General features: G+C 41.7%; 2 long non-coding RNA genes across 2 annotated transcripts; one reads left to right on the top strand and one right to left on the bottom strand.

Annotated features, from left to right (window-relative positions):
• Positions 1–5051: 5051 nt before the first annotated feature.
• On the bottom strand, positions 5052–6768 carry LOC142494390 (uncharacterized). Its single transcript, XR_012801410.1, has 3 exons — positions 6682–6768; positions 6313–6409; positions 5052–5357 (listed from the first exon to the last, which is right to left on the bottom strand). It is a non-coding gene; the product is annotated as an uncharacterized LOC142494390 (long non-coding RNA).
• LOC142494391 (uncharacterized) lies at positions 6689–31480 on the top strand. Its single transcript, XR_012801411.1, has 3 exons — positions 6689–6849; positions 11396–11457; positions 31075–31480. It is a non-coding gene; the product is annotated as an uncharacterized LOC142494391 (long non-coding RNA).
• Positions 31481–64110: the final 32630 nt, after the last annotated feature.

The following is a 64110-nucleotide window of genomic DNA, read 5'->3' as shown; positions in this document are numbered from 1 at the left end:
AGAGAGAGAGAGGTCAGAGAGGTCAGAGAGGTCAGAGAGGTCAGAGAGAGAGAGAGAGAGAGGTCAGAGAGAGAGAGAGAGAGTGAGGTCAGAGAGAGTGAGAGTGTCTGAGGAGAGACACCAACTGCGCACTGCAACTGTTGGGTATGTATATACACCTTTGTTTTTACTTTGGGCGTCGCGGAAAAATCCTGATCGCCTTGGGGAGCCTTGAACCGAAAAAGTTTGGGAACCACTGGTCTACAACATTCACTCGCTTTCAAATTATTCTTCACGCTCATTACATTTAGTATGTCTATAGTTCTATCGTTACATTAATAATCTTGATAATTCAAGGCAAATGTAGCCATCTCTATTTTGTAATATAAACTAAAATTTAAATTTTGTTTTCTAATTTCCTATGGTGAATTTATAATACATCATAGTTTTGTATACATCTTTTATCTGTATTTAATAAAATCAGAAACCATTTTAAAGCAAAGTTATGCATCATTTTTTTAAATTTGAATAAAATTCATGAACATTATATTGATCCTAAAAGGGTTAAGATCGGATACCAATTTTGTGATTTAATCTTGCTCACCTGGAGACAAATAATCAGTATATAACTGAAGTCCAAAGTCACAATGATTGAAATGTAGCTTCACAGCATATCGAATTGGGACCCAAGAGTATTATTCATTCAAGTGCGACAGTACCCTAATCTGCATTAGCGCACTTCAAGTGAATAAATCCCTCAGGCCCAGATTCAATGGAGTTTGTGTGAGATAGGCACCATCACAGGTTAATGGCTAACCTTCAAAATGCTTAATTCACTAAAACAATGGAAATGTCGAGAATACACAATGCTCAACATAGGAACAACCTATTCACTATGTTTACAGTTAGCAAGCTAATTTTTCACTGCAATGTCCCAACCAAAATGTCAGGGGCAATCTATTTATACAAATGTTTACCTGTTACAGTACCTCAGCTATTTTTTTCTTATGTAGTCTTCTAGAGATATTGATTTACAACATTTTTTATTTTATTTGTTGGGTTTATGACTAAACAACTCTTAGCAAAGAGAAAAGGAAAAAACACACCAGCTAAAAGGTGCCCATTTGAAATCTCTCAGAATATTGTGTTGTCAATATCCTCCACAAACTCTTCTTATAACCACTCCCAAATTGGTAGAAGTAGAGCAAAGCACTTTGAGGCTAAGGCCCCGTTCCCTCAGTCAGCGCGCCCGCACTGCAGACAGACGGTACGCTGACAGACACAGACCGCGATATGCGGTCTGTAGGGAGCAGGGAGCGTGGTTTGAGCGGAGGGACCCGCTACTCCCCCCCCTCCACGGGCTCGGTCTCCCGGGCTGCAGGAGGGAGCTGCTGGAAGGTAAGTAGCTCCCGACACACACACACACACACACACACACACACCCTGTGGAAAAGCTGTCTGACAGCTCCCGCTCCTGATAGGCTCATCAGCGCACCACATGATGCGTCACCGCTCGGGATCACAATTTTCTTGCATCCCCTGGCGGCTGACGCGTCACAGCACGTTGTGAGCCAGCAGCAAGGGGGACTGGGACCGGCAAGGAAAGGATACCCCTTGCTGGTGAGGAACGCAAGGAGATGCAGAGTCAAAATTAAGCATCTGTTTTTGGAGCAATGCTGAAGTTTACAACCCATTAACCAATGTCCTTTATTACAATGAGAGAAAAAAAAGGGGGGGGGGGAGATTAGATTCATTAAATGAGCTTGCAATAGTTGGAACATGTGGTGCTAACCAATACCTGCCAATATTTCTGACCCATGAAGATCATAAACATACAATTTGTCCACATCTCGCTTTGATATTACAAGTCTAACATCAACATACTGTAGATGGAAAATGTGCCCTCTATGCCAACTCTAATTCGACACAAGTTACAGGGCAGTAAGCCCAGTACCATATATTATGAGATACATAAAAAAGGATGCATTCAATCCATCTTAAAATCTTGGATTTAAAAATTGGACATTCAAGATAGAAGTTCAAAAATGAATGCATCTCTACAACTATTTTTCTCTTAGTTTTTTATTTTCGAATTTTTTTATTATGCTGGTCCAAGTTTTTTTTGTGCTGGTTCACACAATTAGAATAAGACAGTGAGTGTTTATTAACCACATTAAGGACCTTATTCCAAAATTTTCATATTTAGATGAAAATCCTCAGGACTTCAAAAAGGGGATTTTTTGGCTTAAAAAAAAAAAAAGGAAGAATGCCAGAATGGCTGCTTCAGCAGACAAAGATTCACCCCTAAATAAGAGGATGCCTTCACTTTGTGAATAACTTACACGACACCAACAGTTACATGCTCTGCTAATTGTACAAGTTATGTAAATAGAAAAATAGCAAAGAGAAAGGTTAGAAATGATTAGTGAGCTGGGGAAAGAGTTGAGTAAGGAAAATGTGGAAGGAAGATGATTAGCAAGAGGCGTGAATGACAAAGGACCGGACTATAATGAGGGCGCTGCATAAAAGTCAGCAAGAGACTGCTGCAGGGTGAGACATATAGGTAGAGTGTTTTAGGAGAATACAGATGCAAACATGTGGGTGGAAGATGGGCAGCGTGGAAAAAGTATAACCACGATTTCTCCACTAAAATGTTTTTGGCCTTCTGGATGTTCGGATAAATGTGACTATATTGTTTCTCCATTTCAAATCAACAGGACAATACTGTCCAAAAAACACTGGTAAAGGTTTTGGGGAAAGATTATAGGCTCACCAGTACAAGTATAAAATAAAAAATATCCACAGACCAGAGAGGGTGGCTGGAGACAGGAATGGAAAATACACTTAAAGTGGATAACAAGAAACATGAGAGAAAATATACTGATCCGCAGTCTTATGATTATAAAATGATTTTTTTAAAAAGTGCTTTCGAAAGTAATATTGTAACACTGTGTGTAGAGCTCCTAATGTATTCACAACCTCAGTGCTCTACGTAGGTGGCACACTATACAGGATTAAGGTCTGCTGCTACTGTACGAATTCGCCTCCCACCCACTTGCAGTTGATCAGCAGAATGGTATAAAGGAGATATTTAAATTTACATGTCAGAAAGTTCTCCTCAAGACAGACAGATACAAAGCTAAAAGAGGTAAAGGTGAGTGACAGCCTTGGATCAGTATATTGTGGTTTATATTAAGAGTGTGACATTTTCTGGCCATAACACAGAATTAAAGAACTTCTCGTTTAAAGTTCCACATGCCTGTTTTTGTTTGCCCCCCTCCCTTTTTTATTTATTAGATAGGATGCAAGGGGTTAACGTTGGACTGGGACTGTTGTTGATTTCAGCTTTAGGGGCTCCATGTTCCTGAGATACTTAAAAGGAGAAGGTGCCGCCAGTAGCAGGGGAAAAAAAAAATACAGAGTTTTAATCTCTCCCGTGATGTGGACCAAAAGGAAGCCATGATGTCATCCGTCGCGGCATCTTATTGTCACGCGTAACAGAGTGGATTTAAATAGCAGGAAGTAATCGGTGGCACCTTCTCCGTTATGTCTCAGGAGGCGGTGCCTGGAGCTGAAATTATCACTGTTCAGTTCCGGGAACCCGCTGCTTCCCACCTATATTTAAAAAAGTTGGCCCAAGAGGAACTGCTGCCTTAACAATTCGCCAGTTCAATGCATTTTATAAAGCAGTTGGAGACAATAAATAACAATATGCAATGTTTCATGCAGTATTTTGTTTCGAGTGCAGGTTTTGTAACACTTTTACCTTATAGAATTTTGTATTTTTTTTTGTGAAACTAGCTATCAGGATTGGAAAGGTAAAGACCAGACTTGTTGTGCATGCCCTTATAAACAGGTGATCATGAAAACACACACTAAATTACAGACGCACCTCATCGGTAAACAGAATGCATGTCTGGAGGGAAGTGCTATGTTGCGTGACTTGAAAACACACAGCAGCAATACCTTGTACGGGCTGTAGTCATGAATTTGAACCAGAGTGCTGCCCGATGTCCATACAGAAAAAAAAGTAATACTGTGGTGCTGCATAAAGTACCAGTTACATTGTGGGCGGGAGGAGATTTTAAGAGGGTCTTCCAAAATTAAAAGGTTTACAGAGGAGTACCTTCTTTTGAAACTAAAGGGGGGTGGGGTAGCATATCAGTCTTTAGATACTGAGTAAAGGAGGTCCCTCTATGAAATCTCAGGTGTGTTTGTTCTGCATCTTACAAATCTTTATTATTTATGGAAGTAAAGGTGATTGGTTGGAGGTAAAATTGGGGAGGTTTCTTAACTCCAGAGTTGTTTTGAGAGATTTATCCTCACTTGAAGTTTAAAAGGTCCACTTTTTAAATATTGTGTGGGGTTTGCCCCCAGTAATCTAATCCCTCTGGGGTACAGGCATACCCCGCTTTAAGTACACTCACTTTAAGTACACTCGCGAGTAAGTACATATCGCCCAATAGGCAAACGGCAGCTCACGCATGCGCCTGTCATCACGTCCTGAACAGCAATACCGGCTCCCTACCTGTACCGAAGCTGTGCGCAAGCAGGGAGGCTATAGAGCCTGTTACAAATGCATTATTTACATCAGTTATGCACGTATATAACGATTGCAGTACAGTACATGCATCGATAAGTGGGAAAAGGTAGTGCTTCACTTTAAGTACATTTTCGCTTGACATACATGCTCCGGTCCCATTGCGTACGTTAATGCGGGGTATGCCTGTATAGTGTTTCCCCCCCATAGATATTTAATATGGGTGCCTTTTTAGAATTAATTTATATTGTAATAATAAAGAATTGCTACTGCAATAATAATACAAATATATGCATTAATTAAATGTTATTACATTTGTATGCATGAAAATTTTTTGAAAGTCATATTTTTAATGTTTCCACAATTTCTAAACGGTTGAAACACTTTAAAAAAAACAAACAAAAAAAAAAAAAACAGATATTCTCATAGCCTTAAGGCTGCGGAACATAATGATATACAAATTGTGTGTGACATTAAATGAAGGATTTCACATGCACTGGTCTTTATTAAAAAAATTAAAAAAAACAACATTTTAATGCATTTGACTGAATTATAATCTAACTGTGATTTGTCTAGGTTTATATTAAGATTATGCGCATTATTATGGTTAACATTGCCAGCACAAAGACCTCCACAATTACCTGTCCCCCTTTACAAACACTGTCAGCAATCAATAGGTTAAAGAGCATCTGTGACTTGGAGGGTCTAACTTTTACATACTGTTGTCAGCAAGCAACAAGAGAAGTGATTCAATTACCATAATTTTACTTTGATTTGTGTGCTTAATCAGGACCATCAGATTTGAGTTGTCAAACACCGACACTATGCCATCCAGGAACTTTAAAACAGACAGAACAAAGCAGAAACAGCTCTCTAACAGTACTACACGAAACTCATTAAAAAATAATTACCGAAATATAAAATCTTTAAAAATGAACATAAAATAATTATTTTGGCTAAATCATTTTGCAATTAGTTAAGTTTTTCCACTTTCTTCTTGTTTCCCCAAATGTATTTACCAGGAACTGTACCACCATTCAACAAATATATGTGTACTGAGTAAATACCCTGTATGAAAAGACCATGCAGAGCAGAATATTGCCATTATTTGTGACTTAGAAACGTCTCTCAAAATGTATAGACATTCTGTTTTCTACAGACACTGTGGGACTAAATAGATTTTGCAGACATGCTCTGCATGGAATGACTTCAGCTTCATATTGTACATAATCCTAATTTGCCTAATAAAGGTTTATGTATCGATTACATATGATGCAGAATGTGAGGTCCTCAGTCATTTATAGTGAGACTGTTTTACATTAATTGAGCCAACATCAGAACAAATTGCAAACATATGCATGTCTTCCACAATGCAATATTTGTGGGTGCCAATTTTTCATTCAAGTGATTGAAGAGGTCAAAGGGGTTTTGAAAGCAGTCACTTCTGACAAAGATAAAACTGGAGTTAACATACTACAAATAAAACAGTGTTGGTTTTTAGGATAATGCTAGAAGACAAGCATTGAAGCCCTGACATGCAGAATTTACTGTTGCATTATTTCTGCTGCGGATTGTTTGTTTATAGTTTGTGCTCTTTTGACTGAAGAAATTAATTTCTCCTAATATGCAAAATTATCAGATTTTGCATTTCAATGATATTATTTACTATCCTTCCCGAGCAGTCTAATTTTACCTGAACTGGGACACTGTTGCCATTTAACTTTACAATATTTAACTCTCTATTTAGGACGGAAGGAGGGATAACATTGTATACATATGTATATTAAATTTACCTGTGTGTCTGTGGCAATCCAGTCAGTGACAGCTTCCTCCCATGTGATTGATCTTAAGCAGGTTTAGGTGACACTCCGGATTGGTTTGTTAAATCAGCTGTGTAGAAAAATAGTTAAGAATAAAAAAAAGGTAATTAAAGCAGATGCAGGCGAAGGACAGGCTAGGGACCTCCAATACAGGAAGTGCTCTCAGTGTGTTACATGCGGCACCATGTGATTAATAAAACAGGATCCAAAACACTGCTTGTTACTGACCAGATCGTTTAGGAAACTCCTGTCTAATCTGCAATCAGATTAACAACAAACTGGAAATTCTTTATTTTTAAAAAAAATATGAAATGCCCTCCCTGAGGATATGAAACACTTTACCTTACTAGAGACAGCCATTTCAGGAAGAGTTTGCAGAAGGAAGTGGTGCGAACTACAAATCCCATGATCCCCCTTTTCTAATACACCCCACGTGATGCTGAGCTCATCCCTACTTTAACCTGACACAGTGAAGCTGCTAGTGCACGTTTGTGTATGAGGAAATTACCGGTATGTGATGTGTGATGTCTTTACCTACTTACTGTATGATAAACCGTCATTAATATGTTTATTTGGCTAGATAAATTTGATATATAATAATGCAACAATCACAAGCCTTTTTATTTCGGGTTTATTTTCAGACCACGGAATCGATCAAAATAATTAAAATACTTACAACTAAAAAAGCTATTATATTCATTTAATACTAAAACACAATTGTGTATTTTATGCCCATTGATATTTTTCCTTTGTTCCTAACTGTTATATTTTTCTATTTAATAAAGTACATTTAAAAAAAAAAAAAAAAAACATTGTGTAAGAGTTTTTGTTGGGTGCATATCCCAACCCAATTCAGTGACACAACCGGTTTGCAATGCATTATGGTTATAGTCACATGTTACTGCTTTTATTATGCCTTCAATGGCTGGATTATCTGTTTTATTTTGTAAACAAACCGGCTGCTTACAAAATAAAACCAAAAACCCAATACATTACCAGCGTACGATATTTGGTCCTTCAAGAGGCCATGAAATAAGAAATGGGAAAATCCACGTGTTACAGGTATAACACACCTCAGCATGGATTCAGCAGTCTTGAGCCCCTTAGGCCAGGGCGCAAGATTGTTAGGGGGGGGAACGGGACCTCTATGCACGCTCCCCCTCCACCCCCCCCCCCAGAAAATCTCTCGCACCGCTGGCCTAAAGGACTCAAGGCTGCTGAATCCATGCAGAGGTGTGTTATGCCTGTATATCATTTAAATTAAATGTCGGGGAGCAGCAACGACCTCTGTAAAGTTCCCTTACCTTGTCTCTGGCAGCTTCTACTGATGCGTCGCCATAGCAACATGTCAAATGGCGCGGGTCACATGATATTGTATTGCCATGACAATGTAGCATCAGAAACGCCGGAGACAAGATAAGAGGGGGGGGGGAGGGGGAGGGGGAGAGCAGGCAGGGGAGGAGCAGACTGAGAAACTTTGCGCACCTCTGCCTTAGGCGATGCGGCTAATGACCACCAGGGCTAGGTGGTTATTAGCCCCTGTGGTCTCACCTGACTTGAGGTCTGGCCACGTGCTTCCCTCCCCCCCACCCTTCCTTACCACCCCCCCACCCTTCCTTCTCTCTGGCATGTTAGTTAGGGTTGACAGGGGCGTCTCCAAAAATAATGGACACAATGGTGAAAGGTGTGATGCGTTCGAGACACGCTCGAGAGAGACATACACCTCCCTCTCCACTCTATGCTGTTTCCTCCTTTCCTTGGCCCCACCCTCAGGCTCCTGACATCTCCTCCTGATTGGCTGCAATACCCAGCAGCAGCCAGTAAGGATGGAGGAATCTACCCAGCCCCCTAGCCACAGCCCCGATCAGGGAAATCCCACGGGCCCCCAAGCTGGTCAAGTCACTATGTCCAGTGAGGTAATACGGACACATATATGTCCACTATTACCTCTAATTTTTCAATACTAGACACCTGGCAACCCTAGCGTCAGTTGGTGCTGTGCGAGGAGGTGGCGGGGATTGGGGAGCATTTTGAATAACGCACGAGCGGTAGAATAAGATGGATCAATCCAACTATCCATATCTCAGGAGATCCCTGATAGGGATCTCCGTGAGACAGTTGACAGCACACACAGCTGTTCTCTGACAGTAATACATTGATTGGAGAGTGGAGTTCACTCCCTGGCAGGGGAGGTTGTCTGTTGTGGTGATGGAGTCCGTGCAGGAACTATAGAATCGCCTTCAGGAGGAGGACCAGTCACGTGAAGATGGGTTGCTGCAGTAGCAGCTTGCAGGGGGTGATGTCGCTGATGGCAGCAAGTCTGAGAGGTGCCGAAAGATGTGCGGGAAGAGAGTGATACAGCCACCAGCACAGCTGGCTATGGTGCAGCAGAGGCAGTCAAGTCATCGGAAGGGTTCCGTGGAGGCGCAGGATCTGCTTGTGCGGCGTACACAGCAGCTGGCTGGTCCTTCAGCTAGGAGGAAGCGGAATGCTGAGCTGGGTGGTGCCGGGAAGTGACTAGCTGGCAGAAAGAGGAGGGGATCAGCTCCTATTTCCCCCCAGCTTTAGTAGGGGGAAACCCTGCTTGGGTGAGATAGTGGGGTGTACAGGAGGGCTTCAGTCCCTGGGTACTCTTGGAGTATCTTCCATGTGGGGGACATGCCAGGTGTGGTCAGTGCTATTTGCAGCTGATGGTTCAGGGTTGCTACCCTCACAAGTAAGTGAAGGGCATCCTCCTGCTCATCGGCCAGTTGTAAAAGTGGATTATGGCGGGCCTTTAATAAGGAGCAATGTAAATTTTTCGATTGCATGTTCCAGCATGAGTTCCCAGCCTGTGGAGGGGCTCATTCGGTTGTCAAGTGTTATTGCAGAAGTGAACGGGGGATGTGTGGATTATCAGAGATTCCTTTATTCATTGGGCGGTGAAGCGTGCGGCAGTCTTGTCCATATGGGAGGAATTCGGGTTTGAGTGAGAATCAGGAAAACATTTTCTGATGAGGCGGGCGTGGTTTGAGGTGGATTAAGTTGTTACTAGAGCTGCTGGTTTTAACAAGGGGTAGGAGCTCTCAAAAAAATGTTAGTTTAACATAGGGTGTGACGACGTGTGGTTGGCAACACATTTAGATTTAGTTAGTTCGATAAAAAAATATTTATCTCAGATTCCAATGCGGTGGGGTACTGCACGAATATTGTGGTCAGAATTTGTTCACAAAAAGGCATGGAAGGGGGCTCATTTCCCTATGACACTTTTATAGCTGGCTTTTCTGGGAGAGGGGTAATTATTTAATTTAAAATTAATCTGAGAGTATAAAATATCCCATAAATCAGTTTAAGCACAAAATTAATGATACCCGTGTTCTTGCGTTTAGATTTATCTGACGCACAAATAGACACCCCTTTCTGATAGTACTACTGGTAACCTTGAGAGGGACACTAATTATCTGATATTTGCAACACAGATATCTGTTCACATTTTATACGATTACGAACGAGTACTTCGCTGTTGCAGATTTATACTTTATGTTATTATGGGTTGTTCCAGGCATGAATTATATTACATAATGTTCGTCTGTAATGTCCCTTCTGTCCCACCTGGATCTTCTGTGTCAGGGAATGTTTCAGGAATTCACAACTCTCTTTTGAAACTTGCCCCAGCAGATAGAATCATATCTGGTGGGGTATCTCGAATCCGCTACGCGTCAGTTTTAAACATGGCTTTCCTTAATGGTTTTATGGCCACACAAGTAAGGGACCCATGACGTTCCATGTTAAACCTACTAGACACAGAAAAAGTGTTCTTTTAAAACAAAGGTTCTTGCATGGCTTTATTGTTTCAACAACCTGCAACAGATTTTAAATCCACATTTATTGTTCCCAATATTTATTTGTTTATTGTTTCCAATGTTTGTAATTATGATTCTTAAGGGATCCAGTTAGGCCAGTTTTGTAGCATAAACTGTTATTTACAACATTGCTACCAGTTTTGACTTGAGTATGTACAGTATGACATCCTGTACTTAGATATTGTTTGTATTCATAACTTTAACAAAAGTTTACACGAGGGGCTGTGTAAATATTACAACCCGTGAAGTTAAATAAGATGAATTAGTGAATGTGCTAAAATCTAGGCCTGTGAGCAAATTTGATATATTTAATTAATGTATTACACATATTGAAAAATAAGATGTAGGGCTCCATATTTTAGGGATTCAAGCCTGTCACGTCTGACTCATGACCAATGGAGTGTCAACACGCTCCTTCCCTTATAAAGACAACAGGATGGGGGTAAATGCCACAGCTTTATTGGCATAATACAACTCAAAAGGTCCCCTCTACTTTACCTGAATGCTCCTGTCATATTAGCCTATGGTCCTCTAACTATGGCTCGCTCACAACCATACACCAGCTGTCCTTCTGACCTGATGCACACTGTCATAACAGGGTCACCCATGCCTGCTACAATGGTCAGACATACCCTTAGCTCACTTCCAATAGCCCATCCATGGGTCCTCAAACCCTAAGCCCCTTCAGGTCTTCTGACATGGGCCCTGACTTGGTGGATGAAGGGGCCCAACTGACATCTCCTGTGGAAACAACTCCCCACCCTGTGTCGATAACTCTGGCAGCACCACCACCCGCTTGACAAGTGCAGACCACCCACCCCCTCGCCCCCCTTACCTTATGACCTCAACAATATGGGAAAACTGTTTGTGGGCTTGAGCCCCTTCATCTCTGGTAATGTTCCCCTGACCTCTACTGCAGCTTCCCATTATGTGGTGAAAGCCCAAACCATCTCACTACTTTTCTGTGAATTGAGCTCTCCTCAAAATGTGGGGGCTTCTCTTCACGTCATTGATGAATGGTGTACTCACTCTTAGCAATCAGTTGAATTAAAATGATAGGGTATTGGTCCTGGGCCCTCAGTTAACTTGGTAAATTCTGCTCCAGTAGCTTGGGGGGAGGGAGGGGGGGGGGCATTGAGTGAGAGTAATTAAATTACATACAGTAATTAAATGGTGTTTAATTCAAGAAGTTTTCTTACTTTTGGTTCATTTAGTTGAACAACAAATAGAGGAATGACCTCAATGAAAGGTGCTACAAACACTGGACAAATTTAAGGTAAGAGACACTATTAGAACTCATTAAAACTGCGTGGCAGAGAAATGCGAGGAAACCGTAGCTGCTAGGGAAAGTGTAGCATATGCTGAAACACAATGATGGGGTACAACTTATAACCTTAACAAGGCTGATGGTCACAAATAGAAACAAACAGCAATATTAGGTAAGTTAGTCCTGGTGTATATAACTACCCCAAGAAATGCAGCAATCATCCACGGTTATGGCAGTCACATAATGTAGGTATTCAAAAGCCCCATTAGCAGGGATCCGACATCCTGGCATGCTTCCTGGTTCGGGTAAAGTCGAAGTGAAAAAGCTGGATGGAAAAGGAGTACTGCAACGAAGAGAACTGGAGGGCGATTGAGAAAATAATACCAAAACTTTATTGAGGCATAAAGCCTAAGTAAAAAAGGAGAGAGAAACCGCTAACGCGTTTCTTGCCCATCAGTGCTTTATCAAAGATTGCTTCTGGGGTCAAAAGGGTGTCTCTTTATAGGTGCTCCCTCACCAGATGAAATACAACCTGTTTTCCCAGGTAAAAAAACCCCACAGGAACCAGTACTCTGCATGTAAATGAAAACAATGAAGAGCTGACAATCTAACAGTGTCAGAGATGCACCCAAAAGAAGACACTTACAAATAATCATTTATTAAAAAAACATAACACTCATTAGGTCGAAGCTTGAACATTCAATACAAGTAATTATCTGTCTATGTATTTAATATATATATATATATAATACAGCTGTTGATCCACACATCCCCATTGATGTGTGAAAATATGGGTCCTGTGGGTGTTGCAAAATAGGTAAGTATGTATTGAAAACAAAAATGTTTAATAATATGGAGGACAACAAGTTTTATAATATTGTTTCTTTTATGAACTGTAATACTGAGTTTGTCATATACATGCTGATTTGTGGGTGTAATAAGAGATATGTTGGCCTCACTACAAGAATGTTCAAGCTTCGAGTTATGGAACATATGAGAGTGATTCTTAAACAAGATCTATTACATCCAGTCTCAAAACACTTCAGTGAGTGCCAACATGGATCTCTGCAAAACTTTAAATGTATTGCTATCGAACATATTAAACCTCACATCATGGGAGGTGACAGGATCAACGTTCTGTATGTAGCCAGGGTCCCTCTGGTCCCCCTGTCTGCCGGTTTCTTTCCCCCTTGCGTGTGTGCTGCTGTGGGGGCTCCTGGTGGCAGCTGCGGCAGGACGCCGCCATGTTTAATGTGTTTGCGCATGTGCGGAGGCTTGCGCGTAAGCAGAGCAGTCGTGGCGGCCATGTTGAGGTTGGCGCAGGAGTCCGTGCCTGTGCAGTGCCATGCACAGAGGTTGGCAAGCATAGAGGTGGCCATTACATGTGTGCAGGAGCTTTTGGAAGTTGCGCATGCTCCGTTAAGAGTAGCGGCGGCCATTACAGCTTCAGACATGCGCAGTAGAGATCGCGCACGCGGCGCTAATAGAGAAGAGGTCCTGAGTGGACTACGATTCCCAGCAGCCTCTGGGGACTGCCCTTTCACCCCTGTCACATGCAGTCAGACAGCCACTAAGGCTGTGACAGTGAGTGGGGAATGTGGATGGACTGGGCGCTTCCCAATTAATATTAGATTGGTGTAATAAGTGACACACCTTAGATACACACAATAAACCTTACACCACAAAGTGATAATAGAAATAAAAGTGTACAAGTGCAGCTCAACTTCCTCTGGTGGGACAGTTCCAAGTCCCAGGATGTAGGATTTTCTTTTCTTGGGATTGAGGAGGAGCGCAGGATAAGTTCGTGATATGTGAAAAAATAAAAATATATATAGTGCAGATCACTGCTAAAAAGATAATCAATATATGAAATGAACTCACAAAAATCGTATTATATTACTGCATGTCAGAGATCCATCTCTCTCTGACTGGAGCCCTTTGTGTAGCTGGGGTCAGGATGCCTCTCAGTGGAGTGGATAATATGCAAGTGAAAGAAACCACAAATAGTGCATACTGTATAAACTATAAATATGTATTAGTCACAAATATTAAGGAAACTCACATTTTCCATAAATTCAATGGGTGGTGGAGAGAACCGCTGATAGAAGGGTGGTGAAGTGTAAGGCTGCTGCCCGGTGCTTCACTTTCACTTAAACCTCACAGTGTAGTTCCGCATCAGTCTCTGCCGTCGCGTCACTTCCGGTTTCGCGTCACAGGTGAGGGCAGGAAGCCAAAATGGGTCTGGTGTCAGCAGTAGGTTGCCAGTCCTTCAGTGAGCAAATTCTCTCCAAACTCTAACTCTACGCGTTTCGCACAATGCTTCGTCAGGAGTATGATTGTATGGGTGTGCTCTTGTGTGATATATAGGCCCATCAATTAGTTAGAAAGAAATTTGTGTTTAATTTTAACCCCCTCAGCGCTCACACATAGCGCGAGGTCCAAAGCCCATAGGGTGAATACATACATATATACATGGTTAAATAATCTTTATTAAACTTGCTACATATAAAAATAATTCTTTAAAAATTGTTTTTTCACAAACATGATATATGGTTATTTGTGTTGTATATATTAAAAATAGTATATACCCACTAAAATGCGCATAAGTAAATACAAATCAAAGGATAAGTTTAATTTTACCTCAAAAACAACAGGGGAGACTTTTATTGTAGAAAGTTATATAAACTGCAAATCGGATTACGTAATATATTTATTGAAATGCCCATGCGGGTTACAGTATATTGGTCGCACATCTAGACCAATACGTACCCGCATATTGGAACATGTGGGCAACATCAAGAAAGGTCTCATCAGCCACAACCTATCTAAACATTTTTTAAATTTTCATAACTCTGACCCGAAATACCTATTCTATATGGGTATAGAACAAGTTAATAAACACTGGCGGGGGGGCAATAGGTCAAATAGTCTGGCCAGAAGAGAAACATACTGGATCTACAAAATGCAGACTATGTCCCCCCTAGGTCTAAATGTAGATATTGATATTGGTGCTTTTTTAGTTTAGCTATAATTTTACAGTCCATTTTAACTGTCCTTTTAATTTATGAGTCTATTATATCTTATTTTATTTTTAGTGTGTTTATTCTCCCTTTGTATTGACAAATATATTTTATTTATTGTAATCTATATTAAGGCTTTTTTATAATATTAGGTTATAAACTTTATGATGTATGATTGAATATTAATTATGTCTTTCCTCTCTCCTCTTCCTCCATTTACCTCTCTACCTCCATACACATCAAGTGTATTCTTAGCAATAATACTTATGAGCATTTTAGTGGGTATATACTATTTTTAATATATACAACACAAATACCCATATATCATGTTTGTGAAAAAACAATTTTTAAAGAATAATTTTTATATGTAGCAAGTTTAATAAAGATTATTTAACCATGTATATATGTATGTATTCACCCTATGGGCTTTGGACCTCGCGCTATGTGTGAGCGCTGAGGGGGTTAAAATTAAACACAAATTTCTTTCTAACTAATTGATGGGCCTATATATCACACAAGAGCACACCCATACAATCATACTCCTGACGAAGCAGTGTGCGAAACGCGTAGAGTTAGAGTTTGGAGAGAATTTGCTTACTGAAGGACTGGCAACCTACTGCTGACACCAGACCCATTTTGGCTTCCTGCCCTCACCTGTGACGCGAAACCGGAAGTGACGTGACGGCAGAGACTGATGCGGAACTACACTGTGAGGTGTAAGTGAAAGTGAAGCACCGGGCAGCAGCCTTACACTTCACCCTTCTATCGGTTCTCTCCACCACCCATTGAATTTATGGAAAATGTGAGTTTCCTTAATATTTGTGACTAATACATATTTATAGTTTATACAGTATGCACTATTTGTGGTTTCTTTCACTTGCATATCATCCACTCCACTGAGAGGCATCCTGACCCCAGCTACACAAAGGGCTCCAGTCAGAGAGAGATGGATCTCTGACATGCAGTAATACAATACGATTTTTGTGAGTTCATTTCATATATTGATTATCTTTTTAGCAGTGATCTACCATCTGCACTATATATATTTTTATTTTTTCACATATCACGAACTTATCCTGCGCTCCTCCTCAGCCACTAAGGCTGACAGATTCTCATGCTGCAAAGAAGATACAATGTTGTGTGCAGACAGGGATTGTCAGTTAGGAGCTGGGACACAGAGAGGGGAGGGTGTGTTTGTGCAGGGAGGAAAGTAGCCTCATGCACTAGGCCAGAAGTCTCCCCTTAGGCCCCAGCTAGGTCATACTCACCCCCAGCTTGTGGTTACTGCAGGGACTCCCCTGAGATAGGGACAGGGTCCTGTAGAACCTAAACAAGTGAGGGTCCAGCCAGGAAACGTAACTATCCTGGCAATTGCTGTGAAGATGAATTGCGTGAAGGTATAACATTCTCTGCGTTAGCAGAGAATACCCCAGGCCCAGGTAGGCCCCACTCCACACTAGGTTTAGTGGGTAAGTTCATAGGGACCCTGCCCTTAGTTGAGTGTGAGTTTAGTCAGAGACACAGCTGCATTGCTGTGTACTCTGACAAGAAGAGACAGTGTTGCTTTGCAGTGCAGCACAGCAGTTAGTTTGACAATTTCAGGAAAGGCCCCTTTCAGTGCAAGGGGGGGGTTTGCTTTCTATAGTACCCAGTTCTATGTGATATCACCAGTGCCAGTTGCACTCAGTGATCGCGGCCTGCGTCTGGACTCAGACAGGCTCTACAGCAAGAGACTTTCCAAAGGTGGATCACTCCATTTAGGAGCCACCCACAGCCAGGCAGAGTTTCAGGACGTCGCATAGGATATCGCAGAGCAGCGGATCCTTTGTGAAGAATCTGCAGCCCCAGGTGCTTGGGCAGGTATCGTATTATACGTGCACCAACAAAACCGGTACATCAGGCGCTGATCCAGCCTATAGGTTCTGGGTCTCTTAGTGGACATTTGGGACTTTGGTACATAGTGTGGGGTTATCACCCATAGGGAGTAGTGTTACAGAGTGACACGTTATTGTTGTTGATGATATGTGATGTATGGTTATTCTGCATATTGTAAACTGTTATACTTGTACTCCTGTGTATGTGGTTACTATATGTGGGTACTGTGTGGGGTACATTCTACACTCCTAGAATCCTACACAGGTGGAGGCGCTGTAAGTAAGATCGTTCCAGAAGATTCACCCCAGGCTCTCACTAGCGGAGGCTCAGACCTCCTGTGAGCCTGACAGGTATACTGCACCACACCTGGTAACATATAGGTTCCCCCTCAGATACACTCTATATGCGATTGGGTGGGGGAATACCCGTTACATGTATAAGAGAGAAGCCTACTGGATTTTCTCTCTTGATACACTCATGCCTAAGGGGTTAAATTCACAATGGGATCTCAAATATTTTCTTTGACTTTGCACAATACAAGTCATTATTTGTCTATCTATATATTAAAAAAAATATATATATATAATATAGATATTGATCAACACATCCCCATTGATGTTTGAAAATATGTTATGATATGAGTTATTTGTGCCTTATCTTGTCTATTTATACACCACAAATTTAGATTTTGTTGCCATTATGTAGCTTTCTTGTTCAATATTATAACGAGAGGAAGGAGCGGTGCACTGAGGTAAGTAGGTAAACCAAACGCAGCTCTAACAAAAACGAATATTTATTGAAAAAAGGGACAAACATCACAAAGCTAGAAATCTCTGACGCGTTTCATCCCACAGGGGACTTTGTCAAAGAGTGAGTGGTAAACCGTCTGCATACTCCTCTATATACCACCAGCTATACTGTGATAGGCTAATCACAAAAGTCGTTAACGATGGCAACTCCGCAGGCACTTACTCCGGTATTGTATGTCTTTATTTATATAGCGCCATTAATGTACATAGCGCTTCACAGTAGTAATACATGTGGTAATCAAATAAATAACAGATAATATAAATAACAGATCATGGGAATAAGTGCTTTAGACATAAAAGTAACATTAAGGAGGAGGAGTCCCTGCCCCGAGGAGCTTACAGTCTAATTGGTAGGTAAGGAGAAAGTACAGAGACAGTAGGAGGGAGTTCTGGTAAGTGCGTCTGCAGGGGGCCAAGCTTATGTATCATGTGTTCAGAATATCAACAGTGCTATTCTTTAAGCAAGTGTGTCTTAAGGTGGGTCTTAAATGTGGATAGAGAGGGTGCAAGTCGGGTACTGAGGGGAAGGGCATTCCAGAGGTGTGGGGCAGTCAGTGAAAAAGGTTTAAGGCGGGAGAGGGCTTTAGATACGAAGGGGGTAGAAAGAAGAAATCCTTGAGAAGAACGCAAGAGTCTGGATGGTGCATAACGAGAAATTAGGGCTGAGATGTAAGGAGGGGCAGAAGAGTGTAAAGCTTTAAAAGTGAGGAGAAAAATGGAGTGTGAGATGCGGGATTTGATCGGAAGCCAGGAGAGGGATTTCATGAGGGGAGATGCTGAGACAGATCTAGGAAAGAGTAGAGTGATTCTGGCAGCAGCGTTTAGGATAGATTGTAAGGGAGACAGGTGAGAGGCAGGAAGGCCGGACAGCAGGAGGTTACAGTAATCAAGACGAGAGAGAATGATGGCCTGAGTCAGAGTTTTAGCAGTCGAGCAACAGAGGAAAGGGCGTATCTTTGTTATATTGCAGAGGAAAAAGTCAGGTAAGTGAATAGAGCGCAGGTTTCTGCAGAACCGGGGGGTAGATGGAGGTAGAGAAGGGGAGAAGTGAGATAGAGAGAACGAGATGAGGTGATGGTCAGAGAGAGGAAATGGGGAAATGGAGAAATCAGAGAGAGAGAAGTTCTTAGTGAAAACCAGGTCTAAGTAGTGGCCATCCTTGTGGGTGCTGGCTGCAGTCCACTGTTGAAGGCCAAAAGAAGAGGTTAGTGAAAGAAAGCGGGAAGCCCAAGGGAGAGAGGGGTCATCAATGTGGCAATTCAAGTCCCCAAGGAGAAGAACAGGGGAGTCTGAGGAGAGAAAGATAGAGAGCCAGGATTCAAAGTGAGAAAGAAAGGCAGAAGGGGGATGAGTAGAGGTAGGTGGGCGATAGATGACCGCCACATGGACAGGGAGAGGAGAGAAGATCTGGACAGTGTGAACCTCAAAGGAGGGAAAAGCAAGAGAGGGGGGAACAGGAAGGGTTCGCTAACGGCAGAGAGAGGAGAGCAGGAGCCCCACGCCTCCACTCCTGCCATCAGGGCGCGGAGTGTGGGAGAAGGAAAGGCCACCGTAAGAGAGGGCAGCTTCCAGAGCAGAGTCAGACTGAGTGAGCCAGGTCTCAGTTATAGCAAAGAGAAGCAGGGAGTGAGAGAGAAAGAAATCATGCACAGAGAGGAACTTGTTAGAGAGGGAGCGAGCACTCCAAAGGGGACAGGAGACAGGGAGAGAGGAGGGAGGATGGCAGGGGATGGGTATGAGGTTGGAGGGGTTAACACCAGAAGGAGTAGAAGTTGCATGTAGGAGGCGAGGACGAGAGCAAGTAGAAATAAGGCAGGGACCAGGATTGGGAGAGATATCCCCAGAAGCAAGGAGGAGAAGCATGGAAAGAAAGAGAATGTGTGAGGATGATTTGTAGGGGTGTGTTTTAGTGCAGGGGATATAGCTGTGTGGTGTTAGAGGACGCAGGTAAGAAAGGAGTTCATGTGAACTGAGAAGTGGGGAAGAAAGGAGAGATGGAGATATATGAATAGAGTTAGAGACATAAGGAGACTGGTGGAAGGAAGTGCATAATTTGAAAATAAGACAGACAATTTGAAATATGTTTTTACCTAAATAGAACTAAATACACAGCAGGGGAGGATATCAGGATAGACAGACAATTTGAAATATGTTTTTACCTAAATAGAACTAAATACGCAGCAGGGGAGGATATCAAGACAGACAGACAATTTGAAATATGTTTTTACCTGAGGAAAGAGAAGAGATGAGATGAGATCAGTGATTCAATAGTCCCAACTTCCTTCCTTTTTAAACTTCATAACTACTTCAAACACATCTACTTAAAAGCATATCTGCTTATGAGCATGGCTGCATCGCACAGGGGACTTTGTCAAAGAGTGAGTGGTAAACCGTCTGCATACTCCTCTATATACCACCAGCTATACTGTGATAGGATAATCACAAAAGTAGTTACCGATGGCAACTCCGCAGGCACTTACTCCGTTGGATTATCTCCTCTTCAGCGTGGATACACTGGATACAAGCAGCATGATAGCAGGTATTTCATTGGCAGAGTGGGCTGAGGGTGACGTAGCATTAGCCAGGCTGTTCTCTTTGGAGACAGTTGGGCGATTCTTATTGTCACCCCTTATCACCCCTCCCCCCAACCTGCGTTATTTTGTCCGCTGAGAACTGTTCATTTGCTCATGTTAGTGCCTCATACGTGTGTTTTAATACTAAGGACATTCCTACGCTTTTTGACCCTTGAGCACTGGTAGCAGATCACTTTTGCTTTGCTCTCCTTGTACAAAATTATGTTACATTGTGTTATCTAACTATTGATAGCTGTAAGCTTTACCACCCATCCTTATTTGGAAACAAACAATATAAGGGGGGAGGAAAGGCAATCTATTGTGCCTTTTTGATCTATGACAGCAGACTTATTCTATAGATTATGCATGACATGTATCTAATATTTATATAAAAGGTATTACATAATTTTTTATATAATATAAATAATTTACTCTGCATCATACTTTGTATACAATATATAATTTATGTTTGTATTAATCTTATATCAAATACAAATTTATCTTAAGATACAATTTATTCATCTATGAATTCATCTTTGAGGACTTTACTTTATCTTCAAAGATCCTTCATTATACGCATATTGGACTCAACATGCAATACTGTTTAGAAATTTCCACTGTCATAGGTTCTATCTGTTATATTTCTTTGAGATTTGCTTGGCCATATTTCCAAGAATATTTTTATGTGGGTTAATTTATCATTCATTTAGATCTTTGTACCAATGTTTATTATATTAAGAAACTACCTTTTTTCCTTTGGTATGACAAATTGCACTAGCTTATTTTATTTAGTCATTCTTTCAACAACCTTAGTGATATACCACTTATTGATATGGATCTATGTTTTCAACTGCTATATAGATGTAGCCAGGAGAACTCCTGGTTCTCTTCTCCCTTACCTCCAGTTTTGCAGGGGCGCTGTGGGGGTGAGCGAGTTGTCGGAGGCTCCTGTTGGCAGCTGTGGCATGATACCGCCATGTTTAATGTGTCCGCGCATGCGTGGAGGGTCGCGCATGCACAGAGGCGATCCGGTGGCCATGTTGTGGTTGGCGCGAGGTTCGCGCATGTGCTGGAGGTGGTTGGAGTTGCGGCGGCCATTACATTTAGTGCAGGGGCTCTTGGAGGTTGCTCATGCACAGGAAGGGCTAGTGGTGGCCATTACACACTCGTGCAGGCGCAGTGCAGATCACGCACACAGCCCCAATGTTAAAGAGGGCCATGGAGGACTACAGCCCCCAGAGTGCTTAGAGGCAGATAGGTCACCTGACGCCATGGAGCCAAAAGGGTTACAGGATTCCCTGGAGGAGAGTTACATTTGGCGCGCTCAGGACAGGAAGGGGTAGTAGGAGCTGGGAGATAGACAGGGGAGGGTGTGTAGGTGCAGGGAGCAAGTGGCCCCTTTACTAGGCCAAAGACCTCCCTAGGCCCCAGATAAGCCCCCAGTTTTTTCATGCTCCGCCTCACGATTGGATGGACGCACAGGGGCTGTGCAGGATTTGGACATTGGAGACAAGTGCCAGTTGTTTGCTTGAAGACGGTGTATCATTGCTAGCAGTCGGACACTGCCCCGTGATCACAGGAACAGGAAAAGAACTTCATCTGGAGCAGGGTTTCTCCTCTTGAAAATATATCCCTGCAAATTGTTCACATTGAGCCATTGGGCTTATCCCGCATACGAACTGTGTTATCTTTGACTTCAGCAACAACCAATAGGCCGTTCCCTTAAAGCTATTCTACCTGCATTTCAAGACTGCTGAGATCACACTGATTACTTACCTCTATATGATATATATTAATGGACTTGTTTCAGTCGATACTTGTAAGTTACCTTGGAGCTATGAATGGCTAAGTTTTGTTCATCCGCCCTCCTGGGTGGCCCATTGTGGCTAGTATTGGATCTTTGGGAAATGGGTTATCATGATATGTTGATGTCTTTTTCCAGCCATTAGTCCGCAAATTACCATCTTTCCGGAGAGATTCTTCTGATCTATTATGTGCTATAAAAAAAACACAGAGATAAAGAACCCCCATGTTTGGAGCACTCGGCGGCTAATGATACTGATGTAAATGGTCAGATTTGGGACTAAATAGGGACAATTGGTTTTAAGTATGAGTAATGAAAAATATGTTAAAAGCATATTAGTCCGCAAATTACCATCTTTCTGGAGAGATTCTTCTGATCTATTATGTGCTATTAAAAAAACACAGAGATAAAGAACCCCTATGTTTGGAGCACTCGGCGGCTAATGATACTGATGTAAATGGTCAGATTTGGGACTAAATAGGGACAATTGGTTTTAAGTATGAGTAATGAAAAATATGTTAAAAGCAATATTTATTAGGAGATAACCTCAAATTAAAATAAATGGTGCTCAAATGTAAATAAATCCTATGTTAATGGCGAATTAAAATAAAGGTGAAGGTAGGGTGAAGAGAACCAATAGGAATATATGTTCCTATTAAATGTTGGTCTATCTATATACACTATGACAGGGCGGATAAATGTATACACAGTAGTATAATTGTATTCAGATGGTAGATACAATGTGTGACATAAGCATATTGCAAAATGGCTCAGTATATACCAATAATACAGCTCCAAACCATATCCTTGAATAACAAACTGTATATAACCAGTGCTGCGAGTCCGACAAATTGGCAGGTATATAATAACTGCCAAAGTGTGTTATGACAACGACTTGTCCCCGGAGTCCTCACTATAGTGACTAAAGAACTTAATGATCCAAATAGAGTGTAAAGATCACATAGTATAGTGCAGTTTGTAAATAACTCCAATTGTGAGTCGTCTGCTCAATTCAGACAAATTCAGTACAAACACTCACTAAGTACATCTGTATGTATCCAGAGCTGCGAGTCTAACAGATGGACAGCTAAATGATATCTGCCCAGGTGTTTGCAGACAACGGCTTGTGCCTGGAGCCCTCACTGGTATAAGGCCCGGGCCATAGAGGGGGGGAGCCGGGCTGAACCGCACGGACGCTGAGGCCTGCCTGCAGAAGCTGTGCGATTCCACGCACATACATGTGAGCCAGCGTCCGCGATCGGAGGTGGGGGGAGACTGAGGGAGGCGGGGCAGTGACGTCGCTGGGCCAATCGTTGACGCAGCCCCACTCTCATTGGAGGTTTTCAGCCGACAGCGCGCTGAAAAACAGCTTGGCGCTCGGCTGAAAACTCCAAAGCCTCTGCACCCTGCGGACGCTCGCGCGAGCCCCCTCTCAAGGCATCTTCATTGAGGATGAAGGGGCTCAGCGCTGAGCGTCCACACGCCTCAGCACGGCCTGTCCTTGTATGGACTCGGCCTAACTAACGGGTTGCTAGAGTCAAAGACACTTCAATTATACACTATAAAAACCATATACAGTACATACTTTGCTGGTTAAAGGGAATTGCGTGATTGAACACAAAGCAGACTGAGCATGTCTGCGACAGTACCTCCAGCGCTTTGTACCACCCTGTGTCATTCGTGTATAGCCTGTTAGGTAAAATACCACCCTCCTTTCACAACATACAGGCCGTGGGAGTCTGTGTACCGGATACTCCTCAGCAGTTGGAGATAGTAAGCGTATACCGAAAGTGACGAACCCGGAAGTCTCGGGAGCGTCACCTATGACGTCATTACGTCTATGGATGCCGACGTACGTTTCGCTGGTAACGCTTTTTCGAGGCTCATGTGTGCTATACAAGCAGTCAAATGGCAAAAAGATTATAGATGGGTTACAATGGATGTAACATCCTTATATTCCATCATTGATCATGACCAAGGATTAAAAGCAATTCAACATGTTCTTCAGTCCTCCTCACATTCCACTTCATTTTGCACTTTCTTATTAGATTCTATCACTTTTCTATGAACCCACAATTATTTTTCTTTTGATTCACAATTTTACTTACAAAAAAAGGGGCACAGCAATGGGGACGTCATTTGCTCCCTCATATGCCAACTTAATTATGGGTTTATGGGAATCCACATTTATTTATGATGAGTCTAATTTATTTAGTAATCATATTTTTTCTATAAGCGTTGTATTGATGATTTGATTATTACATAGTTACATAGTTACATAGTAGATGAGGTTGAAAAAAGACGTACGTCCATCAAGTTCAACCTATGCTAAATTTAGACAACAGATACTTTATTCTATATCTATACTTACTTATTTATCCAGAGGAAGGCAAACAAAAAACCCCATTAAGGGGAAAAATTAATTCCTTCCTGACTCCAAGAATTGGCAATCGGATTAATCCCTGGATCAACATCCTTCCCATGTATACTTATTTGGTATATCCCTGTATACCGTTACCATCTAAAAAGATGTCCAACCTTTTTTTGAACCAATCTATTGTATCTGCCATCACAGTCTCCATGGGTAATGAATTCCACATTTTAACTGTCCTTACTGTAAAGAACCCTTTCCTTTGTTGCTGATGAAATTTCCTTTCCTCCAACCTTAAGGGATGGCCCCGAGTCCTTAGTACTGCCCGTGGGATGAATAGTTCTTTTGAAAGCTCCTTGTATTGTCCCTGAATATATTTGTATATAGTTGTCATATCCCCTCTTAGATGCCTCTTTTCTAATGTAAATAAATCTTATTTAGCTAGCCTCTCCTCATAAGTTAGAATGTCCATCCCCTTTATTAATATGGTGGCTCTTATCTGCACTCTCTCTAGTTCCATAATGTCTTTTCTTAGGATTGGTGCCCAAAATTGTACTCCATATTCAAGGTGTGGTTTTACTAATGCTTTGTAAAGGGGCATAATTATGTTTACTTCCCTTCCATCCATTGCCAGTTTGATGCAAGATAAGATCTTGTTTGCCTTTGCAGCTACTGCATGACATTGGGCACTATTGCTAAGCCTGCTGTCTTCAAGCACTCCTAAATCCTTCTCCATCAAGGATTCCCCCAATATATCTCCATTTAATTTGTAAGTCGCCTTTTTATTCTTGCATCCCAAATGCATAACCTTACATTTATCTGTATTAAACCTCATTTGCCATTTACCTGCCCACGTTTCCAGTCTCTCCAAGTCCTTCTGAAGAGAAATTACATCCTGCTCTGATTCTATTACCTTACACAATTTAGTATCATCAGCAAAGATGGAGACTTTGCTCTCGATCCCAACCTCAAGGTCATTAATAAACAAGTTAAAAAGCAGGGGTCCCAGTACCGATCCTTGAGGTACGCCACTCACGACTTTAGCCCAACCTGAAAAAGTTCCATTTATGACAACCCTCTGTTGTCTATCCTTTAACCAGTTTTCAATCCAGGTGCATATATTATTACTGAGTCCAATTTTCTTTATTTTGTACACCAACCTCTTGTGTGAAACCGTATTAAAAGCCTTTGCAAAATCTAAGTATGATTTGGAAAGGGGATTTATTATCACTTGAGTCATTTATTAACACACTCAATATTAATATATTTAATCTCACTTTTACACATGAACAAAACATTAATCACATCAATTATTTAGATATCACTTTATATATTGATTTAAAAGGAGATATACACACTGATATCTATAGAAAAATTAATGCCAGGAATACCTTTCTAAAGGCAGAGAGTAATCATCCGAGGTCACTCATCAAAGGGATACCAAAAGGACAATTCCTCTGCCTCAGACGGCTTTGTTCAAATGATGAATCCTTTGAACAACAATCTTCAAATTTAGCGGAAAGATTTTTGGCAAGGGGCTACAGCACGAGAGATATAGAGGATGCTTATACAGGCATACCCCGCTTTAAGTACACTCACTTTAAGTACACTCGCGAGTAAGTACATATCGCCCAATAGGCAAACGGCAGCTCACGCATGCGCCTGTCATCACGTCCTGAACAGCAATACCGGCTCCCTACCTGTACCGAAGCTGTGCGCAAGCGGGAGACTATAGAGCCTGTTACAAACCTGCAGGGCGTGCCAGTTTAAATCTACGAACACCGCAAACTTCTGCTCCAATGTCACTAATGAACGCTTTAACATAAAAACAAGTCTTACCTGTAGATCAGATCACGTCGTATATATATTAGAGTGCCCATGTAAATTGCAATACGTGGGCAAGACTGCAAGACCCATTAGAACTAGGATCCTAGAACACCTTAGCAGCATTAAACGACAAATAAAAACACATAGTGTTTCTGATCATTTCGCCACAGTACATCAAGGAGATGCCACAGGTTTGACTTACACAGTTATAGAACAAGTGAAACAACACTGGAGAGGGGGAGATAGAGAGAATTAACTTTTGAGGAGAGAATCCTTTTGGATCCATCGTTTAGGAAGTCTCACCCCAAGGGGATTAAATATGGAGTTAGATATTCTTCCATTTTTGAAATAATTGTATCTGTTTCTAATGTGGATTTTGTCTCCCCCATTTTAGGAGTTTTTTCATCCAATTTCCTCAGTATCTATCCAATAGCCATTATTATCTGTGCACTTTAGGTTTCTTTGTATGGTAGTAAGTGTCTTTGTATGGTAGTAAGTGTTATATTACCTCCATGATCATTTATATTTCACCATCATCCAATTGTAGGTTTTTAGGATTTTATAATTAATTTGTTAAAATGCATTTGCAAGTTTGTCATAATTTTATAATTAATTTGTATAAATTGTCTGCCATTGTAGATCATGCATATTGCAGATCGTGTATATATACCCAGTGATAATATCAGTGAGTTAAATATGTTTGAATTTATAGTATGTACCACCACTTATATTTTATATTTAAATTTATATTCTCATAACAAGATTCATTCCCTATCCCGTTTACCAAGTATCCCCTTACAAAAGATGTGTTTATCAAGATTTTAACCCCATGTTTGTATATGAGCAATTGTATCTGTACTAGCCACACCAGTAGCACTTTAAGGAATGGTATACACCTGTTGATTAATCAGATCACAAAGATATAAAAGCATGCAATGTGTCACAAGGCTCCACACTCCTGAGGAAGAAAGCAGTTGCTTTTGAAACGCGTGGGAGTTTTCATTCAGACCGGAGCATACAGCAGAGAAGTTGCAGGAAGATCCAGCACTCACCGCGCGACGAACCCAGAAGTGACGTCAGACGCCAGTCGGAGCAGTGTAACAGCTGACCGGGGGCTGAGGCGGAGGAGTGGGGGAACATTGCAGGACGGTGAGCCAGCTGGCTAAAATCTTCCTACACTAATGCAGTGTGATATGCCCGTATTTTATTGTTAGAATGTGAGTATAATATTTTATTGTTATAAAGCTATTTTATCTCGAGTGATCTGTGCTATGCCAGTTTTTCTCTCAACATTGGGGTACGTGATCCTGGGGACCCGATCCACTCTGATGACAACTGCATCATCCACTTACCTGTGACTGTTTGAGTCAACCCTGCCTATTTGACTCTTACATCTTGTAAGTAGTTAATTCATTAGAGCCAAGTCATTTGAAGGCTTTTTTCCACGTTGCCTTTTTTTGCTGCACTTAAATTTATTTTTGTTTCCTCCCCATGCTCCCCGTGGATTTTGTGTGTTTTACAAATGCGTTATTTACATTAGTTATGCACGTATATAACGATTGCAGTACAGTACATGCATCAATAAGTGGGAAAAGGTAGTGCTTCACTTTAAGTACATTTTCGCTTTACATACATGCTCCGGTCCCATTGCGTACGTTAATGCGAGGTATGCCTGTATTAATGCTAAATCTTCTACTCGTGCATTATTGCATTCCACTTTGGCCATTAGATCAAAAACTCAAAGAAAACTTGGACATCCGCTAATTGAGATTCATCCACACCGCTCTTTATTACCCAGCACAGTAGGCAAGCCTCTCAGATAAGATCTATTTTCTATAAGCACAGGGGAGTTCTCACTTTGGATAGAGATATCCAACATTCAGTCGAACAAGGACCAAGATTTGTGTTCAAAAAAGCCAAATCTTTGGCCAATTATCTATCCCCCAGTTTATTCATTTCAGTCTGACAGTTTGCAAGTCATTAAGAAGCCAATGTGGCAAATATAGTATTTGTTGTTATGCTAAACAAATTAAAACAATTAACATTACACATAGTAAGAGAACGCATAAGATTCCATGTTTCATCAATTGCAATTCTAATTTTGTGGTGTATTATTTGACTTGTGGCTGCGGCCAGGGATATGTCGGCCAGACCATTAGACCTCTTAAGGTCAGAATTATGGAACACATCCACTCTATAAGGAGACAGGATGTCATGCTCCTAGTCTCTAGACATTTTATTAACTCTTCGCTCAAAAAACTAGAAAGGATTCCTAGGAAATCTTTGATGAAATATCATCATAAAAACTCAATTTAGTGATACCCATTACAATGTTAGAAAAATTCTGCAAAAACATTGGGGGATATTAAAAGCTGATCCCATTTTGGGTCCCCAACTAAAGTCCAAACCAGGGATAGTGTTCAAACGAGCACCAAACCTTAAACACATGCTGGCTCCAAGTCAAGTCTCCAGAGAGGCCATCGTATCTGGAGATATTAAAACTCGCCTAGGAGTTAAAGGCACGTACAAATGCGGAAAGTGTAAAGCGTGTAACCATATCTGTCAAGGGAAAACAGTTACATCAGGAGTTACTAACAAAGTCTACAATATTACAAGTTTCATTAATTGTCAGACAACGCATGTGGTCTATGCCTTACAGTGTAGCTGTAATTTACAGTACATTGGTAAGACAAAAAGACCGTTTAAAATGCGCATGTTAGAGCACTTGAGAAATGTTAAAAACATACCAAAAATAATAGCAAAAGGTATGCCATTAACTCCGCTTTTGAAACACTTTAAAGAAGTGCATAACAGTGAACCTGGTTGTATTAAATTTAAGGGACTTGAAAGTGTATCACTAGGTAGTAGACAGGAAAATAGAGATAATCATTTATTGAAACGGGAGCAATTTTGGATTTATGAAATGCATACCAGACATCCCTATGGTTTCAATGAATTAATTGAATTGACTCCTTTTTTAAGATAAGGTATTCCGTTTTTAATAAAATGTATTTATTAACATTTATTTGCATTAACATTCATGTATGTTTTTATATTTATTTGTTTTTATTTAATCATTTGTTCTTTTTTCTTTTATTTATATACAGGTTTCAGCATGATTTGTTTACATAGTATATTATTCATGTTGTTAGAGGTCATATTCCTGTATTTTTTCATAGGGGTGAGTGCAATGATTAATTTATACTTGCACACATCCCCCACATGAGTTGCTATACACCCTGTTGCCTAGTAACCTTATTTCAAGGTGTTTCAATCAGCGTAGCAATTAGGCAAAGTAAGGGTGTTTCTCTGAGGGGGCTGGTTTATTCAATCAGTTGCCGCCCATATATACGCGCGGATGACGCTGTACGTGACCTCCTGACGAAGTACTTGGTACGAAACGCGTAGAGGTCACGACAGGTCATCCTGCGCGTGTATGCTGGTAAGCTGAGACGGAGCCTGCAGGAGACAGCAGCGGTTTTATCCATCACCGCGGTGCCGAGATCCGGATCGTGTGCAGACACCGCGAGTCTGCTGACTGTCTCAGTGTGAGTGTCCGTTTCCCCTTGCCAGTGCCCAACCCTATGGCGGTTTCTATACAAATCTGTTGATAGGTTGTTTTCATGTTTGTTTTTTTCTTTCATGTTTTATATATAAATGTTACTGTATTTGTATACTGTGCAGCTTAGGGTTTAGTCACCATTAGGTGTTCTCCTTGGTAGTACTTAGCCGTCCAGCTGCACAGCTGTTCTGAGGTGGGGTTGGATCCCCTCAGTTTTTGTGTATTTTTAATAAATTACCTTCCACTAATCCCTGGTGCGCATTTGTGCATTTTTTATTATCTTGTTTTTCAGGGTGCCTTCCCCCCTTTCTTAGGGGGGTTCACCTAGATTTGAGAGTTTCTGGGGAGACACTTTATGTACATGCTGCAAAGGGATCATCCACACCATCACACAGCACGAGCACTGAATATCCTGTTTTTTCTACCTTCGCTCTATAAGGAGACAGGATGTTATGCTCCTAGTCTCTAGACATTTTATTAACTGTCCTTTAGGTGAATTGATTAATTTTCAATTTTCAGCCATTGATTATATACCAGCCCCGATATGTGGAGGCGATAGAGTCAAACAGCTAAACAAGCGTGAGATATTTTGGATTCACTCTCTCAATACATTGTCCCCTTTTAGGATCAATGTGGATTGGGATCTAAAGCATTTCTTGTGAATATTGGCTTGTGACTGGGAAGTATGACTACTGTTTCTTTATATTGTATCCATCCGACACCCCTTGCATTCTTTTAATATATGCCACATTTGTATCTAAGATCTTGCTGTGATACATTATCATGTCACAAATGTTCCATTCATTGCAAGATATCTTTATATTGAGAGGTTTTCTTCAAGAAAAAGGCAAATTATTATGGCTTTAATTTGATTTTTTTTTTGGATTAAAATGTCTTTGCCATTGAGTTTCTATTGAATCGCGCATGACTTCTTAGTTTATATTTAACTATTGATTTTTATTTGCATTTGTGATTTATTTAATTGATTATTTTACAATGTTATGTTATGATTTTTGAATTAATGCGTTTTTCTTTAGATATCCATTTTCATAATTGTATTAATTTTCAGGGTCATTTTTAACACAATGATTGTTATTTTTTAAAATATTTGATTATTTGTAAGTGCCTTCTTTTGGGTGCATCTCTGACACTGTTAGATTGTCAGCTCTTCTGTGTTTTCATTTACATGCTGAGTACTCGTTCTGTGTTTTTATTTTACCTGGTAACGCAGATTGTATTTTATCCAGTGAGGGAGCACCTATAAAGAGATACCCTTTTGACACCAGAAGCAACCTTTGATAAAGTGCCGATAGGCAGAAACGCGTTAGAGGTTTATCTCTCTTTTTTACTTAGGCTTTATGCTTCAATAAAGTTTTTTTTTTTTTTTTCAATCGCCCTCCAGTTCTCTCTCGTTGCAGTGGTCCTTTTCCATCCAGCTTTTTTTGGTCCATTTAGTTACTGTATGTGAGTTTGTGGAATGAGATACATGCACAAGGCACACATATTTCAATAATAAAGAATTCATGTGCCATAAAACACACAAAGTTTCGGTCTGCTGGCCTTTCTCAAATGAAGTGGCATTAACTACTGAACAAACAAACATAAATACATTAAATAAAATGACAGCACCCATGTGCAGCTGCTCCGCTGTTAATTATCTGATTAGGTCCTTCATTACTAACTAATCTGGCTCCCACCTCATTGGTGGGCGTATCCCATCTGTGTGGGGGGTTAATGTGATATCTGGCATCATCACCAGCCTCCAATCACCATCTCTATTATCAGGGGTGTGTCTGCGACGTCATCTGAAGCGTCTGTGGTTGACATGGTTCCTTACGGTATCTACTCGGCTCAAGGGGGTGGGCGCGGAGCATCCTCACGTGCATCTGCCTTCATCTGGCGTTGTCCCAACCGGGTCGCATCTCTTGTCCGAAAACGTCTGACATCTCCTCGCTCTTCTGTCCCAGCCGAGTCCCACGGCGTGACTCATCCTTATTTTGTTTATCCCTTATTGCTTGGTAACGCGGTATTCTCCGGAGAGCTGTCACCACTGATTGCAGTGATGTGTGTATCCCATCCATATCAGGACCGAATGATTATATCAGCATAAAGACCAGCATTGCTCCACTCTCAAGTGAAAAATATGTAAACCTTTGAGTGATTAAAATGACAAACTGATCTAATAAACTTTAAAAAGGAAATCTCATCCTTCTTTATTTTGTGTATAATGGAGAGAACTATATTAGTATTAAGTTTTATCCATTTCTAATAGTCACCACTGACCTTAGCAAGAAATTAAAATACATATGAGAACCAGCTTGGCAGCAGCAACAGCAGGAGTGTCCAGGTCTCTGAATAAATGAAAAGCATAAAATCCAAATACTGTAGATCTCAGAACTTATTTTATATTTTTGGTGTGCAGCAAACATCCATAACCTTTGCAGTTCATGGAATGAGACATTTGCTTCACTAAATGTAACAATAGCACTAATATTCACTATTGTTATATTATTATACTGTATTATATGTTTCATTTTTTGCTCTCCAGCAACCCCATTTTTGCTGAGTGTGAGAGACTGTTTTCCCCAGAGAAGGGGGGAGATAGAAAGTGCTCCCCAGCTAAAGAAGAATCACTGAGCGCCGATAAGCCACTTATCGAGGCCTTTTCGCCAAAAAGGCCTACTGCAATTCAGTAAGCCCCGATATCGCCGATAAAAGCCCTTTTCGGCTTTTTTTTTCCAGGGAAAAGAAAAATTGCCAAACGAGCAGCGATAAGCCACTTTTTGGCAGGTTTTCAAACTCACACAATTCTAGTATTCTATTCTAATCGCGGCTCTAGACTGGAGATTTCCTCTCAAGATCCTCCTGTCAGGAAAAGTTGTCAGGAAGGTGGTGAGAAGCTGCTGAGAAGCGGAGAGAGAGGGACTTAGAAAAAAAATGTATTTTTACTGCATCAGATTGATGCTGGGTGTCTCCTGATCTGATACTCATTAATATCAGCACGGTAGACCCCCGGCATGAATTCCATGCAATAAAAATGCATTTACAGGCAACTTCATTACCTTAGCGGCTAACCGCTAAGGCAATGAAGGGGTTGAGAAAGAAGAGCAGCTTTATTGGGGGCAGAGGGGTGAGTGAAGGGTGTAGTTGGACCTTCACTCACCCCCTCTGCCCCCAATAAACATTACAATATATACTAACCACCAATAGACAACCCACTCACTCCCTGTACCCCCACATTTTTTTTTATACACAAGATTGGTACCACAGGACGGCAGGGGTCCCTACGGGTCTCCGCTGGCCTGCAGTACCAATCCTGTTGCAAAAAAAAGTGGAATACATTGCAATAAATACACCTCATCCCTTTCCCCCCTCCCCCCAACACATACAGTACAGTAATGGGCAAAATTACTATTATACAGATATTGCTAATTGCTAATTTGCAATTATAAAATCAAACATTAGCCAGCTAGAATAAATAAAGTAAAACAAGTTCAACTTACCCCTGCCATCATGAAGATCATCCTCATCCTCATCACCATACTGCAGGTCCATGTCCTCTGTTGCCAGAAAGAATACAATAAATAATACAATCAAATGGCCCCTAACGCCTTAATCACTGTAGCGGTTAATAACAGTTATAGTAATTAAGGGGTTAACCCCCGTCCCCCGTTACATATCCTTGAGTCCTAACCACCCACCCTGGACCCACTATACTCATCCTGTAGCCATTGATTGGCACAGTGGTATATCATACCCATAAAATATGGGCATGATAGGTCACTATATCACCCAATGGTCAACCTAATAAAAATAAATAAGGCCAAAAATACACAATAATCACATAAATACAGAAGCACCTAAACACCCCAATAATAAAAGAACTAAATAGCCTAATAGAACATATCATAAATAATTATATATCGCCAAAATAACACAATTATTACAATTATGTTATTCCAAAACAATACAATTAAATAAACAACTATCCAATCAATCTATTAAAGAAATAAAACCACTATCCAACAAAACAAATAATTAATTTACAACACTAGCCAACAAATCAATGAATGATTTTAAACTAGTAGCCAACAAAACTAATAAATAATTTAAAATGCAAACCAATCCTAAAATGTACTAACACCAAGCCATCCAAATTCTAAACAATTTAATCCAAACAGTAAACAAAAATAGGGGTGAAGGTCTGAAGATCATAGATCCACCGGCTCTCTCGCTGTAGGAGGAGCCTATCCCAGTCTCTCTTTCTGGGTCCCATATTGACATGGTCAATACCACAGAAAAGGAGGCCGCTTGTATGGATTTAGGTGACGGATTTTGGAGGATGTTGGCTCGGTGCGTTACCATCTAGAGACCCCCCTAACACGCCTTGTCAATGAAGTACATGAGGGAGATATCAGCGGCCTCCTTTTCTGTGGTATTGACCATGTCAATATGGGACCCAAAAAGGAGACTGGGATAGGCTCCTCCTACAGCGAGAGAGCTAGTGGATCTACGATCTTCACACCCTCAGCCCCAATGACTTTAGTTTTTTTGTATACTTATGTAGCAGGGTACTCCACTTACCTCCATAGGGAGCCGGTCCTGTGGCCCGGGAGGATTGGCAAGAGATGTGGCAGCCATCTTGCGGTTGGCACCACATGTTAGGCTATGCTTATAGTGCCGGCGATGGCGACGTCAGGCTACGGTCGCTGGAAAAACCAAATTGAGATGACTTCCAGCGATCGCGACCAAGTCATCGCTCAGTCACGCTGTCGCGCTTACTATAAGCTCACGCGGCGGTGGCAATGCATTTGTTTTTACGCAACGTCGCAACGCTGTTGCCGTTGTTGGCACTATAAGCGCAGTCTTAGGTATGGGCGATGTGTTGCGCAGCGGCGGCCATCTTGGGACTTGCGCGGCCGGAAGAGGCAGAGACTGAAAGGATTTCCTCTGCGGTAAAGGGGTGACCTTGTAAAATGATCCGGAGCCAGGGAGGAGGAAGGTAGGAAGGTGGAGCCTGTAAAGCTCCCGGACTAGGCCCGAAGCCTGCCCCTATGCCCAAGGTAGTTTCTCCCTCACATTAGAAGGTGTGCAGGGCTGGCCCTAAGTAGAGATAGCTCCTGGTAGTTAGGGAACACAGCGGAGCAGACCGGAGCGCAGATGGAGGCTTCCCACTGCGGCCTGTGGACCAGCCATCACCCGGGCCCTAAGGTGTGACGGTCTTGTTGTTGGAGACCCCGCAACGTGGGACCTTGTTGCTGTTCTTGCCTTTGCTGGAAAGTGTGACCTGGCTGGACCTTAAGCCAGGAATGTATTGTACACCTACGCAAGGGGGGAGGGTAGCGCTGGCCCTCACACACACTGGGAGGGATTGCTCGCAGAACACTAGGTTACAGGTGCACGAGCACCTTAGGTATTATTTGGGCTAGCTACCACCGGAATATTACTGTTACTATTTGTTATTACCGTGCATTGTGTTGTGAGTGTCATGCTATGCTTTCTGTGTGACCACAGTAAAGGAGTTATATTATATTTTAATTGTGAATGTGTTATTGAAGGTATACCCTGGTTATACGAGTTCCTATGAGGAGTCATCCTATTACCCAGGATCCTCATAGGTGGAGGCTCTGCAGTCATCCTATTACCCGGGATCCTCATAGGTGGTGGCTCTGCGCCATATAGAGATATACAGAACACACAGTCACCCCAGGCTCCCTTTGAGTGGAGACTCAGGCCTTCTGTACGCACCAGTACTGTAGTAGCCGCTGATTCCCTTACACAACAAATAAAGCACAACAAATAAGTGATATAAAATAATTATTTCAAAATGCTGCCTGAACACCAGCGGTCTCCCAAACCACCAAAAAACACCAATCCAAACCAACATGTTTTCCTGTCGCAGATTAAAATGTGCAATACAGAGTGACATTACCCCCAGTGATTAACTAAACACTGATACCACAAAGTACTGCTCTCCCATAGTCCAAAGAATCTTCTGGTGTAGGGACTCCTTCCAGACCTCATACAGTATGCAGAAGGAAACACAGATGCAAAGACAATAGTGCTTTAACACTTTACTTGTGTAACCCTGGTCTCCAGCAGCCCCTTGAGACCCCCCTCCCCTGGAGCAGCTCGAGCGCGGGTGCCGAATGACCCGACGGCTGCTTCCAAGGGTGGGGGCTGGAGCAGGGAGCAGCGCGGCTTCTCCTGCCGGCGGCCGGTTGCCGGGGACGCGATCGGGCCGTTGCTAAGGCCGCGATCGCATCTCTAAGGTCCCGGCGGCCGCAGAGCAGGGCGCCGCCATTGCAGAGAGACTCGCGCATGCGCAGTGATCGCGCGAGGGCAGGAAGAGCCCCAGAGACAGGGCAGAGTCGCGCGAGAGTAGAGAAGGAGCAGGAAATAGTGAGGCGGCCATTAGTAGTTCGCGCAGGCGCAGGGAAGGCGCGCACGCGGCCCCAATGTATTTGCAGCCTCCACGGGACTACAACTCCCATGAGGCTTAGGGGCAAGCACATCAGGTGCCTCCGTGTGGCCAATAAGGGCCAAGGATCTCCAGAGGGAGCAATAAGATACATTTCGCGCGCTGAGAACGGCAGTTGGAGCTGGGGAGCTGTGAGGGAAGGAAGGGTGCAGAGAGCATGTGCAGCTCCTGCATCGAGTAAGGTCCCCCACATCCCAAGTAAGGCCTCAACTCCCCACCAGGTTAGTGGGTAAGTGCTGAGGGACGGCCCAAGACAGGGAAGCTGCCCTTAGTGCGTGTGTGTGTGCTGTCTTGTCAGGATCACGGCTGGCAGGGCTGTGAGGCCTGACAAGAAGGCATAGTGCTAGTGTGCAGCAAGTTGCTGTACGCGTTACAAAGTTTGCAGTGCGTAGCTGCTAGTGTTAGTGTTAGTGTTAGGGTTCAGTGAGTGTTAGGACTGGGATGAGTTAGGGGAGTGGGGCAGGTTATTACCCCGCAGGCCCTAGGAGTTTCCCCCAAGCCACCACAGGTTGCGGTTCATCAGGGACAGGCCCTAGGTTAGGGTTCCTGTCACGTTAGGGTTAGTTAGGGATAGACAGGGATAGCGGCGGTTACTGTTCCCATGATTCGGTTGCTGTTACCGTGAGACGGTTGTGTTCCCGTGAAGCGGTGGGACCCTCGTTGGGGTTCCTGGAGAAGTACCTGGATAGGATCAGACGGATGCATCGCACGTCTGACCCTTTTAGAAGAGTGTTGCAGGCCCGAGCATCGGAGTGCTCGGAAGGTATTCAATATATATGTGCACCAACAGGCCTAACACATTAATTAGTGACTGCGCAGTCACCCACGTTCTCTACTAGAGTGCGGGACACTGGGTGGGATCACCTAGTGTTGGGGAAGCGTCCTGCGCAACGCAGTAAGTGTCTCCTCTAGAGAGGGACACAGGTTATGATGTTGATATTGCTGTGATCTGTTTCTTGCCTGTTGAGTAAAGTCCCTAGTTAATATATATATCTGTGTGAGTATCGATTATTGTGATTGTCCTGCGAGGAACCACTCCCCCTATGGTGGGAGCCATCGCAGGTGGAGGCGCTGCATCGTTGGAAGTAAGTACCCCTAGTATAAATGCCCCAGGTTCCCCATGGCGGAAGCTCAGCCCTCCTGTGAGCCAACAGGTATAGCACCACACTGATAAGTAGTCAGATACACCTACCCACCCCAATCTCACTTAAGGGGGGGGGAAAGAGGGCTACACTTGAATCACATACAAAACAGAGGGGGGAGGGAAACACTCACACTCTCCCCGCTGGTTAAAAGCATAAAGTGACTCTGGGTGCACTTCAACCACTCACCCAGATCAGCTGCTTGGCTTCTACACGCTCTACCCGGTCCACGGCTCTCACTCGCATCCGGGAGCTCCTCTGTCAGCCTCGCGCGTCACAGCTGCCTCAGCTAATAGGGTTCCTCTCTGGATCTTCAGAGTTGGTACAGTGGCCTCAGACGCACAAAAGGCCGTCTGTACGCCTAACAGGTAGCATCAGTATCGTAGTAGCTGCTGATTCCCTTATGGTGGGGGAACACCTGTTGCATATACATTCTTTCTATAGATACCCTATGCCATATCACGTAATAGGTATTTATTTGATTAGTCCATTTATGTTTTTTGCTATGTTCTAAGCAACGGTGCATGATAAGGTGTTTAGCTGTCATCCCCTCTGGTAGCACCAGGGCAAGTTACACTCTGAAATCAAATTCAGCATTTTGTGCAATCCTTAGGGATTGCCAGTCATAGTGTGCCCTACTCACAACCCTACTGGTTTCCTGCAGGTGCCCCTGCTGATATGATTCATGTACATGCCATAGCAATAGAACGGTCAATTAAGCTCATTACGAGCAGTAGCTCCACCCCTCTGTATCCTCCTCCACTTAGCCGGTGCCTATAAGGTGACACACGCAATAGAGGTTCTCACCCTCTCTGGAAGAAGCCTTTGCGAAAAGTGCGTCAGAGGGTAGCGAGATGATGTCACATGACGTCACATTTCACGCTACCACAAGCAGCCTAGCCATACTGACCATGCCATACCGGGACTACTGCTTGAGACCTGTGAGAGCTGGGAACTGTGGCGCAGCACCCCCATGGAGAGCTGCAATCAGGTTTACTTTCACCCCCTGCAGGGACAGCATAGTCCAGCCTACAGGGTCCTCCATCCAACTCTGTCCCCCACCCTTTCCCTCCCCATGTGTGTAAGGGTATGTTATTGAGGGTAAGAGCTGATCGGGAGGAGTTTCATGTGTACCATCACCCTCTGGTCCCCTCCTTTACACACTGTTGTTCATTATGGCTTATAGACACAATTGCTAACACTAGGCCATATACTTAGGCACTTACCTATTCCTATGCCTTTGACATGGTTTCTTAAGTGCACTCAGGAGATACACCGCTGCGTGTACTGTTACCCCGCAGGGACAGCATAGACTAGTTTACAGGGATCTCTATGTAGCGCCATTCCCCACCCTCTCCCTGTGTGTAGGTGTATGTTATTGAGGGTAAGAGCTAAGCAGGCGGAGTTTAATATGATCACTATGCTTAAAGTCCCACTAGCCAGACTGACTCTGAATTCTGGCTAAATGTGTGCAATTGCTGTCTAGACACTATTATTGTGTTTCACACTGACTCCCACAGCATTGGGTCTATTGTTCTGCTTGTTGGTTAAGTTTGGGTTACCATACCCTTTGCCATCCGGACTAACATGATTGCCCTATATAGGCACACATTGGTAGTGCTTATTATATGTATACAGTATAACAGTGCTTTATTAACAGCATTACAGTGCTTTATTAGTTTAATACTTTTTTTTTTAGACATTCTCTTTGTTCTCATTGTTTGGTCCTCATTTTTTAATGCATACCCATTAAATCTGATTTTAATATTATCATTTCCACTCTAAAATCTGGACCTCCATTTACATATTTTCTCATTTGTGGCAGTTATATATAGAGTAATCATTTTCCCCTTACAAGCTCAGAGTGTCTGTGCTCCGCCCGGATGTTTCTTTTTTGTGCTCAATTTAGCTTCCTTAGTGCACCTGCTTGTTGGATGACCTCTGGTCATCATAGGTAGAGTTGGTATCTTCTTGTGTGTATCTTATGTTTAGAACAAGGCTTATCTGCCCAGACACAGCAGATACTATAGATGTGAATCAAAATCACTTGAATGGTTGATGACCTATAAAGTACAGTTCATTCAAATGGAGAATTACTTCATTTAAAATATGAATATTTTAGTAGTATTGTTTATTTACAAAGTCAAATTATATTTGTATTACACACCAACAAAACATACATGCAGCCACCTCTAATGTAGATAATCTGGCATAATTTTCAGCCATCTGGTGTGCATTACAATTAATGGATGAATCACCAGGAAAATTGATGGGCCAACTGCTGAGTAACAGATTAACGAAGCTATTAGACAGTGGAATCAAATTTGTTATCATGCCATCATTTGTTTTATATATATATATATATATATATATATATATATATATATATATATATATATATATATGTATATATGTATATGTATATGTATATATATATATGTATATATATATGTATATATATATATATATATATGTATGTATATGTATGTATATATGTATTTTGTGAGAAAAAGAAATGACCCCGCATCCATGTGACAAATAATTGCAACTACAAAACCGACAAAATAAATTAAGATGTAATCATCTGTCGGTGGTGCTATAAGGGCATATAATATTGCAAAAAGAACAAAAGAGCCCCAATGAAAGCACTCAAGTATGCCTGACAATACAAAACCACAATGTTTATTGAAAAATGTCACAGAACATAAAGTAAAAATTAAAGCACAGAAAATTAAAACACGGCATGGATCCCCTGAATGGTGCAAACTTGAAAAAACTTCTAATCAGGGAGTTACCCTGAAAGACAGTACAAAGGTCTAAATAGACAATTGAATGCTGAAAAAGTACCTTCATACTCAGCAAGGTCTTTGCTCCTTGACTCCTCTACAGACCTTGCTGAGTACCTGACATAAGGTGAAGTATCTATTATTTGCTGTAACAGACTAATGTGTGCTTTTTTGTGCTTTTTTGTGATTATTCATGTGCTTTCACAGTGAATTTGCTGATTTTGCAATGTTTTACACTTATCCCCAGACCTAGGGAGATAGCAGCAATTTGCTATATATTGCATTAGCCACCTTATCCAACCACTGGGTTGTGTCTGTTGGTAGCTTTTTGTATACACCTTGTCAGGTACTTTTTCAGCATTCAGTTGTCTATTTAGACCTTTGTACTGTCTTTCAGGGTAACTCCCTGATTAGAGGTTTTTTCAAGTTTGCACCATTCAGGGGATCCATGCCGTGTTTTAATTTTCTGTGCTTTAATTTTTACTTTATGTTCTGTGACATTTTTCAATAAACATTGTGGTTTTGTATTGTCAGGCATACTTGAGTGCTTTCATTGGGGCTCTTTTGTTCTTTTTGCAATATATATATGTATGTTCTAATGTAGAAGCATGTCTCTCCTGCAACTCTCCCTGCAATGTATTGCAGTGCGCTCCAACTCTGAAATACAGTAGACCTACAGTTATTAAATTGTGACACAAACCCCCTAAAGCAGTACCGGTATATTTACCTGCAGAGTAGCTTTCACGATGAGAAAAAATGCCGGTGCACAGCCAATACAAAGGATAATAGCGGGATGACCAAAAATAAAGTGTTTATTGAAACTTAACAAACATGAAAAATAGTACCGATGCTGACACTCACGATACCGTGAGTTCAACACTGTCCACATTATAGTGCATTGAATCTTATGCCAGTTGGATATTGTGTGCATTTGAATCCTAAGTGCCGGTTGAGGTGGGAGCTCCGAGTCGTGTTCCAGCGCAGCTCCGAGCAACCTATATTCATTCCGACATAAGGACGAGCAATAATAACTGCACGGTTACCGCATTGATATGGACATGTTATAGCATTTTTATGCAATACTCCTGCTGAATATACAAAAGATTCATACCATTAATGTTGGTTCTATTTTCATCTGCTGGGTTTTCTCTTTGAGCACCAGATTAGGAGACACTAACTCCTTTAACCCAGTATATTTACATGAACTGTAAAATGCAAAAATACTGGATTTACTCGCCATTCAACCTCTCCTCCACTTTCGCTGACATTCTTTCAATTGCTACTCAAAGGTACAGTTGGGGAAATTGGGATGGTACACTGGGTCCTATGTGATGCAGCAGTACAAAGGGCCAGGTGAGTGTGCCACCTAGGGAGGATTGTACTACAAGAACATATGTAAAGCAAGGACCATGATGGGAAAGGTACCGTCAGCAGCCCCTTGTGTTATCTTCTTCCTCCAAATGTAAGAAAACTGCTACTGGGCAGAATGACCAATTCCAGACCCCCAGACTAATAAGGGTGAGGTCACCCATACTTTCACCACATGCAGCACAACAGGGACAGTTCTTCTCCTAGGGTTGCCAGGTGTCCAGGCCGGTAATTTTGCCTTGTGCCCAGGAAAAAATGGAGGTAGTACCGGACATGTGTGTCCGGTATTAACACTCTCCAGACCACGAGTGCGGTGGCGGGAAACCCACGTGCGGCGAGAAGCGCGAGTGCGGTGGCGGTGGCGGCCGGCGGGAAGCACTGGTGCTGAGTGGGGCGGGCCGCGAGCGGTAGCCGGGAGCAGTGAGAAGACGCGAGATCAGACTCGAGTGCTGAGTGGAGAGGATGGCTACAGTCAGAGGACAGCAGGGGCGGTGCCCACACCCTGGCGGCACTGGTGCCAGAGACTGCTTCAGTTCTGGTGCTGTCTGCCAGAAGATCTTAAGGTAAGAAGAAATACAATTAAAAGGGTTGAGGAGATGATGATGATGATGGGGGGAATAAGATGATGATGCTGGGGGGGATGATGATGATGATGGGGGGAGAATGAGATGATGGGGGAATGAGATGATAATGGGGAGGGATGAGATGATGATGATGAGGGGGATGGGAAATAGGGTTGCCATGTGTCCGATTTTGGACTGGACAGGCCAGTAATTTTGCATACGAGTCCAATATTAACACCCACCAGACCACGAGTGCGGCGGCGGAAGCGGAAAGCACAAGTGCGGTGGCAGGAAGCGCAAGTGTAGTGGCGGAAAGTACGAAGTTGGGAAGCGTGTGTGCAGCGGCGGGAAGTGCAAGTGCGGCGGACTCAGGAAACGTGAGTGCGGCGGCCAGGGGGAAGCACTGGTGCTGAGTGGGGCGGGCCGTGGGTGGTGGCCGGGGGCAGTGACGAGACGCGAGATTAGACTCTAGTGCTTAGTGGAGAGGATGACTGCAATCAGAGGATGGCAGGGGCAGAGCCCACACCCTGGCTGCACCGGCGCCAGAGACTGCTGCTGTGACAGGTTCCGGTGCTGTCTGCCAGGAGATCTTTCCTTTCACCATTGTGTCCAGTATTTTTGGATAAGGCACCTGGCAACCCTACCTAGGAGTCATCCTGTTTCACTTCTCCTTTACTCACTGTGCCACTCTGTGGAATATCCTCCTCCTTCTCTGGTAAAAGAGACAGAATATCCTACTGCTGTGTTACAGTGGATGACGAGAAGAAGATGATGCTGAAAGTTCTCTGCTGAAATTTCAATGAACTTCAGAGTGAGAGTAATAGCCTCATGTATACGGGCTCCATTCCTATAAAGTGAAGAACAGAAAGTGTATTATGACTCCACAGCAGAAGAGGCAAAGCAGTGTGACATTTTGGCAGCTGTTACCACTGTGCTCTGGAAGGCTCTTGTAGTTCCAGTTCTGTTCAACTCCCTTTATAACTCCATATTATATTGTAGGCTACTTATAAATATTTAATACAACAATTCAGGGGCGCAACCAAAGTAAAAAAAAACTTTGATTACATTTTGAAGTAAACCAAATGATCATTGCTCCAGATGGAATCCTGCTCCCAAATACCCATGAGCAAATTGTTGGTGTGAACCCGGTTCCAACAAGTCCGCAGATATAATGTGTCATTAAATAAAAATAAACTCTGTTTGAGAATACATTTTATCCCATCAATTAAACATGTATTTTGCTCACCCTTCATGTGTATATAGTATCTTTAGCTAAAGATATTCTGTACACATGATGGTTTTTGTTTTATCAAAAGATTATACAATATACTGTACCACACTATATTTGGATAATTTTGTCTCTGTTTTCATATTGAGCAAAGGTTTTCAAGTGATGACAAAAAGATTTTAGATGGTTAATAACCAAGATGATTTAATAACCTGAAAAGGCTGAATACTCCATTTAAATCTGAGTGCATAGAGATAAATTGTCTTCATCACACAAGTGTTTGGAATTATTACTCTATATTTCTTCCTCTAATTCTTTTTCATCATAATTGATATGGTTGCGCTCCCTTACAGTATGTTGAAGAATATCAACAACATTTTTTACCACTTTAAAGTAAGCAATACTGCCTCTCCTGTATTTGCATGCAGCCTCGTGATTTTAGTCACTACCTATTGTTAAATAAGTATACTATACACACTGCCTATGTCACATCTGATTTTTAATTAAATAATAATTAAATTAATTTAGAAGACAGTTATGCAATAATTTGTCAACAATGCAAACAAAGTTGAGTTATTACAGTATTTTAACAATATTTTTCATTATGTGTTTATGTGCTGTAGGAAATATAATTTTGCTTTGTTTTAGGTAGCTTGGTGTTTACAACAGTGTTCCAGTTGTTATCATGAAAGGTTTGAGTTGGATTTTTAGATTTAGTGCAGAACATAGAAAACAGTAGTTGAATGTTAAATGATTTCTCTCCATGTGGAAAATCTTATATTTTTTTAAACATGATGAAGCAAATGATCACATTTGATACAATTGAGAAAAACAATAATAAAGATCGGGTCTATTGAGCTTTATCTGACAACAGCCTGCAGGCCAAAACATTAACTTTCCAATTCTCCAATTTATGAAATGTGACTGTTTGCTATGATTCTAATTTTGTTTTCTGTTATGTTACATTTAAACAATACTTTGGTGATAGTGAGTAGCCAACGTGGGATAGCAACTGTATAAAATGTTCATTATTTTTTACTGCCACCTAAAGCTGTGCATCCAGCCTTTTCAATAATTGTGTTTGATACGGTTGAGGTGAAAAGCAATATTTATACAATGTTTCTTTGTTCACATTTACTGTGAACAAGTGAGTGAGTAAACAGATATTTGTACTGTGAAGCTATATGAATGGAATGGGCAGGGGAAGTTGGTGAACTGCTCTCTGCCCTCTGCCTTCTGCCCTCTGCCCTCTGCGTGACAATCATGCATTTTTTACCAATACTTGTTTAAACTGATTGGTTCTTCTCTGTACTAAGTTCTCAGTATACATTTTAGTTACATTGTACTTTCATTCTGTGTTATTCTTGTAAGCAATTGCATTGTATAATTGTCTTCAAGATAAAGGCTCTTTGGTTAACCCCTTATTATCCAGAGGTCAGTGACAGATTTTTGTTTTGCTTTACAGTTCAATGTAAATATTAATTCTTTGATAAATATGAGATAACAGCCAATGCATCAAATGGAAAAGAAACTGAATTAACTTAATTTATTTCTACTGTAATTAAAAGGTCTCTGCTTTTGTTTGCAACATTCAGGCGCTTCCGCTGCAGCAAAGATGTTACCTAGCTTTGTATCAAATAATAGTGGTAAATGAAATAAAACTATTTTGGTAACTGTTATTTTACTGGGCATACATAATGCATGTGAATTTTTGCTTAGCCAAAAATATTCACTGTTCTTCTCATACAATTTTTTTTACAATAATCACATACAGTAATTACAATGGAAAAAATATGCATGTGTTTCTTTAAAAAAACAAGTAACACATTAACATATGCAAGTACAGGAAAAGGCAAAAATATAGCTACATTTCCCATCTCTCTTAGGCATTTATTCAATATATATATTGTGTAGCCACATCCTATGATAGGGAAAAGTGTAACATTGAATGTGACTAAAATATTTACAGCATTTTGTTTAAAGGATCCCAGTCTGTGGAAACTTACCATTAAACAAACACAGAAATACCAGTCACATGCCGGCTTACAGTACATAGAGTAAGCAACCATTTTAAATAAACACATTAATTAGTAGTGCCTTAGGAAGTGTGAGGATCGGGCGCAGACTCCGCTCCAGTGTTTAATTCAGACTTGCTGCAACTATACCTAATCAGCACCTGCTCTGTGCACACTGCACAGCAACGAATCAGGGCTCTGGTTTTACTTTCAACTTCTGTCATGAAGCTGTTTAGCTATTGGATGTTCATCCTTTTAAGCTCAGCCTTTGCCTCTGCAAATTGGTGAGCATAATAGTTTTTTCTTGTGATGTTGTGCTGTTTGCAAGCACTCTGTTGTGCCTTGTCCTGCCTTGTTTGTTGTGCTTGTCAGTTTCACCTGAACCACGAATATTTAGCTACTATTCTACAGTCTCATACCCTCGGCTTTGGACATCTACTACCCTACCTTCTGCTTCCCTCGACTTCGGCTATGTGACAGCTACTACCCTCCAGTCTCCTACCCTCGACCACGGTGAGTATACCTACTATCCGACTTCTATCGTGACCCTGCTACACGACTACGAACCTGCACACCGACCTGCGGTCCCATCCTGTGGCGAGCACTCATAACAGGAAGGTAGAGTGGAACTTATTGAGCCAAAGGAGTTGAACCATTTTGTGTTTATATCATAGTATGAATTTAGAAAATTCGATACAATATGTGCTAGATAGGGCTGTTTGAGTTTCTCAGTGTCCAATTTGTCTGTAAAATACTGTGATGCTTTGCCTGATTGTGTAAACATGTTGTTGTGTTAGTACACTGGCGACACACTTTATTCGAGCTCGGCTAGTCCCACGAATTCGGGTATACCCGGGTGTATTGAGGTTTGTGACTGTTTTCTGCCCGAGTGCATTGAGTTATTTTCCAGCAGGGATTGAAGCATTTTATTCCCGTTGGCTGCAATACTGCACAGTATATATATATATACTGCATTACAATTCATGAATTTATGCCATCTGGTAGACACGCGAAGCATTGCAGCCTATTAAATCCTAATCATTATCATTTAACAGATCAGCCGCCCATCAGCCAGGCATGAACCCAGGCTGGGAAGGCAAATGCAACGGGGCTTGTCAGAGGTGAGGAGCGGCGCATTCCAGGTATCTGCCAGGTACATACCGGGTATTTGCTCAAATAAAATGTGTCGGTGCAGTATCTATGGTTAGTGTAGGGAGTTGCTTTGGGTGGTTATTAGGTGGAATGTAGTGTACTAACTGTTTTTGGATTTTGTTCACTCTGTTATAGAGTGAGAAAGAAAGAGAGATGTGGCAGAAGAGTAGAGGAGCATGGAATTAAGTGGAGGGGAAAAGGAGCGGAGGAAGCAAGAGTGGATAATTGTGGGGTGAAGGAAGTGGTGGAGAAGTAGAATAATTGAGACGGTGAAGTGGAGTAGACATGAATGAGACAATGATAATATATTTGAGATACTTTATAAGAATAGAGGTGATTAGAAGTCTGGGGGTAAAGATAGATCAGGGCAAGAGAGGACACCAGGGCAAGAGATAAGAAGCAAGGAGCCATAGGGAGTGTGAGGATCGGGTGCATGCTCCGCCCCATGATGTTTTCTGTGATGTCTCCCATGATGTCAGGATCGAGCACAGGCTCTGCCACCGTGATGTCAATATTGGGTCCATACTCCACCCGAGTTGATTCAGACGTCTGCACAGCTAGTGCTTCATCAGTGCCTGTGCCCAGAAACGAACCAGTGGCCTGATTCTATTATCTTCTGCTGTGCAGCCGTTCATCTGATTGACTATTCCTCCTTTATATGCTCAGTGAATCCTTCTGCAAATTGGCTAAATATAGTAGTCCTTAACCTGTTTCGTGCTGTCCACAAGCACTCTACTTTGCCTTGCCTGGTGTCATTTTGTTTTCCAGTTACCACCTAGACCTCGGCTTGGATATGGACACTCTCTACCCTGTAACCCTCAACCAAGTGACACCTACCATTCTTCATTCTTCAACCCTAGACCACGGCGAGTATACCTACAATCCTTAACTCTCTTACCATGACCTGGCTATACAACAACAAACCTGCACACCAGGTGTGGCCTCGTGACTCCAGGTCAGTGTTTCCAAATCCCTACCATTCTTCATTCTTCAACCCTAGACCACGGCGAGTATACCTACAATCCTTAACTCTCTTACCATGACCTGGCTATACAACAACAAACCTGCACACCAGGTGTGGCCTCGTGACTCCAGGTCAGTGTTTCCAAATCCCCAACTCGCCCTTGTAGTTCAGTCCAATTTGTGGTGAGCTCCCATCACAGGGAGCCAGAAACCATGCCCCCATGAGTCTGACCCCCTGCTATGGACACAAGTGTCACAGCACCATCAGGCAGTGAGAGAAAATGAAAGATGCCACTATCACAGATGGAAAGATTAATAAATTAAGATATTAACTGGAAAGAAAGGAAATAGGAGTTGAGTTATACCAGATAAAGCATTACATGGTTTGTAGCATAATGTGGTGGTGTGGTGTCCAGCAGAGAGTAAGAACTTTGCTTTAACATATAGCTCAAGCAAATCAACATTTATTTAACAAATCTATCCAATGGAGCATAGCTGCCACCTTACAAAGAAATCATTAGAGTCGGTGTGACTGCTCGGTGCATAAAAGAGAAGCGGGGAATCAATTCATATAACATTATTAAATACTTCTTACCCTCAGTGATCCATAAAAGTCAGGTGGACAGACGTTTGGGCTGCTGGGATGCCATCTAAGAGGAAAACCTTGGATATCACCCACTTCTCTGATAAATCTGTGCGCTTAACCCTCTTCTCTGCCATAGGAGAATAAGAAGAGGGGAAATGGCTCCATTAAACACATTCCTAAGGAAAGGCATTATTTCACTGTTTACTAAAGCTAATCTGAAAGATGTTAGATAAAGTACAAAGTGCCACAAAGGCTATAAAACAGAATTTCAATCAAATAGGCAGGAGAGTTGCTGAACTCTGAAGTCAGATTCCTGTGTGGATTCAGTTGAAAAAACTGAGCAGTAAGTGAAAGACCAAGTAACATATTTTCAACAATTACAGATCAAATTGAAGACCTCGACAACAGAGGTACGAGGCAGACTATAAAGGCTAAAGGGAGTGTCGAAGACATTTCAGAAACAAGTTTGGTCCCTTTTATTGAAACGCTCTTTGCACACATCCTGGATGACACGAATACAGAAGAGCTAATAACAGATGGGGCACATTTAGCCTTTCATCCCAGACCTAGTGATGGTAACCCATCAAGTAATATTATCTTATGCATCCACTATTACTCTGGTAAACAAAAGATTCTACAAACTAAAAGGAATAAAAACTTTATTACTTTTGAAAAACAACAGATTAAAATATTCCAGGGTCAATCTCCATTCTATGTTCTCACCATATGCATATACACAGGATTAACCCCCACAGTACACACCTTGCCTACAACCTCCAGGAAATAAGTTTTGAGTTTGGCATAAGGTTCAAGAGGAAGTTTAAAATCTCTTGCCAGGTTTCCAGGGTGTTAGATAACTAATAAACAGCATCTGCATGTGTAGGGATCAGCCAGTTCCTTTGGTTTGTGGATTTCTACTGATAAGTTTAACAGAAGGCCAGTTTGCTTTACTCTATCGATGGATTAATTATTCGAACCAACAACTGTAATCCGCAATCCACAAATGAAGAGGAGGAGGAATATAAATAGAGGCGCGGTCTCAAGCTAAAGCCATTTATTGTAGGGTTTAGCTGTGTGTTGCTTAGGCTGTGTTTTGCTGCTGTAGTATTGGAGCTTAAAAATGAAAACATGATTTACTTAATAATAGTTTTTGCATTAACTTGCTGTGGTTGAATGGACTTTCGGTGGTGGACTCTGGTTCTCCTCATGCTGCACATGTACCTGTGATTGTGCATATCAAAATAAGATTGAGAAACCTCGCTCAAACTCTTATGTCAATAAGTGATTTCGGTCGCGTGCTGCCAGGGATAAGAACTTAGACAAAAGGGATACGTGTGTAGAGAACACACAAAAAGATCCCCACTAAGGCGCACCGCAGGCCTGAGTTGAATTAAATCCTGGTCCTTTAGTGCGCTAGACATACAACATGAATAAATTTATTTAATTCCTTATAAAATGTTAAAAAAAAACCTAGAAGCTCTTAGTATCTCCAGCATGTCGTGGACTCAAGTAAGGCAAGAAGAAGTGTCTGTGACTCTTCTTGTGTTCCCCTATTACTGATTATATTTCCTCTTGGATAGTACCCTGGGTGAGGTATTAATATACCTTTATATGCACCCTATGTTCATAAGAGGCGATGGATCAGTAATAATTGCTTCGTGTGTATATACACCTGCTATATTCCTCTGCTCTAAATTTAGAGTTCAGAGTGGACATGTATGGTCGCTAGCAAGGGGGGGATCATACCTCATACGCTGGTACTGCCATTGTGACGAAGTATAATCATGTCTTATGGTGGGATAAGTGTAGAGAAATAAATGCTCACATATAGTTAATAGATTCTTGGTCGCATATATATATACGTTGCATCCATATAGTGTATAATCGTGGCCAGTGTGGTTGTACACATGTATAGACAGTGATGTCCAGTCAGAGAACTAGCCCTGTTGGTACTCGTGCTTATAATTGTGCAGAGTTAGGATATATTTTGATAAAACCCACTCAAATGTTGTCAGTACAGTCACAGGGTACTTTCAAAAAATTTTTTTTTGAGGTATTCTGACTCATTTACAACTTTAACGTATATACAGGTGAGTACATATGTGGAGGGTAACACTGCATCCCATACAGTAGATAATGGCTATTTTGTTCTCATGTCAGTTTATGATTGATAAACATACAATTGAATATAACTATATCCCGTGCAGCTAGGAATATCCTTATGTATACTGCTGGTTCCAGGTATATAGCATTGTTGTTTTGTTACTGACTGTAAAATCTTATTTATGACAGTGTCAGTAACAGATGTCAGATTGTAGCCCAGTATACCCAAGGTGCTCAGGTATTCATACACATATCACTGCTATATCATTGAAACAGTATCTGTGTTAATGCCTATGATATACTGGTTGATCATACAATCATAATATATTTATTGAGTAGTTGTGTTGTAATATATTGTACTGTGGCGGTATATCATCTGTTGATACGTGCGGTCTTAATCACGTAGTGATGGCTGCCGCTAGTTCAGAGACCGGTACTCATGTGAAGTCCGGCTTGTGTCTATGGTATGTGGCTAGAACAAACAGTCCTGGTATTTTTCACCACTATGATTGTATCACATAAACTGGCGGTATGCCGTCTGTATGAACGCGTGACCGTAGTCACGTGGTAGCAGCTGTCCGCGAGACAGCGCCTTTGGTATGGAGATCGGCGTTCATAAAGAGTCAGCGTATAATTCCTTACGGAAGGTATGTGATAGGAGGCTAAGACAGCTTCATATTAGACAACTTAACATTAAAAAACCCGACGTGACGTCCGTTTCGTCGCCTACTGCGACTTCATCTGGGGTGGGCGTAGCCGCGTCTCAGTCGGCCCCTTTATACGTATGTGTTGCTATGGCAACCTAGAGACGGCTGCTACCACGTGACTACGATCACGCGTTCATACAGACGGCATACCGCTAGTTTATGTGATACAATCATAGTGGTGAAAAATACCAGGACTGTTTGTTCTAGCCACATACCATAGACACAAGCCGGACTTCACATGAGTACCGGTCTCTGAACTAGCGGCGGCCATCACTACGTGATTAAGACCGCACGTATCAACAGATGATATACCGCCACAGTACAATATATTACAACACAACTACTCAATAAATATATTATGATTGTATGATCAGCCAGTATATCATAGGCATTAACACAGATACTGTTTCAATGATATAGCAGTGATATGTGTATGAATACCTGAGCACCTTGGGTATACTGGGCTACAATCTGACATCTGTTACTGACACTGTCATAAATAAGATTTTACAGTCAGTAACAAAACAACAATGCTATATACCTGGAACCAGCAGTATACATAAGGATATTCCTAGCTGCACGGGATATAGTTATATTCAATTGTATGTTTATCAATCATAAACTGACATGAGAACAAAATAGCCATTATCTACTGTATGGGATGCAGTGTTACCCGCCACATATGTACTCACCTGTATATACGTTAAAGTTGTAAATGAGTCAGAATACCCCCCAAATTTTTTTTTTTGAAAGTACCCTGTGACTGTACTGACAACATTTGAGTGGGTTTTATCAAAATATATCCTAACTCTGCACAATTATAAGCACGAGTACCAACAGGGCTAGTTCTCTGACTGGACATCACTGTCTATACATGTGTACAACCACACTGGCCACGATTATACACTATATGGATGCAACGTATATATATATGCGATCAAGAATATATGTGAGCATATATTTCTCTACACTTATCCCACCATAAGACATGATTATACTTCGTCACAATGGCAGTACCAGCGTATGAGGTATGATCCCCCCCTTGCTAGCGACCATACATGTCCACTCTGAACTCTAAATTTAGAGCAGAGGGATATAGCAGGTGTATATACACACGAAGCAATTATTACTGATCCTTCGCCTCTTATGAACATAGGGTGCATATAAAGGTATATTAATACCTCACCCAGGGTACTATCCAAGAGGAAATATAATCAGTAATAGGGGAACACAAGAAGAGTCACAGACACTTCTTCTTGCCTTACTTGAGTCCACGACATGCTGGAGATACTAAGAGCTTCTAGGTTTTTTTTTAACATTTTATAAGGAATTAAATAAATTTATTCATGTTGTATGTCTAGCGCACTAAAGGACCAGGATTTAATTCAACTCAGGCCTGCAGTGCGCCTTAGTGGGGATCTTTTTGTGTGTTCTCTACACACGTATCCCTTTTGTCTAAGTTCTTATCCCTGGCAGCACGCGACCGAAATCACTTATTGACATAAGAGTTTGAGCGAGGTTTCTCAATCTTATTAAGTATCCTTACGGGCAGTCTTTACCCGTCTCTCACATCAGCTCACTTGACTACTCATACATTAACGTAGTATCACTACCCATCAACATTAAGATGGCGGGCTTCCTTTCCAGAGCAATGGATTTTAACGACTGGGAAGCAGATAGTGAAAACATTTTTTCAACTGATACAGTAACACCAGAAGAACCCAACACCACAAGTCTTAAACTCTACTTTCAGAATTTAGAAAGGGTTTATAAAAAACAGTCTCGCTTGTGGTGGGAGGTTTGCAGTCTGCAGAAATACACCAAATCAAAGATGATACCAAGAGGCCTACGAGTTAACCTCTCCCCCTCCTATCATATCGAAGAGGAATCGTTTATCAAACAATGGGATGACATTATCACCAAATGCTCGAATGATCTAATGAAGCTATCGGTCGAAAATGAGCTAATAGAACTGAAAAAAGTAAATACAGAGGTAGAACAAAACAAGGCTGAGGCCTCCAAATGGAAAGAGTTTGAAAACTTTGAAAAATTTGAAAATATCTTGCAAAAAACCATAGATAGACATGTAAAGGATATAAAAGAAAGAAAACGTACAAAGTATATCCGAGATACAGCAGACTATGAGAGTCACAAGATATACAAACATCATTTCAAAGTTTCTAAACCCAAGGCCCAGGAACTCAGTGAGTCCTCTACAGAATGGGAAATTTCTGAAACAGATGAGAACTCTAGTTACCAACATGAGTTCAAAAACAAAATCAGCACTAGATCAAAAACAAAAAAGAGTACGAATAAATCATCCAACGAACCTCAATGCCATTTTTTATAACAGGCACAGGACGAAGTAGACTATGGCCCCGAAAAACACGCAGAGGAGGCATCATGGAGAGGAAGAGGAAGAGGAGTCTGGTCGAAATACAGGAGGTCCAGGAGAAGGAGATAATAGATACGACTAAGATCAAAGAACAAAATAGAGTCATTAATCTGTCAAAACTCAACATCACAAAAGATCAACTTGAGGTATTAAGTAAAGGCTTATCCTTTGTCCCCAAGGGTACCTTCGACCTTTTTGAAACCGTCAAAGACATCAACTTGTTTGCCAGAAAGTTGCTACTGCACAAGCACTTTAAACGTAGAGAACGACAAAGATGCACGGGTTTACACGAAGAACTAGTGTCCACACAAAATCAGGAAAACCTGCATTACCTGGTAGTCCTATTAGAGGATGGCGAAAAAAATCCAGGAGATGGCCCGCATACATCACTGAAGCCACAAAGTCGTTTTACTCCACACCAAGAGTCATGCTCTAATGTAGCAACCTTCACCAAACTAGTTACGCAAGATCTGGAAGAACTTAACATCACAAAGGGTAAAAACAACTTAACATCAAAAGAACAGAAGGCACTCAAGGAACTTAAAGATCATGAAAATATCACCATTAAACCAGTGGACAAAGGCGGCAACCTTGTACTTTTGGATACAGAACAATATGTGGCAGAAAATTTAAGACTTCTTGGGGACAAACGTTGTTATAAAGTCCTTGAATGGGATCCGACAGAGGTCTTCCAAAAGAAACTGGAAACTATTTTAACACATGGTCTGGAGAATAAGGTCATCTCAAAACAAGAAAAAGACTTCATGACGCAAAATAGTCCAGTAATAGCCACCTTTTATAGTATACCAAAAATACATAAGAACAGCACAAAACCGCCAGGCCGCCCAATAGTATCTGGGATTGGGTCTTTGACAGAGAATTCTAGCAAATATGTTGATAAAGTCCTAAGAAACTTTGTAACTAGTCTTCCGTCATACGTCCAAGACACTAAGGACGTACTTAGACATCTGGAAGGCATACAAGTAGGCAAAGAAACACTTCTAGTAAGCTTCGATGTTGAATCACTCTACACAAGTATTCAACACGACATAGGCCTATGGGCTGTAAAACACTTTCTGTCAACAAGGAGTTTGCTATATACAGAACATAATGACTTTATATTATCTCTCCTCCAATTTATCCTGGAACACAATTATTTTCTTTTTAATTGCAAATATTATTTGCAAATTCAGGGGACAGCCATGGGCACAACATGTGCTCCTACATACGCTAACCTCTACCTAGGATGGTGGGAAGAGGTTAGCGTATTCTCAGAGGCCATGGAACAATATACAAACCATATTGACATATGGCTTCGGTACATTGATGACATCATGCTACTCTGGAAGGGGAGTAGACAGGAATTAGATACCTTTCTAGGTCTTCTAAACTCTAACAACCACAACCTGAGACTAACCTCAGAAGTTAGCAGTTCAAGCATTTCTTTCTTGGATCTTACAATCACAAAAACCGAAGATGGGTATCTGTCCACCTGTAACTATAAAAAGGCAACATCTACTAATAGCTACCTCCATGGAGGACAGCCACCACCCACAATCCCTTATCCGAGGCATCCCGACAGGACAGTACCTACGGATAAGAAGAAATTGCTCAGATATAGAAACATTTAAGATACAAGCAAAAGAAATGAGAAGCAATTTTGTGGCTCGTGGATACTCCAATAATCAACTTAAAAAGGCCTATCACAGAGCCCTTAACACCCCAAGAGAAAACCTTCTCGTAGACAAAGGCAAAATGGAGAACACCAAAGAAATACGCTGCATCAGCACATACAGTGGCCAGTGGTCTGACGTCAACCGGATACTCCAAAAACATTGGTCAATACTCACCAGCGACGAGGATTTGAAAAAAGTCCTAAAATCACATCCGTCGGTTGTATGGAGACGGTCCAGGAATCTCAGGGACCATCTGGTGCACAGCCATTTTACTAGGAAGGAATTATACGCTGACTCTTTATGAACGCCGATCTCCATACCAAAGGCGCTGTCTCGCGGACGGCTGCTACCACGTGACTACGGTCACGCGTTCATACAGACGGCATACCGCCAGTTTATGTGATACAATCATAGTGGTGAAAAATACCAGGACACTTTGTTCTAGCCACATACCATAGACACAAGCCGGACTTCACATGAGTACCGGTCTCTGAACTAGCGGCAGCCATCACTACGTGATTAAGACCGCACGTATCAACAGATGATATACCGCCACAGTACAATATATTACACCACAACTACACAATAAATATATTATGATTGTATGATCAGCCAGTATATCATAGGCATTAACACAGATACTGTTTCAATGATATAGCAGTGATATGTGTATGAATACCTGAGCACCTTGGGTATACAGGGCTACAATCTGACATCTGTTACTGACACTGTCATAAATAAGATTTTACAGTCAGTAACAAAACAACAATGCTATATACCTGGAACCAGCAGTATACATAAGGATATTCCTAGCTGCACAGGATATAGTTATATTCAATTGTATGTTTATCAATCATAAACTGACATGAGAACAAAATAGCCATTATCTACTGTATGGGATGCAGTGTTACCCGCCACATATGTACTCACCTGTATATACGTTAAAGTTGTAAATGAGTCAGAATACCCCCCAAAAATTTTTTTTGAAAGTATCCTGTGACTGTACTGACAACATTTGAGTGGGTTTTATCAAAATATATCCTAACTCTGCACAATTATAAGCACGAGTACCAACAGGGCTAGTTCTCTGACTGGACATCACTGTCTATACATGTGTACAACCACACTGGCCACGATTATACACTATATGGATGCAACGTATATATATATGCGATCAAGAATATATGTGAGCATATATTTCTCTACACTTATCCCACCATAAGACATGATTATACTTCGTCACAATGGCAGTACCAGCGTATGAGGTATGATCCCCCCCTTGCTAGCGACCATACATGTCCACTCTGAACTCTAAATTTAGAGCAGAGGCATATAGCAGGTGTATATACACACGAAGCAATTATTACTGATCCATCGCCTCTTATGTGCATATCAATCAAGATTATATACTACAATCTATCAATCTGTTATTATTGATATTACTGTTGAAAAATAATCCCAAGAATAATTATTATGCTTCCAGAACAGTTTGATTGTAACTATGACAATTTTTGGAAAGGGCAGTCAGGGTTAATATTGTACTCCAGCTAGATTTTCTATCATAATTCTCTACTTGTACAGCGATGAAGGGCGCTGCTTTAATGCTTATTTACACTAACAAAAAAAAACTATTGTAAAAAAGTATACCTTATTTATGCAAGAAAAGTGGGACATAGCTATGTAACCAGTGTTACCCCACCCGACGGGAAATCTCACTGTTATACAGTGTTGTGGTGCTCACCTGCAAGTATACAGAAGGCCTTGAGCTTCCGCCGATGTTAGTTGGGGAATCAACAGGCCAGGCTTTTGGTGATCTGCAGCTCTCTTCTCCTATGGTACAGTGCCTCCATTCCCACAAGGCTTATCGCAGATAGGTTCAGTCCCCTGTTGAAAACACTGCACCCTCCTTCTGACAGACTACAGCCTCAGGCAGGAGTATAAAAACAGATAACTTGGTTCTTTATTCTTGTACAGAAGTACACAGCATACATCACAGCACACTCTTTCCTTTTTGGTCCCTGGACTTAACCCCCAGGGTTTGAGGCCCCAATGGTCTATCCCAATCTCCCACACTCCCTTGCGGAGCATGGGGTAGCTGCTTTCACTCCCCTGTGGGAGAGAAGGCCTGAAACCAGGTCCCTGGTACAGGATAGAAATAAACACACCCCACTCCCCGAAGGGAAGTGGGTAGAACACACCCAAATTTAGAGACAGAACCCTACATTTAGAGCTGCAGCCCCTTTTTGTTACCAGGGGAGGGTCCCCAGGTCAACTCCCCTAGTATGGGCGGTAATTTGGCCTTGGTCCACCCCCCCCCCCCATATCACTTTTAGTGAGTTGTTCCCTGACAGAGATTTAACCCTAACACTGCCTGCACTGGTACCAGAACTTACTGTATGTTTTAGGCAGGGAATTAGTAGCCCAGGGGGTACCTGGCTACAGCTACATCATTAAACAACAACCAAGCATTAACCTACTGTGATTGACTGAACCTTCAGTGAAGTGGGCTCTGCCTCTGGCCATCATGCTGCACATGTTACTGTGATTGTATTACATCAACATGAATATATAGCAGCAGTTAGTATTGATTTTACTGTGAAAAATAATCCCAAGAATAATTAAGATTCCAGAACCGTTTGTAATGTGAATTTTTGGATAATCCATGTGATAAACTCAACTGGGACCAAATTGAGTTTCTATATCATTCTCTCTGTGCAGTGCACCTAGTGTATTGTATGTCTTTATTTATATAGCGCCAAAAGTGTACTCAGCGCTTCACAAAGAATACAGTACAGGGAATTATAATAATACAATAAGTGCAGCAAAAATCAGACAATGGGAAAGAAAATTCCTGCCCCAAAGAGCTTACAAACTGTTTGAGGGGAAACTTACAGAGACAGCAGGTGAGGGAATAAGTGCTGTAGATGGGTGTGCTTGGCCACAATAGGTGGTATAAGTGACTGTGGGACAATAGCCATGAGTGCAGGCTATTGGGATGCTTGATTTGTGGGGCAAGTTTTAAGGTTAGTCAGTGTTAAATGAAAATGTTAACACAATTTACAGGGGAAGAGATGGCAGGGAGCCATGGGTGAGATCAGGTGTGTATGTTTGGCTTCAGGCTTAGAGGAGATCCCCAGCAGCAGGAAGGAGTAGATAGAGGGTGTGAATAGAGGATTTGTGGGGGTGTTTTTTATTGAGGGTTGTTGGTTGTTGTAGTGTGCTATCCACTGTGAAGCAGCAACAGGACAAACTACAGCAACAGCTGTCACTGGCTACCATTGCAAAATAATATATATCACTGCTTCCCACCCCCCACCCCTTTCCTCTGGGAGATCTTTCTAAACTACAGGTGTCATGGTGCTTGTTACCTGTGAGGGTTCAGGAGAGATGAGCGTTCACGATGGTAAGGGGAAACAGGACAAGCTTTTGGTGATCCTCAGGCTGAATTCTGGTCTTTGGTGCAACGCTTCCACCATGACAGTCTTCAAGCATACCCTACCCAATAGGCTGTTATTTAGGCAGGGGTATATTAAAGGATCCTTTATTGTAACAGCCACTGCAGTTGTCATTTACAGCGCATTCATAGTCTTTTATAATAGGGCTCAGACCTCTGGATGATACCGGCCTTCTAGCAATTTTAAACAATTTAAGCCAAACAATAAACAGAAAAAGAAACAACAATCAAAAAAAGTATTTGCCAAAAAAATGCATTGGCTGTCACTTTATCTGTGTCCTAAACGGACACAGATTAATTCATTATCAGTCAATGGGCAATGAAAAACATAAAAATAAATAAACCTGTAAAAATACAATTACATACATTCAATATTTTTCTTACCTTTTTAGAAGCATTGACCCTACTAATCCCAGCAATCCTTCAAGCTCTCTTATTGAGACATCATCAAAGTCAATCCAACGCCATCCACCTTGAAGATCCAGAACAAGTAACAAAATTCTTCTTTCTTTTATCTTCTATCACTAGCTTTTTTCTTCATCTGTCATTATTTATTTTCTTTAATCTTCTATCTTCATCTGTCAATCCAAAACCCAATGGTAAATCCAGAACAGGAAGTTCTCTCGTCGTCTTCTTCCTGTTAAATGAGGCATCCAGGCCTTTATATAGGGCCTGTGATGTCACATTTTCAGGTCAGATGGTACAGCTCCAATCTGATTGGTCACTGTATCATGTCCCCGCCCCTATTTTTTATTTTATTTTTTAAGAAGCGGGCACATGTTAAAGTGTCCACATTGGAGCTGTACCATCTGACCTGAAAATATGACGTCACAGGCCCTGTATAAGGCCTGGATGCCTCATTTAACAGGAAGGAGACGACGAGAGAACATCCTGTTCTGATTTACCATTGGGTTATAGCTTGCCATAAAGATAGGAGAGAAAAGAAAGATGACGGTGAAGGGATCAATGTATACAATCCTCCAGTTCCAAATCAGTCCCTCGTAATTGCCATATTCCTCCAGCAACTGTGGAAGATCATGGTCCCCATTCAGCTTGTGCCACTTATGCTGAATGTGCTCCTCCTACTCTGCACTCAGCCACAGCAGTAGGAGCGTGCATGTTATCTCTGCCACTGTCCCTGAACAAAACATAATAGCGAATAAAAACACCACAGCATATAAGGGGTATACAATATCATCTGTCAATCAATACAACATGCATTTATTAGAGTAGGTAATTGTAAGTACCGTATTCAAACTTACTCTGGTAGGGAATACTACCATCCACTCTTGGTCTATTGTGTCTCAGTACTCCAGTGGGGACTGCCACAAGGCAAGTGGGGAGGCTCCAAATGGTCACGGTGGGCTCTATGGGGTGGCATAGACTTTTGCCTCACGAAAGCAGGAATGGACTTCTTGGGGCGCAGTGGATTGATTGTGATATGAAAATACAAAAAATAACATAGTGTAGTATGTCTCAAGAAGGTGTACAGGTTCATTAAATAAATACTCTATGTACTCACAGAGTTGTCTCTTTTTTCAAGCATGTCAATATCAACTTTTCTTATTTCCAGGCGTTTATTTAAAACCAGAGACGAACATGAAACACAGACAGAGCTCAATGCACATCCAGCGAAACTTTATACACGGTACAGTGCCTAAATATACATGTATTGATATCTATTAAATAAAATGGTCTTTTAGTTTAACATTTTGGCCAAATTGTTGTAAGCCCCTGAGCCACAGCATGGCAGACCAAATCTCAAGGGTCCCCACACCAATATAAATTCTTAATAACCTGTGCATTGCCAGGAAGAATGATTTATAATAAATCTGTCAAAATTGGTTGCAAAGTTCTAAGTCTGATTGAAGCTTTTATTAACCTGTACATTACCAGGAAAAGCACTCTGTATTCGATTTGTCACAATCACACTGCAAACAGGCAAGTTCCCCTGAGAGTGGGAGATGCTATGGAGTGAGCTTTTAACCATTTAAAAGTGGGAGGGAGTGAGCTTAAATTAGGTAGGAGGTTGCCACCCTCCAATCAGCTAGGACCAGCTGAAAAACTGTTCTATATGTCTTCCAGGCGTTTATATCACACCAAGGGTTAATCCTTCTCCACAGTGGAACCCCCCACTTCACTAGTCTTCTAGAACACTTAACTAGATCAAGGGGAGAGTCTGATGTAAAAAATCACACTCACAAACGTACAGTAACAGGTATCATGAACTGCAACAGAAGATTTATTTTCTCGACTTAGATATCTTTATAGAGTTGGATAAGATCCATATTACGACATTTCAGAAATAAGTAAATTCCAACAATTAACATCTTCTGTAGCTACAAGTCATCATAAACTTTAATGGTTAAAAAAATATCCCCAAAGGTCAATTTGAGGCTGAAACAAAATTGTTCCAAAAATTAGGTTTTTGATGAACAAGCGGAAAAATGAAATTAAGATTTGTAATTGTGAACTAAGCACAAAATGTGAGAATTAGATAAAACCCTATTACAGGTGTGGAAAAAAAGATAGAAAAGAATTAGTAAAAAAATAAACCAAAAATTAATGGGTCAGGAGACAAAATTCAATTCATTGCAGAATATTATAAAATGGCTCATTGTATAAAGAAAACATTGGGATATATTTAGAAAAGATCGCACACTGAAATAATTCATTACAAAAGAGGCTCAGATTATTTTTAGAAACAAAACAGACTAGCACGTAGCTGTCAATCAACCATGGTAAAAAGGAACTCTATGTGGCTGGATCCAAATAAAGGATATTACATTATGTTTATAATACTTGTAAATCCTATAAACATAGTAGTGTAACAGGGTATGTCCCATAATACCTCTCTTTCCCACATAGTGTATCTGTTATGCATGTTAAGGGCAGTAACAGGTTAATCTATGGGCCAGCGACCCCCCCTTATGCTCCACTTGTAAGTGAAGGAAGTAAGGTGGTGACTCATGGCCTGTGTAAACCTATCCGAGATGGGTACAGTCCATGAGCCCGCCCCTTCCAGAGACTTCCAAGTGGGAGTATGACATTTAGTAAGTCTTGTGCTGGGAGGAGAAGAGAGCACAAGGGCTGTCAGTCTTCCCCATCGGGAGAAAGCATGCCCACCCCAGGCTTAGGCCTTGGGACCATCAAGACTCATTGCCCCCTACTACTGGGGTTTGCACCCTCCAGAAGTCTGGGACTTCGGAGATTCTATTCTACTGCAATGAAGAGCTGCAGTGATGCACAATAAACCCTGTTCAATATACCTCTGCTTTGGGTGTCAGTTCCTGTGCAGGGGGGGTAAGAGGTGTTGTGGTTGGAGCTGATGTCCTGAAACCTGGGAGCCCATCATAACTGGAGGCGTTGAAGTACAACAAGAAACTAAGTCATCATAAGCCTTTCCTGGTCTCACTACCATCATACAGATGACTCAGTATTTCCTGGAGCCTAACAGATACCTCACCACATTTTGAGGTGCTTCTGAGATTAACAGGACAGGCTTTCAGTTTTAGCAGAGCAGCCTTTCAGAGATTGAGGCTTAGAGTGTAACTGCACGCTGGGACTGAGACTCAGTGTGGGTCAGCATGCTGCCAGTAAGGGTGCCTGTGAAAGGTGAGGCTAGTGACAGTTGCCTGGGGACCCTGGTATACCATAACCAGGCCCCACTTTCCCTGCTATAGGAACTATAATCTATGCTGACCGAGTAAAAGGGCACTTGAGCTGGAGTGTGGCAGAACACAGTATGCTGAAAGGAAGCCTCATATAGCTGGAGGAGTTAGTGCTTAACATGGCAGCAACAAAACCAGAAGAGAAAAGTATTATCTTAGCTCTAGCTCTGCAGAAAGAGAAAGAAAGGTATCCCAGGGGTAGTCAAGGGGATTTTTATCTGCCTGAAGCTGCATCCTGCTCTGCCCTAAGGATGTTTGGGTTGGGATATAACTACTGTCCTGTTCGAGTTAAGTCACCCGTAATATGGACTGATAGGTGTAGGATGCCTAGAAGGGGGTGTATCTGGGTGGTCCCCAGGAGCCGCTGAAGGAAGGGTCTGCAGTGTTAGTGCCTAGGGGGTGGCATAAAGTCTGTGGGTATTGTCCGGAAAGGAGGTACCACAGTATCCTATGTATGAGTAGTGAGTCTCAAACACCAAGAATCACAGAGAGCTGGATTTATTAATAGCAAGATGAGATATGCTTCAAAGGAGGTTTTGCCTGCCAAAGAATAGTCTCTGAGTTATTAGCTGCAACATAAGGAACATTTACATACAAATTGGGTTTCAAGATGGCGTCCACCCCGTGGTGGTACATGTGCATGAGTCCAAAATGGCACTCCCGCCAAGAAAACGGGACCGCATGGCATGGGGTGCAAGATTTGCAGAATGTTGCAGAAAGAGTTGCAAGCTTTCGTCGCCAAACGAGGGGTGCCGACCCTTATGCTGATTGGCTCAGGCAGAGTCAAGTCAAGCTAATGATACTAGCCCAACCTCTGAGATTCACCCAGGGGAGGAGCTGATTGAGTATCAACTGTTTAAAGGACAGACAACAGAGGGTTGTCATAAATGGAACTTTTTCAGGTTGGGCTAAAGTTGTGAGTGGTGTACCTCAGGGATCGGTACTGGGACCCCTGCTTTTTAACTTGTTTATTAATGACCTTGAGGTTGGGATCGAGAGCAAAGTCTCCATCTTTGCTGATGATACTAAATTGTGTAAGGTAATAGAATCAGAGCAGGATGTAATTTCTATTCAGAAGGACTTGGAGAGACTGGAAACGTGGGCAGGTAAATTGCAAATGAGGTTTAATACAGATAAATGTAAGGTTATGCATTTGGGATGCAAGAATAAAAAGGCGACTTACAAATTAAATGGAGATATATTGGGGGAATCCTTATGGAGAAGGATTTAGGAATGTTTGTCGACTGCAGGTTTGGCAATAGTGCTCAATGTCATTGTGACAGGGTGAATGAACGTCACCAGCCATACTGCATGCCTGGAAAACCTATATTAATGCTGGCAGTGCAGCAGTGACTAGGTTAATTTGAGAAGGGCTGCTTAATTAGTGTGACCCCAGCTGCATAATCAAGGTGTTTAAACCCCAGGTTGTAAACACATGCAAGAGAGCTGGTGAGGAGACAGGACTGAAAATGCTGAAGAGATTACTGCTGTAAGGTCTGTGTTGCAAAGTACATGTGTGATGAACTGTCTGTCTCCTGCATACAAAAGAGAAGCTGCCTTATTTTTGTTTTGTCTGCTAAAGAGAAGCTATTTTGTTCTGTCTGCTAAAAATAAGCTATTTTGTCTGCTGAAGAAGCTATTTTCTTTTGTTTGCTGATGAGAAGCTATTTGTTTTTGGTGTGCTGTATGTTTTAAGGCTCAAATAAATAAGCCTTATCCAAAGAACCCGCGTGTGTGGTTGCATGTACCCTGCAACAGTCATGCAGTAGCTGCAAAGGCAAATGAGATCTTATCTTGCATCAAACGGGCAATGGATGGAAGGGAAGTAAACATAGTTATGCCCCTTTACAAATCACTAGTAAGACCACACCTTGAATATGGAGTACAATTTTGGGCACCAATCCTAAGAAAAGACATTATGGAACTAGAGAGAGTGCAGAGAAGAGCCATCAAATTAATAAAGGGGATGGACAATCTAACTTATGAGGAGAGGCTAGCTAAATTAGATTTATTTACATTAGAAAAGAGGCGTCTAAGAGGGAATATGATAACTATATACAAATATATTCGGGGACAATACAAGGAGATTTCAAAATAACTATTCATCCCACGGGCAGTACTAAGGACTCGGGGCCATCCCTTAAGTTTGGAGGAAAGGAAATTTCACCAGCAACAAAGGAAAGGGTTCTTTACAGTACGGGCAGTTAAAATGTGGAATTCATTACACATGGAGACTGTGATGGCAGATACAATAGATTTGTTCAAAAAAAGGTTGGACATCTTTTTAGATGGGAAAGGTATACAGGGATATACCAAATAAGTATACATGGGAAGGATGTTGATCCAGGGATTAATCCGATTGCCAATTCTTGGAGTCAGGAAGGAATTTATTTTTCCACTTATTGGGGTTTTTTGTTTGCCTTCCTCTGGATCAATAAGTAAGTATAGATATAGGATAAAGTATCTATTGTCTAAATTTAGCATATGTTCAACTTGATAGACCTACTGCTGCGGCCGAGTTTATTCGAGCA

Source organism: Ascaphus truei, chromosome 5, assembly GCF_040206685.1.
Source record: "Ascaphus truei isolate aAscTru1 chromosome 5, aAscTru1.hap1, whole genome shotgun sequence".
NCBI classification, from domain to species: domain Eukaryota; kingdom Metazoa; phylum Chordata; class Amphibia; order Anura; family Ascaphidae; genus Ascaphus; species Ascaphus truei.
The sequence above is the reverse complement of the archived record's forward strand: the minus strand, read 5'-3'. Positions and strand labels throughout refer to the sequence as shown.